This window comes from Psammomys obesus, unplaced genomic scaffold (genome assembly GCF_907164565.1).
Source record: "Psammomys obesus unplaced genomic scaffold, mPsaObe1.curated_primary_1811, whole genome shotgun sequence".
NCBI classification, from domain to species: domain Eukaryota; kingdom Metazoa; phylum Chordata; class Mammalia; order Rodentia; family Muridae; genus Psammomys; species Psammomys obesus.
In genome coordinates this window covers 2,031,857-2,094,088 of record NW_026591086.1, presented here as the reverse complement: position 1 = coordinate 2,094,088, position 62,232 = coordinate 2,031,857, and the positions used below count along the sequence as shown (strand labels likewise).

General features: G+C 48.5%; 1 protein-coding gene across 1 annotated transcript; it reads right to left on the bottom strand.

The window, feature by feature from the left end:
- Nucleotides 1-6,427: 6,427 nt before the first annotated feature.
- On the bottom strand, nt 6,428-30,337 carry Xkr6 (XK related 6). The gene is made up of 2 exons (XM_055609533.1): nt 30,145-30,337; nt 6,428-8,957 (listed from the first exon to the last, which is right to left on the bottom strand). The coding sequence occupies exons 1-2, from the start codon at nt 30,326-30,328 to the stop codon at nt 7,996-7,998; spliced, it is 1,146 nt and encodes a 381-aa protein (XP_055465508.1). The 5' UTR covers nt 30,329-30,337; the 3' UTR covers nt 6,428-7,995.
- Nucleotides 30,338-62,232: the final 31,895 nt, after the last annotated feature.

The following is a 62,232-nucleotide window of genomic DNA, read 5'->3' as shown; positions in this document are numbered from 1 at the left end:
AATGCTTTCTCCGACCCTTTTGTTAAAACAAAGAAAATGCTTAAAGACGTCACTCTGTAAAATCAATTTCCTGTGTTTGAAAAGAATACACTTTGCTGTCTCCCCCCCCCCCCCCCCCGCCCAAGGAATTGGAAGCACTGACCAGGTGGACACAATTTTCTTCAGTATACTTCCGGAATCCTGCCTCGTCCTTATCTCTTGCCTACCATCCACTGAGGCTCTCCGTGGCTCCAAATGTCCATCTTCTGAGTCCCTGTTGACAAATGCTGCAGGATCCTTTCATGAATCAGAATGAGCACGGATGATCACAGAGGTGCAGCGGGGAGGTCTCTGTATTCCTTCCTCTCAGTTGCCATCTGAAATACCTTGTGGGAACAAATAAGGCCTGTGGGGTTGGCCTTGCTACACACAATCAGACACAAACTCAAAGGAGCTATTACTGACTTTCAGAGTGTGGTTGGTTGATCCTTTGCACCGAATAGCCATTAACCTCTCAGACCAAAGTCAGAACAGGTGTGAGGGGAGTTGAACCAGGGCTCTGAGGTCAAGGGCAGAAGAATTTGGCAGCAGTACCCAAGACCTGCCCTTGAGAGCACTCTGTTCCTCTGGGGCAGCCTCAGAAAGTGTCTTTTCTTTCTTTTTGTAATTTTTGGTGAGAATTTCTATACCAGAACAGACCTGGTCAGGACTAAGTTGACTGATCCATTGGAACTGGAATATCTATTGTTCTTTTTTGCAAGAATTGGTATCATGGCTGTACCCCTGGGTGCTAATGTCCTCCATGGCTCCCACCTGCTCTCACTCTGGGTTAGGTCCTAAGAACAGCGAGGTTCTTAGGACGGGTCTGTTTTCTTGTTCCAAGTGTATATTGGTATTTGAAAATAATAACAGTCAAACCATAGTAAAAAAGGAGGCGGGGGATGAAAAGGAATTGAACTTAACTTTTTCAATTCAAACTGTGAGTGGGGAAAATATCCCAATTTAGAAAAAGAGAAAGAAAAGAAAAACCAACAACTGCATGTTCCTCCTTGGTCCCACCTACCTCTGAAGCTTTGTGTGCAGGCTCCACGCAAGGCACACTGGGGAGTGTCGAAGACCCGCAATGTGCATGAGCACGTGTAGCTGACAAAATGGGTATTGGAAAAGCACAGTTGAGCTTTCTGTACTCTGCAGGATGGGGGCTGAGGGGATGAGTCCATTTGAGAAGAGAAACCTTAAGGCTTTGAGCAAAGGTAAGAAACCCTCCCCAAAGAGCCTCTGGCCACCTCCCACACCATCCCTGACCCTCTGCCCATCCCACCTCGTTATCTGCCAGAAGCTCAGTGAATAGCCATTTGCAGATGTACACTCCCCTGTTTTTTTCTCTGGTCTTTCAGGAAAAACTAACATCATGAGACTTAAGAACTGACAGATGCCCAATGGGAACCAGGTGACCAGATGTCCCCAGCCAGATGCTGTGGCATATCTGACAATCCCAGGGCTCTCTCCCTGTCCACATGTCCTCCCTGCTCACTTCCTAGACTTCTGGGTGTCAAGCGTATCTGAAACCTCCTTTTCCATACTTCTAGTTCCCAAGGAATGGGGTCACTGTCATTCCTATGATGTGTTCAGTACAGGCAGCATTGACCGAATCATCGGAGCATCCCTGAGCAGGAGAGAAAGCAGAGGTTCTCTGCTCATCATCCACTCTACTGATGGAGAAACCAAGGCACCAAGAGGCGAAGTGAGTTATCCATGACCACAGTGGAGCCCTGAATCAGCCTGTGGCCCTGCCTGGTCTCTCTGGCTCTAGGCAGAGCACCTATGATGTATGAAGCTAAAACAAGTCTGCAAGCCTGAGGACCTCAGGGCTACGTTGAGGATGGAGTAGAGTCAGATAGCTGACTGCTGGTCTGTATCTACAGTGACAGATGGCCAAAGGTTACTTAGAGACAGGTGCTCTCTCACTTATCAGCCAAGAGGCAAGTCATAAATATCTCCCCTCTCCCCAACCCTGGCTTGAGGGTGGTGTTCCATCTTCCCTGAAGGCAGGAACAGAGATTGCTCACTGACTCTAGTCTGAAGAAGGGGCTAGGGACTCTTCCTGTGGACCAGCCAAGGCAGCAGCTCCTACTTGGACATATACATTTTTCTTCATGCAATGGGCACTCCAGGGCAAGTGTCCCTAGGTCCTTTCCTGCTCCTGTTCCTGCAGTCTATTCTTAGCCCTTGACACAGGTGCTGGCACAGAGAAGGGGAATCTCCTGCAGAGCCAGTCTGTCTGCTGCTCTCAGGAGCCATCATTAATAGCACTCATGACCTTTGGCTCCAGAACACTCCTGCTGTGTCCTGCCAGTCACTGCAAAGAAAGGTACAGAGAGAGAGAGAGAGAGAGAGAGAGAGAGAGAGAGAGAGAGAGAAGCAGGTGATGCCTGGGAGCTGAGTAAGCCAGAAATATCCAAGGGGGCAGAGGAGAAAGCTGGGACTAAGACAAGTCAGTATCTTCTGATATTCAGCCAGTAGCAACAGATGCAGCACTTGGAGTGGAAACCTTTGGAACAGCCAAGGATGGGGAGGGTGAGGCCAACTTTGTCACTACATTGTCCTTTTCCTCTGGGAAAGGCTTAGGGAAAACCTATAAGAAAACAGACTTGCCTTTTACATTGTTAGACATTTCAACGTTGAGACAGGCACATGTTGACTTGGGATGCTCTTATGAGTAGATAAGGCTGTTGCCCACAATTGGATAACCGTTATCAATGCCACATTCCAGAGGCTGGGCTGTAGATGAGAAAGGAAGGCTGCACAAACTGGGACAGGGCTCAGTTTGAGAAGAGGAGCTAGGGTAAGGATGTATTTGAGCCTAGAGGAGGCCCCCATAATGCCTATCTCCTGGCCAACACTACCTTGATAAAAGGAGCAAAGACTGAGCCTCGCTTAGTTCCTGCAGGAGACTATGTTGTGTCTTGAGAAGAGGGGAGCTCAGGAATCAGCAGGTATCTGAGACTATGATGCCTAGAACCGCTGCATGGCAGGCTGGTCAGTGCCTGAGGGCGTTTGACTCCTCAGAGACCTCTTTTTCTCCTATGTATGGTTTTCCCCAGGATTCCCTGGGGTAGGATGGGGGTACTCTCAGATTTCCCTGGCAGTTTTCCAAGCAATTCTGGAAGTGTCACTTGAATCTATGGAACTGCACCAACTTCTATTCCCTTTACATGTCAAATTTGTTATCCCATACTTCTAGCCAAATCTGGTGGGGTTATTTTAGTATTTGCCTACCTGACCTGAGACCTAGCACTGCAGAGTGTTGGAATCCTAAGTACACCCCAGAGCCTCATTCTCCTTTAGAGTCCTTGTACACACCAGGGACCTAAGCCTGCACACAGAAGCTCTGTTTCAATGTAATGAATGGATAGAGAAATTTTTTTCTCAGGTCTATAAGCATCAAGGCTTGGGGAATCATGAGAGACCCAGGTAGTGAGGAACAGAATAATTGAGGGAAAAGGGAGTCATGAGTTCTTTCTCAGGCATGAGGAACTGCAAAGGGAGCTCAGATGTATGTGAAGAAGTGGTGCTTGACTTTCCAAGAGCTGCTCAGAAGGAGACAGGCATCTAGGTGGTAACAGCAGATCAGACTGGAGAAAGCTATATGATTTGGTGGTGCTCTTAGAAATGCCATGTTTTTCTGAGAATTGGATTTGTATTGGGTCTAAAGCTTGTTAGCATGAAAGGCCATATGACCAGGACAGTTGTCCTCAGGACCAGACAGGATATATATGCCCTCTTTTGACCACCATGGGACTCTAGGGGCTACTGCTGTTGAGAGGCCACAGGGACCACAAAGAATTGGGTGATTCTGTACCTGTGGAGTAGTATACAGGGCCCTCTGGGCCATAGGGAGATACCTCTTCCCTTGATTAGGACAGTAGGAAAGATGGAGCCTGCTGTCTCCCAGCGCCCCGTCTATTTAGACTTTGTGTGCTCCTCCTAACATCCCTGCTTCCAAACACAGAACATATCTGTCTTTAGAGCAGGTAGACATTTTGTAGAGATAGGTTGTGCTTGTGATAGCAGGAACTTTAGGGGCAAATGGACTTGATAGGAGCAGAGTTTATGGGTTTAGCTCCTCTAACTTCTCCTATCATGTCCTTGGAAGGCCTGAAGATTTCCAAGGCAGATACTCCCAAGCTTGTTGGGGAGGGGGCAAGGCTTTTATAAACAGTGTCAACAAAACCAACCTCATTACACTGATAGGACAATGTTTTGTTTTGTTTTGTTTTGTTTTGTTTTGTTTTAGAGAGAAAGAGCCTACTGCTCTGTGGGGGTAGGGAAGTGAAATGTGGGGGGTCTATAGGCATGTTCTATGGTGGGGGGGATCTTCTGAAAAGAAAGAACAAGGTACCAACAGTCTTATCTACCAAAGCTAAAAATGAGGAGTTGGTTATCTGCCATCAAGAAGTCCAGGGAACAAAATAGGTGCAGGAATTTCTGTGGTAAGCACTATTGGTTGCAGCTGGGGGAAACTTAGATGGCTCTTGTTACTTAATGAAAGAAAAGGTTATCAGGAGCCTAGACACCTATCAGATGGTGAGAGAAGATTGCCAGCGGTTGACAACACTATGCCTCCTTGCAGTGGTCCTGCTGTGGGGTGCCCAGGTTGTCTTGGAGGAGGACACCGAGACTGTGTGAGGTCCTTTAGTGACACTTGAGAGCCAGCCAGTTGCCAATGGCCTCTGAAGGGGAAGGACACTAGAAGACTTCATGGGAAGCAATGCCTAAGAACAATGGAGTCCAGAGATGGGGCTCCCTACAAGATGAGGGAAGTGCTTCAGAGGAAACAGATCCAGTCTCTCTTGGCCCTTGCTTCCCCGCCCCACCCCCCACCCCGCTCTCTACTTTTTGGCTCACTTTGCTTTCTTTTTCTGGTCTCTCTGGTCTTCCCTGCTACTGCCCATAGATGTACATTTTCAATTGCATTATTGGGAAAGGTAAGGCATGGTGGAAGGGTTTGAGAATGCTAGCAAAGAAGGAAGGAAAACCAAACCCACTAAGGCTAAAGCAAAAAGCTGGTAAGAAGCCCATGGCCTCTTCCTCCTTCACTTCCCATAGCTCAGGCCTCCCTAAGCTAGAAACTGTCTTCCCAACCTTGCACGCTCTCAGTCAACACCCACAACTTCTACATTTTGTGTAAATATGAGCAGGCTTGCTTGTGCATGCCTGCTAAAGAAAGAGTGGTCACACCTCTGTGGCAGACAAAAGCCGATGGTGGGGTCAGAGAGCGAGAGATAAGATGGAAGTGTGTTTAGCACTAGACAAACAAGCAGAGTGCCAGAGGCACAGAGGGGACACGGAGCAGTCAAAAACTTCAAGGAAGCTATCTGGACCGGGGACAGACTAGCAGAAGGGATGCCCTGCCACCCCACGAATGGACTCATCTCCCCAGCCTGAGCAGAGTGTAGAGTAGAGCCTGGGGGTGGAGCTCCAGCAGGTGCAAAGGAGTGGAGTGAACAAATCTTGTAGGGAGTTCCCTTTGTCCACTGCTCTCACAAAGTACAAAGCAGTCCCCCTCTCCCTGTCTTCTCCCCTGCCTGGCAGGCCGCACAGCGGGTCTTCACCTCAGCCCAAGTCCTCAGCCCAAGTGTGCTTTGTTGTGTCCTTCCCAGAGCAGGGACCAGGTAGCACCCCCCTAGAGAGCCCATATTAGGGAGGTCCTGCAAAGTTGTGGTAACACATGAGATAAGGAGGTGGAACAAAGGAGGGAGCATTTACTTTCACAACTAATATAATGTTGTTTTAAAGATTTGAGAAAAGAAAAAGAAGATCAGGTAAACCATGAAAGGGTGACAAGGTGGGGCTTTTTCGAATGGTTATTTAAAATAAAATTTTAAAATTTCCCAAACATAAAAAAAAAAAATTCCTCAGTTTTTGAACTTCTCTTAAGAATAGCTCAGTGTGAGGTCTTGCACCCTGAACAGTTAATCCAGAATTAAAAAACAGTTGCAACCACAGACAACAAAGACTAACAGTATGGTCTTAAAAATACTGTGTATGTATATATAGATATATATATATATATTTACACATATATATCTTTTGTGGAGATATTTTTCTTTTATGATTAAATTTCGTTTTCTTTTTTTTCCTTTTTTTCTTTTTTTTCCTTTTTTTTTTTTTTGTGCCCAAGTAGAGATAGAATGATATTGAAATAATACCCTAAAACAAATACTCTTTAAAGGAATAGTACCTTCCAAAAACAAATTAAAGATTTTACAAATGGTCAAGCATACTTGTGACACCTCCAGAAATCCGACAAGGTATAGTGAGAAAAATAAATTTGACTCAAATCCTCACCAAAGCTACCAGGCCTGGATGATCAGCCTCTGCCGCTGGGGTGGGGATTTGCTGTCCAGGTAGATGGCGACACACATATGCCGACACCCCCCCCCCCCCCACACACACACACCTTCCCAGCCGGCCCTCTCATTCCCCTCCCCCGGCTACCACAGTATTTACCTCACTTCAGTTTTGTGTATTTCTGGCAAGACCTTACAGCAGGTGTACACACACACTCACTCACACACTCGAGCACACACACACACACATACACACTGCTACATACACTGTCCACTCACCCCAAATGCACCAGGCTGAATGAGTCTCAGCCAACCACATTGACAGAAGCACCAGTCTGTGAAATGGGTCGGTTAATACGATTTGACTTTTTTTTTATATATAGATAAATATTCTAGTGTTCCTCTTTTATGTCTTTTTTTTTTTTTTTTTTTTTTTTTTGAAGCACAAATGAAAAATGAAAAATTTCTTTCCGGATCAATTTAAGGCTTCCCACCAAATGAAAAGAGAAGAGGACTTACGCACAGTCACACGTGACACACACACACACACACCCTTCTCAGCCTTAAAATGACGGAAGAGATCACTGTGGCCAGTAATGGATTAAGTATTGTGCCTTTGAATTGATGTCGTCCTTTTTGCTACCATGCTGAGTTTTATCATTGCTGATTCTCTTCGATGGTGTTTATGGACATCTCCTTTGATCTGCTTTTAGAATTTATCAAATTGGGTGTTTGGGGGTTCCATTCTCTTTTTTTTTTTTTTTTTGTTTTTTGTTTGTTTTTGCACGGGAAAACAATGCAAATTTTGCTAGGCAAATGTTAAAATGGCACATAGTCAGCCTTCGAGTAGCTTTTCCGGCCAGTGGAATACCAAGTAGCCCTTTAGCTTCTAGAAGGCTTGCAAAACGGGGAAGGGGCAAGAGAAACTGAATAAAGAGAGGGGTTTTTATGCCTTTGCTTTTGGTCAATTTGCTTGTTTGTGTTTCAGTACAAATCACCAGACAGGAAGGATTGTTTTGGTATGGTATTTGTTTGCTGTTTTAATTTGTTTGTTTTGTTGGTAGATTTTTGTTTCATTTGATAATTTAATTTTTTTTTCTCTCTCCTGGTGTAAAAGTTACCAGAGAGTTTTGTGTGAGAAGACATGACAGTACCTAAAGAAACTCAGCACCTAAGGGCATAAGGCAGTTAAAGGTTTTTGTTTGTTTGTTTTGTTTTGTTTTCTTCTCTCAATCAGCACCAATCCCATAAATGATCTACACTTGGTGTAAAGTATAAAACTTTTTTGTTTGTTTCTTTTGGAGAGGAGATTAGCTAGCTCTTCCTTCTCCATCCTAGGAACTGTAGTTAGTGTGGGATTATTAGTTATTTTTTCAATACTGTTTCTTATGTGTAAAAAACAAAAGAAAGGTTTTCTTTTTGTTTTTACTTACAAAACATAGAGAATATCTTTGTATACATATAGTGACTGGAAAGAAAGCTTATCTGAAGGGGATGTGACTTATTGATCTTTTTGTAGTGTTGGTGTTGGTAGTGTTGGTGTTGGTGGTGGTGGTGGTGGTTCTGTGTATTGGGGGAAGGGAGGGCTATATTTCTTGCAGGCGGCATTGACCGCAACCAGACTTAAGGTCCCCTTCTCAATCTGGGTCAAGGTCGAGGTGTTCTAGAGTGAGGACTCATACTGCAGCAGCTCATAGAGCAGAGGCCCATCTCGGTAGCGAATGCCCACTGCGGTGGGGGTGACATACTGCAGGATGTTAATAGTCCTCCGCAGCCTCCTGTCCACAAAGTGTGCATCCCAGGCCGGGTACCGCTTTCTTGGCATGTCAATCTTAATCAGGGGCCCTTCTGGGTAAGGACGCCCTGACGGGGTGGATGGCCCCATGGGTCTCACTTGGAATACGGGCAGGCAGGTATCAGCCGTGAGGTCCTCCTGCTGTTCCGTCACGGCTCTGGTGGGCGTGACCTGGGTCCCCCGGTACCCAGGGGTCTGAGGTGCCATAGGCTCAACATCGGGGGGCAAAGGGATGCCCCAGAGCAGCTCGGCACAACAGGAGCTGGCAAAGACCTTAGCCCGAGGCCCCATGGGATGCAACACGCCATAGTATAAGAGCATGAGCGCAATCCCAGCCACAAAGCTAACGAAGACACAACACAGTGCTGGCACGGCATAGGAGTCAGTACTCTCCGGGTTTCTGTAAAAATACCAAAGGAACGTCAAGGCAGCATTCTCGGTCAAGACTATCGTATAGTATGCGAACATTCGGTATCGAGTCCGCCCTTCCTTGACGTTAAACCAGCAGAAAATGTACACGATCCCTACCACCATGTTGAAGAGGATCTCCTCCCACTTGGACATGCAGAAGTCTGTCCCACCATGGATGATCCAGAAGGCCATGGCGCACCAATGCACCACCACGAAGATCCCGAAATACAGCTGGAAGATGGAAGCAAAGAGGGCGAAAGAGATAACTCGGGATGAGATGGTGAAGAGGCGCCAGAAGAGGTGGATGAGGGCCCCTCTGTAACTCATGCTCTTCTTGTCGTCCCTGGAGTCCCGCAGCAGCTTGTGATAGGAAGCTAGCACCCAAGCCAGGGACATCAGGGAAGTCACAGAGGAGACACCTGCCAAAAAGACACAAACCCACACAGTTAAAACCTCGGATAGCTACCGTAGGCCAGCAGGACTGCTGGCTGAGCAGACGCCCACACAAACCAGAATCTAAGAAAGAGGGAGAGACAGACACAAAATCAGTCACTGGACAGGAGTCCCAGCGGCTTCCTACACTGACAGCTGTTGGTGTCTGAAGTTGGTTTCAACAACCCCTTTTGCAATTTGAGAGCCTTGAGGCTCCGGAGTAGAGTGGAGATGCCCTGCTTGGCCTGGAGTTGGGAAATGGGGGCAACATCTACGTTAAGCTGGCCCACTCACTCACTCCATTAAGGGTCGTTGTTGCTTGTGGATGCACTGCCAGCACTGGCGTCCCTTTCCTCAGAAGTTTCGAGAACCTACAGAAGCCATCTCAGGTTTGTGGCGTCCCACTGACAACCGCCCTACCCCAAGCTCCTTTCACCTCATTCTTTCCTGTGAATGTGCTAGGTGGCTCACTCAAGGTCCCAAAGACCCTTTTCTGGACCTTCTTCCACTTGGTCTTTCCCTTAATCAGCTACCTGAAGTCATCCTGGAATGTCCTTCCCCCTCAGCTGGTCACCTGTGTCGCTCTCTTGACACAGTGCACTCTTGTTGTTTTCTCAGCAGCCCGTGCCCAAGTCCTCTGTGGTCTTCCCTTGCTAGGTTGTGTTCCTTCCTCTGGTCTCCCTCCCAAGTTAGCCACTACCTCCTGCTTTGGGAGTACTTCCCCTCACAGGTTTGGTGATGTGTTCCAGGCCTCTGTGGCTCATCCCCAGCAAATGCTCCAGCACTCAAAGATTCTGGGAACTTGGATATCTCTGACCCCTGGAAGCACTCAATTTTCTCTAAAGCAATTTTCTTTCTGACCTTGCTTAATTGATGCTTATGAACAAACCAGATGAAATAACAGTGATAGCTCCCGATTATGACCCAATCCACCCGTGAACAAGTAGTCATCCACATCATCCACCCAGCACTGTTGTACAATGCTCTCTCACACAGGATTCTCCACCATCCATGAGTTCCTCATGGGCAGTCTGAGTGAGCATCTAACAATCCTTTGTGTGGTCCTTCCTAAAATTAAGAACTAAGTGCACCTGGAGGCCCAGCTATCATCTCATTGGTGGTCTCCTTAAGAAACTGTCTCTTCTCACAAGCATGAACCTCCTTTTACTGTCTTGCAAGCCAAAATCAGTGCTACGGTACCCATTGGCATTTAGGTAAGATTCTGGCACTCAAGGGACTAAGAAAGATGGCTTCAAGGAGGAACCAAAGTCCTCTGCTTTCTTGTCCCAGAATTATGAGCTTGGTCATCTCACAAGTCTCCCTTCTTTCCTCTTCTCTTGGTCTCACATTGTAAAACAGTATGGCAGGAGCCATAGCAAACCCAGCATGTGGGCAACACACAGAGGACATTTAACATCTGAGTGTTTGGCTACCACCAGAAGCATGTGCTGCTGCTGTCATATCAACAAAAATATAAAACAAACAGGAGGAATGAGGCATGAACCCAACTTCTTCATGAAAACCAATAGAAAAACTATCTTGAGAGCAGTGATGGTGGATTTTCATCCAACTTCTCTGGAAAGTTCTATAATGCCTGATTGTCCTTCGCACAGGACATCTGGTCTGCATGCCCAGAGGCCACGCATGGTTTGTGGATCAAACATTCAGAGAAAGGCTGCATTCTGGCTGCTGTGTTGGAGTAGGAAGAGCAGGTCGTCATAGGAGTCATTCAACTTGGGTGTGGATTTCTGGAGAGCAGGGAACAGGAAGTCTCACCATTGTAGCGTGTATCAGACATAGTCCCTGGGACATGCTGAGGAAGTTCCTTTTCAAATATCCTTGTGACTCTACCACCACCTGACTAGCCTGCCTTTCTTTCCTTCCCTTTCTGTTACTCATCTTTTATTTTCTTCTTCCTTCCTTCATTTCTTCCTGCCTTCCTTCCTTTCTTCCTTCCTTCATCCTTCCTTCCTTGAATCAGGGTGTTTCTAATTAGCCTCGGCTGGTCTCAAACTCATCACTATAGCTTAGATTAGCCTGGGACTCCAGATCACCCTGCCTCAAGCTCCAGAGTTCTAATAACTGAACTTATTTCTTTTTGTTTATATGCATGCACAGATGTGTGTGTGTATGTACATGTATTCATCTCTCTCTGTGTGTATAAGTGTGCATAGACATGTGCAAAAGCATGTAGAGATCAGAGGTCAACTTCAGGTGACATTCCTTAGGAGATGGGCACTTTATGTTTTGAAACAGAGCCTCTCATTGGGACCTGGGGGTTACCAAGAAGGCTAGGCTGGCTGGCTAGTGACCTCCAGAGCTCCACTTGTCTCTACAGCAACATTGGGATCACAAGGCTTTTTATGAGGTGTTGAGGAGTAAATCGAAGTCCTTACGTTTGCATGGTAAACCCTTTATTGACTGAACCATCTTCCTAGTCCTTGAACTCTTTTTTTTTTTCTTTTCTTCTTTCTTACCTTTGTTTTTTATTTTATTTATTTGTTTTGGGTTTTGTTTTTTTTTTTTTTGAAACAGAGTTTCTCTGTGTAACAGCTCTGGCTGTCCTTGAACTTGTTTTGTATACTAGGCTGCCCTCAAACTCACAGAGATCCAACTGCCTGCACCTCCCAAGTTCTGGGATTAAAGTTGTGAGCCACCTTACCTGCCTTTGAAATCATTTCTTGATGTTAAATATTTAAGCACCTCGTGGTAATTGTCAAGATATGGGTGTCAAAAGAAGTTTTATGAAAGCTAAGTAGGAGGGAGGTTTGGTTTGGGTGTTCCTTTTAACATAATGAAAACTACCACTGCCCCTATTATTTTCCACTCAGAAAAGCCTGAGTGCTGAGCTCATAGAGAATGAAAATTTATCTTTTGCCAGAATGTGGCCCCAGTTTGGTTAATTCTAAGCATGACTCTGAATAGAGTTGGGATGCCAGAACAGTTTGGCCTTTGGCCTTCACAGTTCCAATTTTGCCATTCTGTGTGTGGCATTACCCCCACTCTGAGTATAAGGGTTTTCAGTGTGCACTGATCACCAGCAACATCCAAATTTCACAATCTATCTCCCTGTCTCCTGGTTATCTATTCCTCCACTGCCCTGTCTCTTAGTTATCCATGGTTCTGGGGCTTTGTTCCTGTCCCACCCTTTGTGGCACTGAAGTCACTGTCTCTGTGACCAGGCACAGCCTGATTCTTGGATGGGAACTCTGGGTTTTCACTACCGAGCATGGTGCAGCTGGCCTTTAGACATTGCACAGCATCATTGCTGACCTATAAAGCTTGGGGAACAGCCATGTGGGGATGGAGAAGCAGAGCTCACAGGGAGTGCTGAACGATGATGGGAAGCCCTTGGTCTCAACTCACAACCTCAACTATTTCTGACTTGGCAAAGTCAGGAATTGCTACATGGCTTATGGAAGGGAAGTTCCTCACGGATGCTTCGCAACCCCCTCACCCTCCAGCAAGCAGAGCTGCAGTTTAGAGCCTTGCCTGAGATTACCCTGAGGACCAGTGACCATGCAACATAGCATAGCTTCTCCTGCTACCTGGTGCTGCTTGCTGACTCTGTCTCTTCTCCATCTTGTCCTTCTGACAGCTGGTTTTTTTTAAGTTCTCAAGGTCATTTGTAATGAAGGTCATTGGCCTGCTTCAATGGCAGAACCTCTCCTACTTCCTAGCCTTTGGCTTCTTGAGGCCTAGAATGACCAGCTTTTTCTACGGGAGCACAAAGAGTCCTCCAGGTCAAAAAGCTAAACTGGGAGTGGGAATGGCAGGCAGGTTTGGGATATGAAGATGGCCTGAACCCATTCATAGCAGGGATTGTAGAGGAAGAAGAGTGGCCTGGAGATTTCCAAACCCTTACTCCCACCATTTTCTAGTTCACCACATTACTAAAAAAATTCCCAGCTCTACCCAATGCTCCAGCACCTCTCTCTCATCCAAAGTTGGTGGTAGCCAACGGCCTTAGTCCATCTCACAGAAGAGCTGAGAAAAGCCAGGCTCAGATCACTCCATGCAGGAAATAGGTTTCTCTTTGGAGGTTCACCAGGCAGTGACTTTTATCCTCAATGGGCTCAGGAGCCAATGGCACAGGTATTGGATAGACCTGTTTTCAACCCATGGTGCTCATCTAAACTCAGTTGCAACACTGTACATATTGTGGATTGATGGAGTAACTAACTGTTCATGGTTTGGCCAGGCCACACCTGCATAATTTCCTTGGATAAAGCTTGTGGCCTCTCCAACCCATGGAACTATTAGTTCATCTGATTGATGACAAGCCATTAGCTGAGGGCAGCCAGATGACGGAGGGGATACAGATGGGGATGACAAACCAGAACAGAAGATGTGCTTCAGAAGATGGGCTTCAGATGTGACATCAAAGTCCAAGTCAATGCCCAGTTGTCCAAGAGAACACAGGCGTGGCCTTCTGACCACCAACATCTAATTCACAATCTTATTAGGTGGACCCTGTGGAGGCTGCACTTGTCTTGGTCTGAACTGGGTCCTCCCTAGGTCCCTGTGTCTAGTTCCTAGGAATGTGGAGCTGGGTTTTTGTTGCTTCTCAGACAGAGCCTCACCTTCTCACTCAGATTGGCCCCAAACTCACAATCCTCCTACTTCAGCCTCTGGAGTGCTGGGATTCCAGGCATGTGCCACCACACACAGCTCAACTGAGATGGTTGTTTACGGAGCAGGTTAAAGCAAATGAGATGATATGGGTGTGTCAACTCCAGCACAGCTAGTATATATGCATAAGAAGATGAAAGGAGGGCAAAAGAGGAGACACTAGGGACACACAAGCACAGAGAAGGACCACACGAGGATGTGGCAAAGGTACCGCCTGTAATCTAGGAAGAGAGGCCTCAGGAGAAGCCATCCATTGACATCTTGATCCAGAATTCCAGTCTCTTAAACTGTGAGGAGATCGGTTTTTATATGGAAGCTTTTCAGCCTGTGGCACTCTGAGATACTAGAGTAGTTTTCTATTTAATTCATTTTTCAAAAGTTATTTTTAATGTATTTGTATGTGTGTGTCTGTATATGTACAGTGAGTGTTCAGTGTAGGCCAGAAGAGGGCACCAGAACCATTTTGTAGTTAAGGGTAGTTGTGAGCAACTTGGTATGGGTACTGGGAATCCAACCCCAGTCATCTCCAAGAGAAGCAAGTGCTTTAACCACTAGCCATCTCTCCAGCCCCTTAATTCACTTTTCTTAAATAAAGAAATTTAAGAAAATGTTCTAAATCATGTACCTAGCAGGAGACTAGACACAAGATTGGACCTTGAAAGCGACACATGCCCTAAAACTCCCAAGTACTGCTGGTCTTTGTGAGAAGCTAAGTGAGTGGTGGAAAAGTAGGCATGAGGATTTGAATCTTACTGGAGTGGAAGACAATGTAGGCTCTGCAGCTACCCATGGGAGGCTCTTGAAGTCCCTTCACCTTCCTCAAGAGGCTAATACTCAGGCTACAAAGAAAGCAGTAACGCTCACAGAATCCTTTGTGGCCACTGTCCCATAGGTGACTAACCTGAGGCTACAGTGCACTCTATAACCTGCAAGAACTGCAGGCTCATTGCTCTGCCGTGGCTCGGCTCGCTGTGAAGATTTCCATTCCTGAGGTCAGCCCCAAGGTCAACATGTTCCCCCAGGGCAACAAAGCTCACAGGAGTGTTGGGAGGCCCCAGGACACTAGCTAGGCCCCTAGCTAGGCCTGGTTTCTTCTCACTCAGAGCTCGGATGTTTGGGGTACGCCAGAGATCAGGCTGAAGACTGTCAAATGCTTCATGTTTACCTACAATAACTTCCTGGCAGTGAGTTCATGGATCGCTCACTGGCCTCATACGGAGCGGGAAGCAAGCTTGTAGCTCCCACATGTAACTGGCTAAAGTGATGGAGAGTGGCTAGAGAGTCGCTAAGCTGGAGCCTCCTGGGTCAACTGCCTTGGCAAAGGCCGAGAGAAGACTTTTGGGATCGGACATCAGGGTTCAATATTTGTCATCCGACTCAAGTTCCGTATTTGTCACAACAAGGCCTTATTTTTTTCTAGGAAGTGACACAGAGGAACACTCATGAGGGAGGATCCAGCTTGGTGTTTTCTGTACCACCAGAACTTTTTGCCAGTTGAGAAACCAAGTTTTGTTTTGTTTATAAATCAAGTGAAAGTGAACATCCCACTGAGAGAAGAAGGCGTCTGGGGAAGGATGAAGTCCAGATGGAACAAGTGATTTGAAAAAAAAAAAAAAAAAAAAAAAAGAGGAGGTATAGGGGAGTTGACTGGCGGCAGCATGGTGCTGAGCCATCAGGGGAAGCTGGGTGCTGACAGGCAGAGGGTAGGGCTGATATCCACTATGGGCCAATCAGTGAGTGAGACCCCAAAACACCTCTGGAAAGGGAGTCTGAGGAGACAAGAGAAGCCCTTAGAGAAAGAATGTGGTGTGCGATGAGGGGAATGTTCCGATAGGCTCTGTCAGCCCTCAGTGAGGAAAGCACTCTTAGGATAAACTCTTACATTAGCACACCTTTAAAACCCCCTCTCCTTAAAAAAAAACCAGCTATACTTCTCTGGGGGAAAATAGCGTCCTTAGAGGCATTCCTGTTGGCCACCTCTATGATGAAACTTGAGCATGCTCAGAGGGACTCCTGTCCACTATCTTTCAGGACACAAACTGGACATGTGCCCCAAATGGTCCTATTTGCCATTTTATACTTTCCAATCTGTACTCCATTACTTTGAACTAAGCATGTAAAAAGAAAAGTCTGCCTGCCATCTTTTGTCTTGAAATAAGACTTTGAGCCAACTCAAGAATGTGCTCCTTAATAGAGCATGCCCCAAAATGTGTCCACCCTTTAATAGAGTGGTTCTCAACCTGTGGGTCGTGATCCAACCCTTTCACAGGGGTCACCTTACAGGTATGCTGCATATCAGGTATTTCCATTATGATTCATAACAGTAGCAAGGTTACAGTTATGAAGTAGCAACAGACATGATTTATGGTTGGGGAAGAACGGTATTAAGAGGGTTGAAACATTAGGAGGAGTAAGAACCTTTGCCTTAATATGGATATGTATTCCTACTGGATATGTATAGATTCTGTAATTAAAATCCTGTGCCCCCCCCTTTGGCTGAAGAAGGCACTGCTTTGCACATGCTCCATGCACCCTCTACTTGCTGCAGTCACAAGTCTTTCTCCACTTCTATCTTGGCTGTGTTTGGTTTTGGCTTGTGGTCACTAGCATGGGGACCCATTGTGTTTGGTTGCAGCCCTGGGAGCAACTGGTAATGGCTCAGTCACCTCTGAGTAGGTGATGGGGACAGGCTACAGAACTTTGGCTCATCGCCAGCTTCCCTCCTCCAGTCTCTGCTGAGTGTCTTAGCCTTACCCCACATGGAACCACATACTAGAAAACCATTCAGAGATGAGGCGAGGCAGCATTGAGGGCAGAGCAAGAACCATGGTTGAAGAAGGGACGCCTCCTCCTACTCCATGTTCCTCCTCTTTCTCCAGGTCCTTCCTGCTAATACAGAGCCATGATCTGGAAACAGTAGCTTACAGAGGTCAGCTTCCGGGACTCCACCTCCTACCCTAGCCAGTCTCTCACCCTTGTTTCTTGCCCTTTACCCTTGCACTATCCCGATTTCTCCTCCTGACCTCAGCCATGGGATCTCTCCGAGGTGATCAGTTGTGAGTTGCAGGTGACTGAGGGCTGGCCCCTGAGCCCTTCCTGATTGTGTGGCACCTGGTGCTAGGCCTGTTCTATCATGCCCCACAGTTAGCCTCTCTCACTTCTCATCCTGCCTTTGGTCTTGATGGCAGCCTTTTTATTCTGGGTTTGCTATCCCTGTTTTACATACAAGGAAAGTGAGGCTGAAGCAGAGACTCAGACGTCCCAGCTCCACCGCACCCCTGCCTCATGTGTCTGACATTGTACAGGAAGTTGATCCCCTGAGATCCCCAAAGCCAAGACATACTTAACTAACCATTTGTCCCTCTGCCGGTCCAGGACACTGGCCACCTCTCTCAGCACCACCTCTCCTCTGCCAACGATGACAGGCTTTGCAAGCATTCAACACCTGCTCAGCCAGTTCCTTTTTGTATTTTCCCCACACTGACTTTCTTCTTTGGCAGTCTTCCCTCATCTATCACAATCCCTTCTTTTTCCTGCCTTTTTAAAAGCCCGGTGTCTTTTGGGGAACAGTCGAGAAAAAATACAAGGTGGCTGTCTCCACCAAATGACCAAACATCGAGTGATGTCTTACTCCTTCCTCACTTCCCCCAGGTAACACAGAGGTAACCAGGCTTCACATGGGCCTCTTCTTCAGGCACCTGAGGTCGAGGGATCAAGTGTCATGGGTGCCTTCTGTGGGGTAGGTGCAGACAGGGGGTGATTACACCAAGGTCATACAGCCGGTAAGCCAGAGAGCCAACGCTGAAGCCAGGGGCTGTGTCTCTCCATTGAGTTGGGATCAACATGGCTGCAGCAATTTTCAATTATGGCTGTTATGCTCAAGGCTTAACATTACCACATGGAAACCTACACGCTCCAGACACTGGTAAATGCTACTACCCAGGGTTCCATTCAGATGTGCCCAGGGCTAGCCAGCGCTCCACCGATCACGACCCACAATCCCAGCCAGCACCCCACCATCCTTCTTGGAAATCTTGGTAGATAGCTCTGTAAAATAAGGACAGTTCCACTTGGGGACAAGCCAGATCTAGCTCTAGAAGCAGTGCATGTGCTGGTCACTAGACCGAACTCTTTCCCTTCAGGCAAATGTGAAAGCCATCTCCTTGTGACCTCTCAAAAGTACATTCCCAGGAAATCATTCTAGGTTAAACAGGGTCTCCTGACCACCGTCTTCCACAAGCAATAACAGACTCAGGAAACAGCTCCTTTTTGGCTATGACTGTAGGCCATGTCATCTGTTAATTCCTAATAGATTCGTGATGATGATATGATAATGATGATGATGACAACGATAATGATGCTCCCAGACCCTAAGCTAGGTAGCAGATATGATTAACTCCATAACTCTTCCATACATGGGCTGTTGGAGACATGGGCTGGTCTTAAGATGAGTAGACGCTGGTACACTGTGTCTTTATCATGTCAGGAAGTTGTGGATGTAGGATTTGAACACAGAATTGCTAAAATCTAAAACTTAGATTGTTTTTAAATTACTGGCGATATGATATCACTTCAACTTCACCCAGGAATGATGATCTAACGTTCGTGTTTATATACTAGTGTCTTTTGGTCTGGCTATCCCATCTCAGCCACCTGGCCATCTCTGTGAACGCTGCCTGTGGGCCTGCAGAGTTGAACACCCACCTCCTGTGAGGTTCTCTCTGAGAGTTCACACTTGGAGAATCTGACATTTCGGCCCTGTCTTTCTTGCCTGGACTTTTAGAATGTCCCCCTAACTGGCCTCCCTAAGTCTGTTCTTGTCCCCCCAAACAGTCCAGAATAGCCAGTGGCTGCTCCCTGGAGACCCACAGCCCACAAGCAGCCAGAAGAAGTTAATAATAAGCCCTCAAAGCCATAGAATTGTGCAGGCTTCCAAACCACTTCCTGGCTGGCCTGCTGTGACTGGTGGGTCACATCCCTCTCGTACAGCTATGGTCCTCAGCTAGACCTTCAAGGCTCCACTCAGCGTGGGCTGCCTCAGACTTACATAAGCACCTTCCAGTTCCCTGCCTGCACCTCTCAGTAGTCTATCTCCAGGGGGCCCAGACATAGGTTTCCTGAATGTATGGAAGCTTCCATGAGTCCTTTGTCTTCTCTGGAGTCCAGCCATACCAACCCCTCCAGGAACACTGCACCACAAGGCACTGCCTCTGCTTGAGGTTCTTCTCCCAATATCCACACATTTGTGGCCAAATGTCACTTCATTGAGACCTTTACTCAGATCAAAGATCAGCTGTTTGGCCCCCACACTCAGAACTGCAACCTTCACCACCCCCATAATGCCTTCCCTCCTTCCCCATTTATTTTCTACCTTGTCATACAAAAATGATAAATATCCTTTACTGTCTTGCTTGTGAGTGCTGAGGGCAGGGCCAATTTGAGGGGTTTCTCTAGAATTATGTGCAAATCTGCCTGGGCGTTTTGTTTTAACATGCAAGTGTCTGCAGTTAGCTTCAGATTCAGGTTTGATCCACCTGTCCTACCTGTCTTAACTGTGGGAAAGGGTGCTTCCCGGAAACCCCTGCCTGTGCCTTTGTATTTCAGGAGGAACCTCTGGGAAAGAGAAGAAAGACAGGTACAGCCTACACCAAAGGTTTCCCAAGCATCAGGTGCTAGGCCAAACCCTACATTATTTCACTCATTCTGAACAATAATCTCTACGTGCCAATTAGCATCACCATTTCACAGATCTCAAGCTCAGAGAGGTAAAGGAAACACCAGTGTTTCCTGGGCTCAGCAGCTCTTCGATGTGATACTTTGACGTTTCTGGCCTTGTTGCCCCTGGAGAAGTCAGGCAATTCCCAGAGACAGCAGACTTTGCCTGTGAGCAGGGCTTCAAGATACAAATCTCAGCAAAGAAAGCCCATCTCTTCCAGGAGCTGTCACCTCTGGGCCACCTCTGGGCTGCCGCTGGGCCACTAGCCACCTGTCCTCATCACCCCAGGCCAAGGACAAACAGAGACATCACCCTCTGACTAGGGGACCACACAGGATTCACACCAGCCAACCCTGAGCTGTTCTGCCTGCCTACCTGCCTGCTGTTCCTGCAGAAGCCACAATAAAGGCTCCTTGTAACCTTTCTTCCTTTCTGCCTCCCTCACTCTATGCTTCCTGGTCTATTGCACAAGGCTCCCTGCACTAAAAGCCCTGGGGCACAATAAGCTTCTCTTTCTGGATCTGTGAATTACAAACCCCTTTTTAAAAATTTATTTATTATATATACAATATTCTGCCTGCATGTGTGCCTGCAAGTCAGAAGAGGGCACCAGATCTCATTATAGATGGTTGTGAGCCATGATGTGGTTGTTGGGAATTGAACTCAAGACCTCTGGAAGAGCAGCCAGGGCTCTTAACCTCTGAGCCATCGCTCCAACCCCTACAAACTTCTTTTTGTGTGTATGTGTGTTAATGAATGTTTATGAGTGTGGGTCCACATGTGTGTAAACACCAGAGGTCTTCCCCAGTCGTTTTTAGACAGTCTCTCACTGAACCTGGAGCACACCAGGTTCACACACACATGAGGCTGGCTGACCAGCAAGTCCTGCAGGTCCTCCCATCTGTTGCCCCATAACTGAGAGCACAGGCATAATCCACCATGTATGCCTTTTTACATGAGTACCAGGTCAACTCAAGTTCTCAAGCTCACACAGCAAGCATTTTACCTGCTGAGCCATCTCCCCAGCCCCACAAACTGTCGTGAGTGGCAGTTTGCCTTCTGATCTGGTGCCTTGCCATGCTTGGATCGTAATAAAATATATTCCTTAAGACAGTTAGACTAGTAAGCTATTGGGTAGGAGGATGCTAGCCCAGGACCCCCAACTCCAAGGTCCCATTTGCAGTTGGCTACAATCCAAAGAGCAGTCAGGGGTTTGCATCCTCGATGGGCCAGATTCAAGACTTGGTGAGCCAAGATGCTCTCTGAGGTGGAAAGGCAGAATGCCTCTGACTCCAGAGCCAACCCAGAGCTGCCCCTTCCTTCAAAGAGATGTTGGGCTCATGCCCACCTCAACTGTAAGAAGTCCATGGTGATTGACAGCTCTCCTTGAGAAGCTTTCTACTGCAAAAGTGGAAGGAAAACAGCAGTAATAGGGCTTAGCTTAGTGCCCAGCACAGAGAAAAGCTGGAAGCCCAGGAGTGCATGCAAACAGACACATCAGCAGCCTGTATGTGCCATGCTGTCTTGAGGTCTTACTGCTGCCTCAAATGAGATAGATTTCCCCTGCTTTCTTTGCTTGCCCATCTCCTACCCATCCTAAAAGCTCCACCTGGGCATTGCCTCCTCCTCGGACACACCTCACATACTCTGGGATGCACAGTAGAAACCACTTCTGGCCTTGTCATAGCACCCCAAACCTTGTTCCTCCATTGCTTCTACTTTAAAACCATTTTCTGGAGACTGTCCACCCCACTCCGTCCCTGAACTATGACTTCCCTCTGGAAAGAACTGATATTTTTTATCTTTGTATGTGTGTGTATGAACATGTTCATGTGTGCGTGGGCACATATATAGATGCATGGGTATACATGCATGGGGAGGCTAGGAGTTGACATTGAGTATCTTCTTACTATCCACCCTCAGCTTTTAACAAAGGATCTTTCACTGAGCCTGGAGCTGCTCGTTAAGCCAGACTGGCTGGCCAGTGAGCTCCAAGGATCCTCCCATGTCTGTTTCCTCAGTGCTGATATTACAGCTGTGTATGGCCATGCCTGGCTCCTATAAATATAAATACAAATACATACATACATATATATATATACATACATACATATATATTCACTGGAAATCAAACTTGACTTGCTGGGCCATTCCCCCCAGCCCTTGGCTTTTACTTCCGAGGAGAGAAAAGCTGTCTTATCCACTCCTTTAGGCCCTGTGCCAGCCAAATAGTTGCCCAACATGATTCTTGAGCAAATAAATGCCTCACACACACTGTTTCATAAGCAATGCCAGAAATGTAAGCTCTGATAACAAAGCTGCTGATTCCCCAGCCAAGTGGTGTGGTGAACAGACACCTGGAATTCTCCAAGGCTAGTGGGCATGGATGTCTTGATTGCTCACTTAAATCTACCTTTCCCACTATCTCAGCTTCCTGTGGCTGCTGGAACAAAGGGCCACATGTGTCCTGGCAGCAAACAACCGAAATTATCACTGTGTACTTCTGGAGGCCAGAGTCTGATTTCTGAAGCGTTGGCAGGACTGAGTGCCAGCTGGAGGCTCCAGTGAGAGTCTGCTTCCTTGCCTCATAACTTCGAGAGCTGCCCACATCCCTTGGCTGTTAGCCCCTTTGTCTTCAAGTTCAGCAGTGAGGCCTCTTTCTGACTTTCAGCTTTCACTGTCTGACCTGTGTCCTTCCCATCCGATACAAACAGGTGACTGATTCATCTTCTTGGTTTGAAACTCCTCTCAGCATCAGCGAAGCCCATTTTGCATAGAACGTGACAGCCATGGGCTCAAGGTTAGGAGGCAGACACCTTGGAAAACCATAGTCAGCCAACATTTGCCATCACTCATTAATAGGCAGACAGTTATCCACAGATGGGGTGATTTTGCTCCACACCAGGTATCAGGTCATTTCTGTGGGACATTTTTGGTTCTTAAAAGTCAGGGTACAGGTATTGCTGGTACCCAGTAGGTGGAGACTGGGTAGGTTGCCAAGCATCCTGCAGTGAACAGGGCAGCCCCCAGAGATGACGAATCATCTCTCCCTAGACCTAATCACACTGGGCTTGAGATCTGATGATAGGGCTTTCTCATATCCTTCCATGTTCTACAAAAGTCCAACAAATGGCACCTGGGAGCAGAGATGAGTGGCTACCCTGAAAGAGGCCCACGGGTATGGATACAGGGACACTAGGGTAGGACAAATTGTCTCTCAGCTTGGAGAAAGAGTGGCAGGTTCCTCTGACAGCAACTTTGCTTGTTTGTTTTTGAGGCAGAGTCTCTCTATACATAGTCCTGGCTATCCTTGAACTCAGAGAGATCCACTTGCCTCTTCTTCCTGAATGCTGGGATTAAAGGCATGCACTACCATGTCCAGTGATTGATCTTTCCTCCTTTCCTTTCCTTTTCTGTTCTTTCTTTTCTTTTTCTTTTTTTTTTTTGCAGTAATATTAATTATCAACTTGATGAGACTGACAGTCACCACGGGAGCAGGTCACTGGCACATGTCTGTCAGGGAGTTTCTAGATGTGGTGAATTGAGACAGGAAGGCCCATGCTAAGTATGAGCAGTGCCATTTATGGGCTGGGGTCGTGAACTGAATAAAAAGGAGAAAGTGAGTTTATCGTCAGTATTCATCTCTCTCCACTTTCTGACAGCAGATGCAATGCCTCACACTTTTGCCACCAACCTTCCTCACCATGATGGACTGTGTGCCCTCAAACGGTGAGCCGGAATAGACCCTTCTTTCCTCAGGCCACCTTTATCAGGTATTCTGTCACAGCACAAAGGCAAACAACAAAGTTCTTAGGAAAGAGCCATCGCCCTGTGTTAGCCCCCCACCCCCCGTGTTTGTCCTATGGCATCCACAGAGCTGGGGGAGTTGGAAAACACCCATGGAATTCTTCCAGGCACTGGGGTTCATCGAATTGCCCGAAGGGCCACTCTGGGAACACAGTTCACCTCAGGGAGGGAGCACTCTCCCCACAAGGAGCTGGGAGGTCAAATAACAACATTTAAAGCTTTAGCAAAAAGGCCAGATGCACGTTTCCTTGGACTCTTCCTCCCATGATGTCGTCAGGAATATCCAAATACCATCTCTGCAACCAGCTGGATAAAGGCAAGCCTCAGCCTCAGAGACTCGAAAACAAATGTCAGCCACGCAGCTGCATGGCGCAGGTCTTGTGGGTGCCAGGATCTGGATGATTGGAACTCATGAAGCAGGCCCCCTTCATCTGCTCTCCCTGAGTTTAGTAAACCCCTTCTCACTGAGCAAAGAACTAGGCCACGCCCAATCCCCTGTGGCTTCAGAACATTATGACATTTGAATGGAGTCTGAGAGATGTCCTGGAAGGAACATGGGCTCTGCCACAAGACATCTAGCTTGGGTATAGCCTTATAGTCTTGTGCAATGACGCTACTAAGACTGAATTTATCATTTGTGAGCCAGAGATAAAAATATAGACTTTGAATATGCAATGAATAACGAATCTTTGCTTTTATATAGCTGTGTGTACATATATTTATATACATACTATTTCTATACACACATACATAAATATAGCATGCATAAATATACAAACCAGATATATATATAGCATGCTTATAAGGAGTATAAGCATATGTTGTCTTCATATAGATATATATTCCATATGTTCTTGAAATTATATTCGTGTACCTATTTATTTTTGCCTGTACCCACTAGAATGTGAGCCCTCAAAGAGCTGAGACCTCTCTGCTTTGCCCACATGGTACCCTGGGTCCAGTACTGGGAAGTCCTTATTCCCTTGGTGCCCTCTGTGAGCAGATGACTGCAGATTACATTATTTCTGATACCGAAAGGCAGGAACATTGTGTTGAGAGAGGCTGAACACTGAGAACTATTTTTGCCCTGAGACCTAAGTCTTTGACTACAGGGACCTTGGAAGAACCAGGCATGCCTTTGATAGCATAGTCTCAACATCATCCATTGCACGGGGGACTTCTTTAGTATTAAGATCAGAAGTGGCACTTACTCCTCCCCAAACTCCTGGGAATAGGAGGGATCAGCTGCAGTTTGCAAAGGACCACTGAGAGGAGTGACAGAAGGACTCCCTGAAGGCTGCAGCTCCATGAGGACAGGTACTAAGCAAGGTCAGAGCCCAGTGATCACAGGGGACAGAACTTCAGTCTCCAGACTACCCAGGGGACAAATAAGGACCAGGTCGGAGTGCTTGGCAGCTGGAAGCCCTTGCCCCAGGACACTGCGATGCTTCCTTGGAAACTTCAGGATGGGAAGACTCTTCAGAAGCAAATTCCACTGTGGTCCGTAGGACTGTGTCTCAAGGCTCAGAATTCCTGCATCTGGCCTCACAGTTCAATGGTACCACTACCCCGATGTTGAAGAGTTTCCCTACTTCCCCCTCCTTAGCATCAGAGAAGGGCCAGACTGTGGCGATGCTTTGGGAGTTCCTGCTGCCCTCACTACCATGGCTGATGCCCAAAGGAGAGCTGGGAGTGTGCCTGGTACCCCTCCCAGTGGCCAGTCTGGTGGACTTCACAAGTAGTGTTCCTTGCCTTCTCTCTGTGGACTTCCATCACAGAGATGAGCTGTGTAAACATAGTCTTCCCACATGCCCCATGAGGACCCTAGGTACTAGGGACAGAGAAAGAGGTGACCCCATTCTTTTGGCCTTTGCTGTTAAGGACCCAACTTCATTTCAGATACTGGAAGCCCGCTTGACCTCAGGCCTCGGCCCTGGATCCTCCTAATTTCTACAACACATTTTTCCCATGTTTGTTGAGGTTCTTTCCCTCATACTTCTTGGCTCCAAGGGGCCAAGTGACCTGGTGACCTCAAGAAGCTTTCCTAGAAACCCCACTAAAAGTTGCATGAGACTCTGCTGCCCTTCTAATCTTTCCTTCTGGCTTCATCACTCTCTAAAAGAGAAAATTAAATATTTGCTTATCACTTGTTTACATGACACTTGGGCTTCATGAGGGAAGGAGGGGTGAGTGTGCTTTGATTCTTAATGTATCTGTCTTCAGCTCTTACATCATGCCAGGAATACAGTAAGTAACTAATAACTACTCCCCATGGGAAGGAATGAAGGTTGGGTTGCAGTTGGTGCTCAGGTTTCTGAACTTGCTGCCCTCTGCACCTTCTCCCTGAAGCCACCTTGACTCCTGAGCTGGATCAGGAAGCCTAGGCCAGTGAGACTTCTCAGTGTTTCACATACAAACCCTCTGAAAGGCCAAAGACCATTTTATCTGCATTGATTATAACAAGATCGATTTGGCCTGCTTTTCTTGTAAGTTTTCTTTATGTCTCTCCCCTCTCCTCAGTTGTCAAGGGTAACCAGAGCTGAAAGGGCTACACTGAGGCAGGGGACACAGGAGGGCTCCATTTCAAATTGCTACACATTCTATGTAACGGCACAGACAGAAACTTCATTGTGATTTTAAAGGGTATTTGAAGCTAGAAGGGTGGAGTTCTGGAGTTTCAGGGCCAGGGGGTCTTGTGTATAGAAACCAAGCAGAATTTTCATGGCCTCAAAAAGAGAATAGGAAAGGAGTGGGGGAGAGGCCACTGGGGACACAACCGTGGCCTTTGTTGTACTTCTCCATCCCAGTGATGTGTAAGGAGGTGGCTAGAGGGGTAACAGAACTTTATATTTCTCTCTTTCCTTAGTAGAGATCAAGAGAGGATGCAATGGGCAGTTGGGGAGTTGAGATCCTCCGTGGAAGACTTATGTGCCACTCGTCTGTGATCTCACCATGTTTCCTGGGAATGGCAGACCAGTGCTGAGGACCTGGAGGGGAGGAATCCTCTCCACTGGAGGCCTGTCAGGCAGCACTGACACAGAAACAACCATGACCCAGAATGGCGAGTGATGGCTCAATTGTTGGATGCAATGATTGCTTCAATACTAAATTTTACTTATTGCTTCCAAGAAACGAAAGCCAGCAGATATATTCACGGTTCTATAGACCTGTGACCTTCAGTTCCCATGGCCAAGTCACCATCACTTTCCAGCTTCACTCTGTGTTAACCAAGGTGGGAGAGGTGAGCAAATGGTTTGAATGTGTCGTTGGAAACTTAATCTTCAAATGTATGTATTAATAGCATTGGGAAGTGGAGACTTTTGGGGTTATTGGGGTTAGATGAAGTCATGAAGCTGGAGCCTCCATGCTACCATGAGAGGATTTATAATGATGAGAGAGCAAGCTATCCTGTGTTCACCCATATGATGTCATAAGAAGACCTTCACTGTGTATCAGCAGCATGTTTCTGGACACCGTGACTCCCGAAATAAATTTCTATTATAAGTTTCCAGCCTCAGGTATTTTGTTAGAACAATAGATTTTTTTTTTTTGTCCTGGACTTAGAGAGAGTTTGCGCCAGTACAAACCAGACTGGAAAAAGTTTGGTAAGTGTTTCTTATATAGGAAGAAAGAGTTCCAGGAGTCAAGAAATGAAGTATTCCATGAATACAGCAGCCAAGAGCTGGGCCCCAGCCTTTTTCCACTTGTAGGCCCACACAAGGGAACATCAAGCTCTGCTGAGGAGAAGTTTGCCCAGGGAGACAGAGAAAGGGAAACTGAGGCTTCTTGTGTGGGACAGTGAAAAGGAGATGAGCACCTGCCTTCCTGAGTGCTTCAGCAGAGCTCTTGCTGTCTGCTAAGCCAAGGCGAAGCTAAAGTTTTGGCAGTTTGCACACATGTGTGTTGTGGGTGTCCTGCTCCAACACTCTCCATTTCATTCACATGAGATTGGGTCTCTCATGTGAACCTGGAACTAGGCTGGAGGTCGGTAAGCTCAGTGGCCCTCTTGTCTCCACCCGCCATGGCACCGATGTTACAGGTACACATGGCCAGAGATGGAGTTCAGGTCCTCAAGCCTGTGCAGCAAGCTCTCTCACCCATGGAGCCATCTCCCCAGGGTTCTGATGTGAGCAGAGCCCACAACTGAAAGAAGAAACTAGCAGGGAGCTTGACAGTTGAGACAGAAAGACACCGAACTGCATCTGAGACTAAATGTTTGCCTAGAAGAGAACCGATGTTCCATTGCGTTATTTTATATTTTCATAAACTCTTGTCTTTCTTGTCTCCTTCGTGTGTGTTTAGGCAACTTGTAGAGTCCCTTTAGGTGGGCCTCTGTGATGGAACTCAGGTCACCAGACTTGCACATCAAGCAAGTCTGCTGAATCATCTTCCTGGCACTGTCTCTAAGATGGGGAGGTGAGGGTGTTGCCCCTCCCTGCCCCGGGCAAGGCATGGTGTTTGGAGGTACCCTACATGCCACAACAGTTGTCTCAGGGCAGTAAGAAGCACAAAAGTCCTTTGTTTGTATGCTCTTTGCTGTGTGACTTAGAGCAACTTTTTTTTTTTTTTGTCTTCTGTGCTTTACCTTCCCACATTTAAAGCAAGGGGAGTGGATTCAAGGGCTTCTATGCTTGGCTTCTCTCACCTCTATGCATAGTCCCAGCACCCCCGCCAAGTGTTATAGCGTGGTGCCACTTAAGATATCCCAGAACTGAGGGAGAGTAGAAACAGGAGGTTCGCAGCAAGCTCAGTCAGATTGATCTACCAGTGAGTTCCGGGTCAGCCATAGCTATCTAGAGACACCCTGTCTCAAGACAACGAAAATTAAAATAAACAAAAGTGAGGTCTGCCTGGCTTATCTTGGGAAACGTCTTTCCTAGGAAGAAGCATGTCTCTAAGGTGTTCCCTGAGCAGAACTGGTCCATATCAAGCCATCTAGTCCTATTCAGGGGTCATAGGTCATTCTACTTTCATGCTCTAACCCCATTCCAAGCAGGTACTCTGTCCAGGGACTTCCGCTCTTGCCCATTAGTCAACTGACAGGACGGAAAGGCACACACAGCTCAGACCCAAGGGGTTTACACATACTGGACATGTGCAACAGCCAACATCTCACTAATTGGTGGGGCTCCTGGGAAGGTTCTGCCTTCCTCTTCTCTACATGGAAATGATCAGCTACATAACTGCTAAAATCATGGTTTCTGGCACATAATGTCTGCAGGGCCCACTAGGCTCTTTCTCTGGACACTGCCTCTTCTACCCAACTCCCCTGCCTCCACCATCAAGTTCTAGCTATGGTGAGCGTTTTCACTTTCAGGTCATTACCACAATGGTCTTCCACAGGGAAAGTTTTTCCTACCTCAGGGTCTTTGGTATTCCCAAAGCATGGAAGGGCATTTCTGTGCCTCTCTCCTTGTTGACACCCAGCCTAAATGAGAGGCCTCTATAAAGGCTTTCTCTGACCCCTGCCTCTAGGGCACTCCCTCTAGCCACATAGTTCAGGCCTCAGCAATGTGTTTGCATGTGTCAAAGTGCTTCCGGAATCATGCCAGTCTGTGATGCTAGGTTACGTGCTGTGGAGGTATACGTGCAGCAAACTTTCCCGACACCCCAGTGCAACTCTTACTTCCCCCTTTAGAGATAAAGGAACATGGCTGGGAAATGAATCATCCAGCATCCTAAGTCTGCATAGCTGAGCTCAAGTTGTATGCCGCTCTCTGCCTTTCCCAGCACACCCAGGCTGCTTTCCAAACCCACCCTAACCCAGAATGCCTGCCAAGATGGCAGGAAACTTGCACCAGCAAGGGCATCATAACACCCTTAGCATCTTTCTAGATATCCTCAGCATTGATGGCACAGGGAGGGGAGGAGCTATCCCACAGCCAGAGGCAGTGCCAGCAGGTCAGGGAGCCCACGTATAAAGCTCAGAGCCCGTCAGCAAGTGAGCTACCGTAAAAACAACCAAATGCAGCATATAGACTGATGGCTCTGGAGGTATTGTGATAGCCCAGGAGACCAGAGGCCCACTGGCCAGACAGAGCAAAGGCAAGTAGGGTAGACCCTCTCCCCAGATGCCCTGCTATTCTAGATCATGGATACTCTTGTTAGGTCTTCCTTGGGTCTGGTTTCTTCAGCAGTGTCTCTGCTTGAATACACCTAGCAATGAGACACTCACCACCACTAGAGCCAGTTTTTCCATGGCTGGATGGAATGTTTCCCATTTCTCACCCATTGACGATATAACAGTTCCCCAGGGCTGTACACTACCATCTGTGACATTTCTTCTTTCCTATCCCTTCATGTGCCAGGACTCACACATCCCAAGTTAAATATCCCATTTCTCCCTCCACGTGCCACCTCAGGTCCCTCCTCAACCTTGAGACTGTTGTGGCACATCCCTGAACCCCTGATATGTGCTCTGTAGCAAGGTAGGCAAGGCTAGCCAGCAGCTCCTATAAGATCACTACAGTCTAACCTTGGCATCCCCAGTGGCCCAGAGCCCTCCTTCCACAGAAGCTGCATGTCTTGACAATGTTCTGTGGCTTCTGAGGTCACAGGGAGGAGTACAGGGTCCCTCTGTGTGCTCTCATCGGAGCACCAACCGCATCAGCCTATTTTTTTTTTTTCAAAGGAGCTGAGGTATCTACATGCATTGGAAGCAAGAGCCAACATTTAAAATGTCCAAAACCAAGAAGTAAGACCTGACATGATTCAGTTTTGCTGGCACATGCTGTCCTCAGGCCTGATTATCCCCTTTCCACAGATGTAGAAATATCAGGCCCCAAGGCAATGCAAAGGCAACAGGGGTGGGGTGGCTCACGGCTCTGCTGCCCAGCGGCCCTTAGGAACCCTGCTCTTATGGACAAATGCCTCGGGAGCAGGGGAGGTTGAAGAAACCCCTGCCAGGTGCGCTGGGTCTGGACATCAGAACTCATACAGCCAGGACCCTTAGGCCTTGTAGGCAAATGAGGCGGTTGCAGCGGGGGTTGAGGGGTGGGGTGTGGCAGACAGGCACTTACAGGGCAGCGTCTCTGCGCTGTTCTTCTGGATCATTATGCAGAGCTGTAGCACCAGTTGGGGGGCGCTCTCCAGAAAGGTCTCCAGGAGGCGCAGCATATTGACATCTGCATATTCGTACATCATAGCCCAGTAGAAGCGTCGCTGGTGTTCCTTCTGCCGCTGGCTCTGGATCCCCAGGTACATGGTGCGGATATACCTGTGGGGAGACATGGAATAGAAGACACACGTGGGTGGGGATGAGGGCTGCAGGAGGGCCACAACCAGCTCCCTAGGGCCCTGGTTTCCTAAGTTACCATCCCCCGCCCTCCTTGTGGAAATGCCCAGGGGCTTGGGTGGGATTCGGGTTCAAAAGGTTGGAGCGGCGAGTCATTGGAGGGAGCTGGCCCAATGAGAGGCCTCAGACCAATCCTCCCCATCCTGGCCTCCACATATACATATAGGAAGTGAGAACATGGCCCAGATGATATTCCAGGCCCATCAGCTAAGCATTTCAGGTGAGCTCAGAAGGTAGGTGGGCTTCTTGGGGTATAGCATCAGGGTGGAGGTACAAGACATTTCAGTGGGGTTAGCACATCTGTTACTCTGAGAGGAAAGGACTTGGGGTGCTCCTAAGTACCACTCCCTGCTGGCTACACCTACATGGGAAGGAGGTAGGCATGCTCCTACAGGGACCAGTTGGGCCTCTGAAAGGTTACCTCCCTCCCCTGCACAGGCCCAGATGGCTGAATGGAGGGTCAAACAGAAGTTGGCCCCAGGTCATTGGCCTCTAAGACCTGGATGTACCTCATGGATGTCAGGGAGATCTAGAGACTACATGGGATCCCCCGGGCTTGGGCAGTCACAAATCCACTGACTGGAGGACATCCAGACACCGTGGGAGGCCACAAGACCCAGGGAAGCAGGTCTAGTTGGAGAGCCTGGGCTTGCAGGTCAGCACTGGGAAGTGTGTGATATTGAAACAGTGTGCCAGGTCCTCCTCTCCAGTGGGGGTGCCTCACAGGGTGGGTAGTGAGCACACGTGTGTAGAGGGCACCCTCCCTGTGTGAGCCTCACTGCCGCCAGAACTTCCTGGAGCTGGGTCTCCAAGGATTTTGTGGATCTACTAAGCCCACAGCCTTGGAAGCAAGCAATAGTCAGGCTAGGGGTGGGGCCTAGGGTGTAGGAAGAGCCCAGGATGTAGGTAAACTTGGGCAGGGCCCTCCCCAGACACAAGAGTCCGAAGCACAGCTCTGTAGGTCAGGTTCAAGAAGGGAACCATGCACACATTGACACACGTTCCTGAGATGGAACCATACAGATAGGGCCCAGGGATGGCATCTCTCTTAAGGCTCAGTGGCCCTCAGTCACTGCCCTCTCAAGCCTGCTGGACAATCCTCTCTGCTCTCTCCACTGCGTCAACATCGGTGTCTCCTCACTGGCACGTGCTTCCCACTCCTGCCCCCGTAAGAACCCCTCTTCACATGGCACCCAGAGTGCTCTTGGAAGGTTCTAAAGTGCAGGCAGCTTCTCCCCTCTACCAGCTGATTTCCCAGGGCTCAGCCCTTCTCGGGGCTTAGGAACTCACCTCGTCTCCAACATCTCAACAGCTGTTCTGTTCTCTTAGACCCCTCTTTCTCATCTGTCTTTCTTGCCTCCCCCTGGAGCATAGGAGCCCTGTGCGAGCAGGACCTGCTGATGGCACCCTGATACACCCCGCTGCCTGGTTCAGCACCTATGGAAGAAGCAAGTGCATGCTGGGAATGCCTGTTCTCTGGGACTGGGGACTCTAGGCAGGACCACACTCTCACAACATCTTAACGGTGGACTCTAAGCATGCTGGGGACAGAGGTGTAAAAGACAGGTGATCGATGAGAGAAACTGTCCTCAGGGCAGTGTAGGGGTATCACACAAAGATTGGGCAGAGAGAAGCCCACGCCTAACGCCAGACTGGAAAGGACATGTTTGCAACACAGTTCAAAACTGTGAAGCGCTGCTACCTCTAGTTGCAAGATGGTGGGCCGCACTCTAGAACAGCGGTGCTGAACCCGAAGGAGGAGAGCTCAGTGGCCTTCAAGACACACCACACTGGGCTGAAGCTGTGAACTCCAAGAGTCACGCAGCCACAGTGAGTCCCCCTGAACCGCCAGGAAAAAAAATAAAGCTGCAGCTTTCCCCGCAGATCCCTAAGAGACTTCACAGAGACTCAAGCGACTGTTCTGAATGGATCACCCACTAGGGAACCAGAGCCTAACGCCAGTTTATCTATGTCTGCTGTGAGCAGGCTTCCAGCTTTGTACGGCAGGGTCAACAACGGGGCCACACACACACAGTGAGTGGCTTTGGAAGAGCCAAGGATGCAGTGGAGAGGTCTCCCACCAGGGAGAGACTTGGGGAAAGTTCAGGCATGCCAGGCCCTAGTCAGGGATGTCAGCTGCCTTGTGAGCCGGACTTCTTATGGATATTTCAAAAATGAGGAAACTGAGGCGGAGGTGAAGCAGAGCACCAAATTCTGGTTCTATCATGGCCCGAATGTGCGTTGCCACATTCCAGTTCCTTCTGTAGATTTATACCATCAAGGGACCGTGGAAAGGCTTGAGAAGGGAAGGACACCGGAACACAGGGCCTGTGGATCCAGTAGGGAAAGGAGGGAGGAGAGAAGGAGAGAGAAGAGTAGATAAGAAAACATGGGATGTAGAGGGAGAGGGAGAGGTGGGGAGAGACAGTGGGAGAAAGAGAAGAAGAGGGAGAAAAGAAGAAAGAGAAGAGAAGGATAGGGGAATTGAAGAAAAAAAAATGGAGGTGAGGGATGAAGGATCAATGTTTGGGAAGACACCATTGTGTGGGACAAGGGCTGTTAACAGTTGAAGAGGGTAGGGGAGGACCCTGGGAGGAGGCCACTGTCTCCCTAATGGTGGAAAAGGGTGGGGAAGCGGCCCTGAATGATGCTCTGCAAAGCAGAACAGCCACACTTCTGACAGAGCTGCGGTGCTGTGTATTTCACCTAGCAAATGTGCCCCTGACCCAAACTCAGCTCTCCTCAGGATGCACAGACCCACACCAGAGACAGACCACAAGTCACCTCTCAGAAGTGACCCATCTGTGGTAGCAATGAGTGGCAGAACTAAGTCTAGCCGCCATGGTCCCAGGGCAATGCCAGCCTTAGTTTCACTTCTCTCTTGTATCAAGGTGCACAAAAGACCCTTGGAGCAAAGCCAGAGCCTGTCCCCTGGGTCAGGGCACCTGGGTTTGTTTCCCACACCTTCTGATCACCAGCGCCCCAGTGCCCTCTGCCCTGGACTGAGAGCAAAGTCAGAAACAGAGAGGAGCTTGGGACTTCAAGATACTTAGACCACAGGGCAAATGTTCTCTCTCTTTCCTTCTTTTTCCCAGCTCGGTTTCTGTTTGTCTTGTTTTGTTTTTGAAAAAGGGTCTCATGTATCCTGGGCTGGCCTTGAACTCCCCACATAGACAAGAATAACCTTGAACTTCTGACCCTCCATCTCCTGAGTACTGTAGACCACCACACCCAGCTGGTTACTCTCTCTTCCATCTTTTAGTCTCAGCTGGCAGTTGGCAACAGAGGGATGTTTTCTGGCTTCTAACGATTAGGCCTGGAGACAGACCCTGCCTACCCTACTTTATAGATCAGAGTCTAAAGTCTGATCAGAGTCTCTCCCAAGGCCAGAGTCTAAACTTATTCCCGTGTCTCCATCATTCTGGGAACATTAGGGTGGGGCAGAGGGACACCCTCAAATCTGCATCCAAGCTTTGTGACCCCCTGCCTTGCAAAGTACCCCCTTTATCGTGAATTGCAAGTGCTTACTCTAGTATGCACGGACCTTAGCAGCTCTGGGAGAGATGGACCGATGGGACGATGCATGCTTCCCTGAGCTGCACTAGACTCTGCCGCCCTCTCAGTTCCAGGAGCTGTAGGGGTGACAGGATGAGCTGCGGAGTGATAGAGGATGCCACGCCTCTCTGTTGAGCCCTTGAGCAGGTCCAAACCAAGATTGCTCTGTAGCTTATTGGATAGCCTTGCGTCTGTGTAGGCGGCTTCCCCCTATGGCCACACGGTGGCGCCAGACCCTAAGCGTCGCCAAAAAAGGAGGGGCCACACCGGTGATCTCATACCTTAGGGCCTGTGCCCTCCTCTGCGACAGTTGCCAGATGCAGGGGCCACCTGCGAGCCGCGGTGCATGTTGGTTAATATGTAGCGGGGTCCCAGCTGAAGGCATGGGTGGGCGGCAAGGTCTCCCCTTCCCCCGTGGGTTCTAGAAAGCTGCCTTGACCCAGAAAGGCAGTCCAGGAAAGAAGGTGCCCACCCCCGCTGCTCCTGGATTTATTATCTCATCACCTCCTGTCACACCGTGTCTCACTCCTCTAGGGGACCAGATTTTGCAACGACCAGTGTAAGAGCCAGACGGTTGCGGTTGCGGCTGCCTGCACGCTGAAGGGCTGTGTGACCCCTAAGCCGGTCCCTTCCGTTGGCTGCACCCTCACCTCAACCTCTGTCCTCATTTACCCCTACCCTAGGTTTACCCACCAGAAAAGGGCAGTTCAGGGCATTCTGAATTCCTGCCAGTATGTCATCCCTTATCAAGTGTGTGGCTTCACGGTGTACAAAGTAAGGCACATACTTTCCACATAGTAACCAGACTGAGAGCAAGGCGTGGTTGTGAGCAATTGGGTTGAGTTAATGAGCCGAGGGCGTTAACTCACTTAATCCTCACAACCATTTACAAGGAATCTGCAGCATGGCCTCCCCTCACAGGTTGCCAACTGAAGCCCTGAGGCTAAGAGGTCATGCTCTGCAGTTTACCCAGCTGCATGGATAGCTGAGCAGAACCCCACACCTGAGTAGTCTGGCTTTGGGCCCAGGGCCCTGGAGTCCAGGCCTGCACAGCTCTCAGGCAGACCATTTGTCTCTTCCTCCTGAACATGGTCCATCCTGTTCTGATCATTACAGCCTGCCCACTCTCTGAGGCCCAGTCTCCTCAACTATAAGATGCCTGGTCCAGAGTAGGGCCCCAGGACAAGATGAAGGAATGAATGCATGTCATCTTGCCCCCTCTTCAAGGGCTATGAGGGCCTGAAATTTGAGAGTCTCTATGAAAACATGGGAAAGCTCCAGATAGGTGGCTGCTCGCGAGGCGGCTTGACTCCCCTCTGACTTTGGCCTTGGCACTTCTCACTGCCTTTCTGTACCATCCGAGTCATGACACTATACCAGGCTCTCTCTTCTTGCTTCCAGGAGAGCGCTCTGGTCTCAGAGTACCTTTGTATTTGATAATCAGCATCTGGGGAGAAAAACTGTCATTTTCTTTTTTTCTGTTGTCTGATTTTCGGCCCAGAGGGATTGAGAGACTTCCCAGGTCACAAAGCCTACCACAGTTCAGAACATCAGAAGTCTTACCCAGACCATGAGCTAGCTAGGGCTCTGCAAGAGGCGGGAGGCTTGCCTGTCTGGATTCACAGTTCCTGATCTTGCTTTACACACCTTCAGCTTGATAGCTCTGATTTGCTAAACAGTTCTTCCCGCAGCCCCCGACAGGCTGAGTCCATGTTTTGTGGTGCACAAACCTTAAACAAGCCCTCATTTAAAAATAAAGTAAATTCTACAGAGTTCTTAAAGTATAAGCAGGGCCAAGTCTGCACAGTGATTCTGAGAAATTAGAAAAGTGAAGAACACTTGCCTTTATTTTATGAAAACAAAAACTGGGTGTAAGAAAGCAAAACTACAGACAATATACCTCATGTACAAAGATACAAAAATCCTCAACAAAATAATAGCAAACAGTCATAGTAGAGTCACCTGAAGGAATGGCCAGATCAGATTGGCCAGTGGGCATGGCTTTGGGGGTTGTCTTGATTGTTCATTAGTGTAGGCCACTGTAGGTGGAACTATTTCCCAGGCAGATGGTTCTGGCCTGTATAAGAAGACTAGCTATCCAGGAGCACCAAGCTGTTGGGGGTGGGATGGGGTGTGTGTTTTTTCCTTTCATCCCAAGCTCCCAGAACAATGACTCATGAGACCCAAACATTATTTATAAATACCTGGGCCATATGGCTCAGCAGTTCTCTGACTAGTTCATAACTTAAAATAACCCATTTATTCTAACATGGCTGGTTACCTGTGCTCAGGTACTGTTCATTTGTCCTCTTCATATTTTGCTGGCAAATCTCCCATGCCTGGATCTTTCCCAGAATCCCTTCTGCCTGCTGGATGCCCCACCTTCTATTTCCTGCCTCAGCTATAGGCCATAGGTTTTTAAATTGACAGGTATTGCATCCATACAATATACAAGAGATTTCATCTACAACAAGCAGCATTCCTTCATGATTTATGCTTCAAGGATCTGCTTAAATTCCTGACCTGACATTACTCTAACCTGGAAGTGTAGGCCAAATAAACATATTCCTCCCCTAAGTTGCTTTTGAGTAGAGTGGTTTATTATAGCAACAGAGAAAAGACTAGAACACAAGTCAAATCCAATAATATATAGAAAAAAAAATGGTACACCAAAGCCAGATGGAGTTTATCTTAACATGGAAGGTTGGTTCGATTTTCCAAATTCAATGAATGCAAACTCCGTCATTAGCAAAACTCACACAGTACATCAACCCAGGCAGAAAATGTCTTTGACAGAATTCAACAACTATTCTGAATAAAAACCCTCAAAAAGAAAAACCTAAAACAAAATTTCTGAAATCCCATGAAGACGCAGAACAGTAATAAACCTGCACTGTTAACATCACACACATAACGATAAAGGCCGGACGCTTTTGTCTGAAGACCAGGATAGGATCACCCTCATTCAACCTCATGCTGACAGGAGCAACCAGTTAATCAGCTCAAGACAAAGAAGTATATTCAGAAGACACAAACAGACTACAGAGGAAGGAAACCCATGTCTATCTGGTAGAGGCTTAGACAAATGCACTCTTGGATCGACAAGGAAACATCTCATAGAACAAGGTGAACAGACACAAATCAATAGTGCTCCTGTAGATAACTTATAGACTGCTGAAAACTGAAATAAAAAAAAACATTCCACTTTTATATTCCAAGAATGAAATTTTTAGATATAAGTCTAATAAGGCACGTGAGATTTGTACAATGAAGGTTAAAAAAAATGTTAGAAGAAATCAAAGACATACCACATTCATGGTTATAATTGAGATGGCAGCTGCCCCCTCCCATTGTACTGAAGGCTTAGTGTAATTGGATTTTAGAAGATTTGTTATTGTTAAGTGTGTGGGCATATGCAAGTGAAGTCAAGGTGACTACAGAGGCCAGAAAAGGGTATCAGATCCTGAAGGGTAGGAAATTGTGAGTGGCTCAGCTTGAGATTTAAACTGTAGTCCTCTGCAAGAGCAGTGTCTGCTCTTACCCCTTGCCATCTCTCCAAACTAGATTTAGTGTAATTCTAAGAAAGATCCTAGCAACGCTTTTTTTTTTTCAGGTGAGCATAGATAAGCATATTATAAAATGTATGTGGAAGAAAAAGGGCCTAAAATAGCCCAACGATTTTGAAACAAACTTGAAGAATTCGCAATGCAATCGCTGATTTGTAGGCCTTAAGATAGAGGTATAGTAACTGAGATAATACTGACAAAGAGAGAAACCTGTCCCAGGGTCTAGAAACTGACCCATACGAGCAAGGCTGGTTGCTTGCCTACAAAGAAGCATGGAGAATTTAACAGCAAAAAGGAACTCTTCGCAGTGACGTGGGGATGATTAGTTGATCATATGCAACAACGACAGGCTGCAAGATAAAACTGGGAAACTTTCAGGAAAAAATAAAAGGCAATCTGTGACCTTGCATTAACTGAAGAGTTCTACATGACCTTGAAAGCCAAATCAGTAAACCTCAACACTTAAAACTTGTTCCGTGTGTGGCCTTAGGGAAATGAAAGACGTGCTATATAGGTTGGAATAAAACATCCAAAATCCTACAGCTTCCAAAGAACTTAAGCTCACGTTTTCTTCATGTTGTAACCACTGACCCATTACCCTCACTTCAGGAAATAACCACAGAAGACCCACACTCAGGCAAGCAACAGTAATGAAACTCCACCCCCCCACACACACACACACTCACACTCACCAGGGACTCATCAGGAAGAGGCTTAGCAATAGACGGTGAGAGGGGGTATTGAGGTGTGTGTATCAAATGTCAATTTCTGAAAAGTTAACAAAAATAAACGATCTCTGTGGTAGGGTATGGCAGTCCTTGGGTACACGCCCAGGAGAGGAGCAACTCGGCCACGGAGCAACATGGACGTGGTTCACTGTAAGAAGTGAAACAATGAAATCTGAAGAAATAATGGATGCATTTGGAAAGTATAAGATTAAGTGAAGTGACTAAAACTCAAGGAAAAAAAAACTCTACATGTTCCCATCCTCCTTCACATGTAGATCCTAGACTACATCACACACACACACACACACACACACACACACACACACACACGTAAACAAGTCTAAGTGTGGGCATAGTATAACCTTTAGAAAGGAGACCAAGAGAGGGCAATATTGGGTGATTAGGAAAATGGAATGTAGGCAAAGAGACACATGAATTATGTAAAAAAAAAAAAAAAAAGATATAAAACCATTGTTTTCTAGTTTCAGCTATACCACACTTTTCCTTTCTTCATGGTTGGCAAGTTGAGTAAAAAATGTAATTGACAGAGAGAGAGTATGAAACCCTAAGCGAAGCCCATGGCTTCAGTGTGCCCGTTCTCGCTGTATAAAAGTTAATTGAGACGCATAAAGCTCGTAGCTCGCTGGGTGCTTAAGTGGCTTCTTTAAGCTAGCCGGGTCATGCTTTTATCCACTGGTTAACTCTGGAAACAAAATTAGCACGTGCTCCCAAGTAGTCCTAGCTACTTGGGAGGTGGAGGCAGGAGGATTGCTAAAAATCCAGGAGTTCAGGGTGAACCTGGGCAATACGGAGAAGCCTTATCCCAACTTAAAATTCACAAATTTCAAAGTAGGACTATAAAACAAGCAGAGGGTCCCTGGGAGCGAGGACCTGAAAGCTCAGGCTATAGTGTCAAGACTACATGGTCTGTCCCAAATGCCAAGTGGTTAGAGCCTTCCCACTTCTCCCACGGACAAGGCCATAGTCCCCTGCCTACAGCACAGACCAGAGCTTGACTCAGAACTCCAGGCCCGTGGACAGCAAAGGGCATGACAGGCAAGAAGATATTAGGAAGGGCTGTGCCAGTGAGGCATCCCACCTCTAGCCCCTCCTGCTCCACTCATTCTCCTAACCCAGGACACTGGCCTGGGGTGAGCCTCCACATGCCTTTGAGCAAGATTACTGTGGGGTACCGACACACCTCCGCCCCCCCCCCCACTTACCTGGAATTAATTGGTAGGGGCTGCTAGGCCATCAAGAGGAACTGGCCTAGTAGTCTCATTGTAGAGGGAGGGTCTGTCCCTCTGGACCAAACCAGCTCTGGAGAGGAGACAATCTTGCTGTTGGTGTGGACAGTGACACAAGCTGAGAAGCCTTAGTTAGCCCTCACATTCACCTAGGAACTGCTTTCCTCAGGAGCCCACCTCTTGGGTCCCATCTGGATCATTCAGAGAGGGCATGAGACCCCAGCCTGGACTCAGTCCTTCGGCCTCCTCTAAGTCCTCAGGATCTAAGGGTTCCTACTCCATTCCAGTGCCTGGCCAGCTTAAGGACTTACAAGGTTCTTAGGGCACCATCTCTCCAGTGCTTGAAAGCGGAGCTCCACCCTGACTACAGCTCAGAGTTGGCACTCGCTGCTTGACCTTGGCTTTCTCTTCGACTTTGGGGCTCCAAGCAGGGGCTCCTCGTCTAGACAGAACCTCATACCTAGGTGCACCCAGGAAGACATGAAACATGTGATTGAGTCCTAGAGAGTTTAACTTGCAGCTAGAAACCTCAGGGATGTGTGTGCTCCCCTTGTCAAGGACAGTCTGTCTCTACAGGGACCAGAGTCCCAGCGCATGGCAGATCCTGATTTGATGGCAGAGATACTCAAGACTTAAAAGTGCGACTTCATCTCCCTCTTTCTGAAAGTATCATAGGCCCCAAAAGCGTCGGGTACACCCGACCTCTGGAGCTTGCAGCTTAGCAACACGGTGCGTTACAGAATGTGGGTGGTTTCCTCTCATGGCTGCAGCTAACTAGGTATGCTGTGGCTTGCTGCCCACACTACCCAGCATTTGGAGAGTGGGTAGAACTACGCTTTGCCAGCCCAGGAAAAGACCACAACTCAGAATGTCAAATACAGTTCCATGGGTGGAATGATTCCACACAACAGAGCTGTGAAGTCAAAGTGTTATAGTCTGAACTGTCACAGAGTAGAACTGTAGTGGAAAGGAAAAGAGGAGGAAGGGAAGAGGGAAGAAAGAAGGAAGGGAGAAGATAGAGCAGGGATGGGATAGTTGACAGAAACAAGAAGGGAAGAGAGGAAGAAAAAAACAGGAGAGAGTAGGAAAAATGCTCAAACTCCCCCCCCCCCCCCCCCCAGTCCACTTGCCTTCTCTGCCAACAAGGACATGCACCCCAGTCTCTGGCTCCAATCCCATGGTGATGAGTTGCTACAGCTTTTCTTCTAGAGATTATGGGTAAATCAGGGGCCAGGCAGCCCCACAAAACCACTGGAAACCTGCTCAACACAGGCTGAGTGGAGATTACAGAAGGTCCTGAATTCCACCTGTGGCCCAAAGTGACAGAGCAGAATGCCTGGGTGCAAACTGAACTCTGCAGGGGAGACCCCTGGTTTTCTCCTCACAGCCTCTGCAGACAGCAATCCTGGAAGCAGAGTGAGCACAAAACCAAACACTCTTCAAGGGGCTCCAAGGTCTTAGCAGGCCCTGCTACACCCTGCCAGCTTGCAGAACCACCTCTCCAGGACACAGGGGTCTTACACATGGTGAATAAGAACTTAGAGGACAACCACAGTGAATCCGTCACCAGCAAACCACTGTGCTCACTTACTGATGTCACGGCTGTAAGCAGTCACTCTAACTTCAAGGCAACAGGAGGGATCAGAGAAGCCACTCCAAGCCACCAGCTCCATCCTGTCCCCTTGGGGTCTGGATCACCATGCAATCGACCCCTTAAAGATGGTATGTCAGAACTGGAGTCAGATGGGGTCACAATTGTGATCTCTGCTGTTACGGTGGCTAGGCCACACAGGAGCAGGCCTCCTACACACCAAGGAAGGATCAAGGCTCCTGGGGTAGCACTCAGCATTGGGAGGCAGAAGGAGACATCTCCTGCCTCAGGACATCCTGCATATCCTTTCTACCCATTCCTGCTGTATTCAACCACCTGTGGTTTGAGCTTGGTGACAGGAACAGGGGACCTGGTGTGCAGTCATGAGGGCTGGCCCCACCACTGAGGAATGTCTAGCACATGACAGCCCACTGTATTACCTTCAAGATTCCAGCAGTATGACCTTCCTTTGGTGATGAGGAAAATGAGACAAAAGACTGGAAGTGATCACCCACATGATGTCTGTGACTCACAAACTTCAACATTGCTGAAGATCCCAGTTATCTAAGATTAAGATATGATTTCCCTGGGGGCTCCTTAGACCCAAAGGAAGGACCCAGTCCTTGTACCCCCACAAGATCCTCAGTCCCTACCAGTATCCAGCACACAGGAAGACGCTATAAGACATCACCAACTGATGGAAGTAGCAGGGACAGGCTCCAGGCTCAGCCTTCTGTCTCGAGAGCCTTCAGTCTGCACGGACATGGTGTCTGGGTGCTTTTTAGGGTGCTAGGAGCTATGGAGGCTATGAGGAGGTTAGAGGCACTGGGCTCCAGGGTTCTGGGGATTTCTGTGAGAGCCTCAGTTTTGACTAAAAGTCTGGGATCATCAGGCCAGCAGGCACACTGTCACCTACTACCCCCTGAGCCCTGGAGGGAAGACTCTGAGACCCAAGGCCACAGCATTGTGCAGGTCCCTAACGGTGTGTCCAAGGTTGCCACCAGCAGCAGCACAACCTGTGGGTCAGCAGGCTGACATTTTATTTGTGGCAAGAGTTGTTCAACCTCTTTCTGGAAAGACCCAGTGAAATGACCTCAAAGGCAGAATGGGATTTTCCTCCCAAGTTAATACGGATCCATCTGCAGGGCTCCTCAATGCTTTGAGAAATGCCTTTTTCCTGTGTTACACCTGAAAACGGGCAGCCAGGCCTGCAGGGCTATCTGAGGTGGCTCTGCCTTTATCCCATGTGGGTACTATGAACATATCCTCCCATGCGAATATACACACCTGAAGCTGCTCACAAGATGCACTTCACAGAGTGTTTACAATATCCATACACACAGTGCTCTGTTCCAAAGGCAGAGGTCCCCATATCACACTCTACATGGACTGTCCACAGAGCCTGCACACACACACAACACCACACCGCACACACATACCACATCGCGCGCGCGCGCGCACACACACACACACACACACACACACACACAAACACACACTTCACAACACACACTTGGATCCAATTTGTACAGACACCAGTAGACAAAGTCACATGTACACAGCCTATCTGGATTGCTGAGGGGCCTATCCTGACAGGGCCTGCCTGTCCCCTGCTGCCCTGCGAAGAACTGGCTCCTGGCTATTCCCTGTCATTCCCTCCAGAAGGAAGGTGGACAGACCCAAAGAAAAGCCAAACCATGCCAAGCTGTGGGGCCCCTCCAAGAAACTGGTCCACCTCACAGAGATAAACAGGCCCCCTTATTTAGCAGTCAATTGAGAAAGGGTCTCTGATTTTATGATACCCTGTCCCCATTCACCTCACAATACAGTCTTGGCTGGCCTAGAACACACCAGGCTGTCCTTGAACTCAGAGTTCCATCTGTCCCTGCCTCTCCAGTACCTGGCCAACATCTACGTTCTTAAAGAGGGCTGAGATAATGGTCCCCAAACAGCTGGTTCCATGATGCTATACTTCCCCACCTGTGCAGGCAGATTAGGGAAGTCTGAGTAGTCACAGTGGCTTGCAAGTGTGATATTCTCAGACCTGCATCTTCTAAAGGGAGGAATCTCCTTCCTGGATGCCCAGCCCATTTCTGAGCACATCTCAGGACCAAAGGACCAGAGTCAGTGGTTTGTGTGGCAGAAGTAGAAGAAAATAGCCCAGAGGAGGGACAAGAGTTAAAGGGACAGAGGCTTGTGTATCTCGGGCTCTTCATCATTCCATTTTACAGAGAAAATGGAGGCCATCCCAGATCCAGTCACCTGAGGGCCTGTGCCTATGTCCTGAAGAACTATATCCATGATTTACTCCCACCTGCATTAGCCTCACCTCCTGATGGCTCTCTACTACAAGACCACTCACAGTGGTTAGCTCCAGTCATTACCCTCTGCCCAGGATCCTCTCTGGGCAGGCTGGACTCCCTGTAGATGCCTCTAGATGTCTTAATCCCCCACTAGATTTACTGTCCCTTGTCTTCTTATCTTAACAGCACAGGACCCTTGAGCATGAGAGCCTCAATGTAATAGCAACTTCCTTTTGTTGGATTCTTCCTTTATCTTGAGCACCAGTCCTAACTCACTTGCTCTCCTGGATGCTTTAGAGTAAAGAAACCCAGGCAAGGGACACATCAGAATGAACAGCCCTGTGGGCTGGCCTGGATGTCTGTCTCTTCTCCGCCTCCCCACCTCACTTCCTCCTTTGAACAACACTATGATTTAGATCATGTATCAAGCCCAAGATGAATGAAGTTCACAGAATAGAATGGCCTGCCCTGCAAGCAGCCAGATTCAAGCCTCTGCATGGCTGTGTTGCATGTCTGTGCCCACCATGCAAGCCTTTCTCCATGTTGTCACAGCTCTCCTTATCCTCACCTTACACTCACCACATACTAGAGTCACCTGTGCACAGAGATCCCTCTCTGCCACCTTTTAACCCTCAAGAGGGCATCTAGAAGCTCAGGGTATACGGGCAGTCAGTTTGCTGGGGCGAGCCTTGTGTCTGTTCTGATGGAAAGTTGCTTTGGCCATTAGATGCCAGCAGTCTTGGACCTGAGCACAGGCAATGCATATTCCCAGAGATGGATAGCTCGAGCAGGCCAGGAGCTGAGTCAGGCAGGAGTAGGCTGAGCACCACCAAGCACTTAGCAACTGGAGACAAGAGGCTAGTGTAAGAAAGAGGGAGCTGGTTCAGATCCTTCAGCTCCAAGGGCAGGGCTGCAGCTATGGACCTCCAGAGCTCTCTCAGCGCTAGCGGTTATCCCTGGCTCAGAACAGCCAAGCACAAGACTCACCTTCCACCCCTCTCAAAACCATGCCAAAGGTCAGGTCTAGATGGATCAAGAGTGTTGCCAGGAGCAGCCGCCAAGACAGCTCCGCAAAGGATGCTGGACTCAGGGCCATAGGCTCTCTCTTGAAAATGAGGGTGAATTCTAGGACCAACCACCAGGATGATCTCTCTCTGTCTCTCTGTCTCTGTCTCTTTCTCTCTGTGTGTGTCTCTCTCTGTCTCTCTCACACACAGAGGCACACACGCACACATGCACTCCAGCACACACACCAGCTGAGAAGCTGTCAACATGAAGGGAAGGTGGGGGGAAGGGGCAGCTGCCAGCTCAGCCCCTGTGTACAGTGCATCAAATCAGAGTTATTTTTAGTCCTTTTCTCCCAGTCCTGCTATCAGCTGAGCTGTGGTGGGGGGCTTAGGGTGAACAAACCAGAGAGCAGACATGAGATGGTATTTCATCCCAGTGGTCCGGGGCGAAGGTGGAGAAAAGCGCTGTGCAACCTTGGGAAACGCAACGGCAGTAAACATGCCCACGGTCTCCTGCACTCCAAAAAAGACTGGATCCCCTCTCGGTCCCTCTTTCTCTGTCCCACATCCACCAAGAGTACCCACTGCTCAGTACTGACTGACTCTGGACAACCTCATCAACACTGCAGGACCAAGAGGGCTGGGTTGGGACCAGCCATCACAGGAGCCTGAGCAAAGGGGTCATCTAGCTCAACTCAAATGCTCACCCTTCCTATGGAAAGAGGCCTCCAGATCTGGGTTTGGGAGAACAATTTCATCATGAAAAATCACAAGTGCAGGTCATCCTGATTTTTATTTTTGAGGCCTGGTCTCAAAAACAAGACAAGAAAACATGCAAATTTTCAAAGACAAAACAAGAAAACATGCCCATGTAGCAATTTCTACTTTCACTCTGTGATACCGTCCTCTGGCTTTCCTGACACACCTTCACATAGCCATTGGCCCCCTCCAGGTTTCCACCTGCTCTTTGACTTTCTCCTGCAGAAAGGAAGGGGAGCCCTCTAGTAGCTGAGTATGGGCCAGTCTAGGCTCCTATTCAGAGGTCCAGCATCCAGGGGAACAGGGCTGTTCATGGACATTCCTAAACTGAAGGCAGCTAGGGACCCCAAAAGCCATGCATAGAGTCAGGGCTTGCCTGGCTACTAAGGAGCTAAAGCCAACCGAGATACTGATAATCTTCCAATAGGATGACTGTCCTTGATGTAGCACACTCAAAGCTGTCCCCATTTTACAGATGAGAACAGTGGAAGCAAATGGCACCACCTCACCCACGCATACAGACCAGAATTTATAGACTGTGTTTTCCCACAAGCCCACCAGGGGTTTTTGGAGTAAAGAAGATGCCGGTAGGAGGTAGAGCCTGAGTAGGAGCCCAACTCTCAGCCCTGTCTGGGGCTCCATCGCATGTTTCCTTCCCACCTTTCCTAGGCTGCTCAGTACCTCTCTCTTCTCTAGACAGTGGAATGCAGACAAGCCTGGTAAGGCACATGGGTGGGGATCAGAGGCATAGTAGTTTGGGAGCAGATAAGGTGGGACCTCCCTACTGCCCACCAGCAGCCCCCACTTTTAAGTTGTCTCAGCCTTGCCAGTGGGATCACATAGGGGTTCCCCAATGCTCCGAGTCCCCAGGATACCCCCCAAAACCCACTGAAGATATTGTGGTAGGGCTTCTTCCTTCAGACCAGGTGCAGGACCCCTTCGCTCCAAGGACCCCATACAGAAGGCTGTACCTGCTCCCTCTGAGGCCATCAGAAGCTGAGAGCCCCGCCCGAGCCTGCAGCCCCAAGTGGAGGAGCCAGCTGTGTGAGGAGCACACATCCTCGCCTTCTCTGTCACCCCACAGACAAAGATGTCAGGAATGGCACCCCACCTTATGCCTCAGTCACCTCATATTCAAAAATGGGGCTGTGAGCTTCTGGGACTCCATCTGACCTAACAGGAGTGCCTGACACGGCCCTACCATGGCCTTAGTCTACACTTTGTGTTAAGCACCGAACAGAAAGCGCCAGGCTCTTCCTCAGACAGGGGAGATATGAATAATTCATCCTCTGCACTTCAGCACATTAGGGAAAAAAACCTGAGCTGGCAACCACATATGATACCGCTGGCAAGCACTGAGGACCCTCGGAGCCCTGGCCAAGCTCTTTGCCCCCAAGGTCACCCCAGGAGCAATTGCAGAGCACTTTTGGAGGCAGGTGCCTTGTTAGGCATTTCTCACTTGCCATCCTGTCTGACCCTCCCCACTGTTCCATCAGGCAGCTTCTCTTGTCATATGCCATTCTGTACTGAAGAAAGCAGATGCCCAGAGATGGTCAGTCACTTGTCCAGAGTCACACAGCTGGGTGGGGGTGTTGGGATTCACAGTTCTCTTGCCCTCTATGCAGTCAAGGCTTAAACAGAGACACATCATCTTTCCCAGGACAGCTGGGAAAGATTCCTGGGCTAGTTTTGAACCATCTTGCTGAAGTCTGGGGCATACAGCACCTCAGGTCCCCGCCCTTGGAACTCAGGTTCCACTTGGAGCACACCACAAGCAAAGGAGTAAATAGTTATATGACATCGTGCCAGGATGGGAAAGGGAGAGGAAGTAGGGACAGAAGTTACATGAGGCACAGAGCCCATGAAGCAAGCAACAGTTCAGAAAAGGAGAATGGTGGAGGAGCATAAAAAATAACCCTGGGCAGACTGCAGCAAGGAAGATTTTCTCTCAAATAACAGTCGTGGCCCCTGGCACACTGCATGCAGATAGCTCTCTTCGCTTTCACTCCCGAGTGCCCTGCCCTCCCAGTCAGATGGAAAGGCTACTTTATATGACCTATGGCCTCTCCCCACATCCCATCCCAAAGCTGATGATTGACACTGGGGACCAGATCTGATCTGCCCCTTGAGCCGGAGGAACAGGAATTCCTAGGGTCCCCTGCTGCCCCGATCATCAGGTCTTACCTCTATGACCCCTCCTGGCCAGGCACAACCCAGCAAAGGAACCACACAGGTCCCATCCAGGAAAACTCCCACACGGTGTCCTTGGTGGGTGGGAGGAGTGATGTTTTCTTTTTCCCTGGCCTGAGCTGATTGAGGGGAGTCTGAGCTTGATCAGGCCCTTGACATCAGGGAGAAAGGGTGTGTCTGGTAGAGGCAGGAGATTTATTTCTCTACTCTTCTTCAAGGAACTAGGGGAAGCTTGCAACTGAAGGTAATTCTGAGCCAGGTCAGGAGGAGAAGGACCCTCAACACAGGTCTGTATTCCCCTACATGCAGTTCAAGGTCTGATGCAACCCTCCCCTACACCTCTCACTTCCCAGAGTCCCTCCTCCATCACATGTCTCAGCCCACCTCCCCAGAGAAGGGTCTTGAGGTTATCTTCAGGGCCCACTGGGGACATTCCTTTTTGGTGGGGTAGCCTGAGGCCTCTATATTTACAGCATAGTATAATATACATAGGAATGCAGACTATACCCAGAAAACACAGGGGAAAGAAATGCCAGAATTTCTTGTTTGGGGCATGTGCCTGTCAGTCTAAGTCATTACGCCATTATGAGGGCTTCAAGGCTCCCACAATCCTGTGCCTTTTTAAAGAGATGGGGAAAACACAGAATGATCTTAACCCACTCCTCCACCTTAACACAACAGCTGTATTCACTGGGGGTACAGGTGTGCAATGCAGCTGCCTCGGCATATCCTCAGGATCCCACGCCACCACTGCCTCCTTCCAAGACATAGCACCCCCCCCCCCGAAAAACCTGAACCCCATAGCGACGGCTTCCTACTCATCAATGTGCCTCCTGCTTTGGTTAGCACAGCCTAGATACAGAATACGAAGGACTGGTGGGATACATAGCATAGCCCAGTGCCTGTAAGGCCCATCGCGTGGTGTCAAGGGCCAGCAACCCGCTCCTTTTTTTATCGCTGAGTCACTCTACGTTGTAGGTTTGTAACAGCTCGCCAATCTGAGGAATGCTTATTGTTTCCACATGGCTGCTATGGTGAATCCCAAAGCTATGAATGTCCTGTGGATTTTTGTATGGATGCATGCTTTTTGCCTCTCTTGCGTATTTACCTAACTGTGATTTCTGGGTCCTAGGTTAACTCTACATTTAACGGTGCGAGGAGCTGCCAGGCATTTCTATCATGGCTGTACCATTTTACAGCCCATCAACAATGTACGGGCTTTCCAATTCTCCACATCTTTGCCAAAGTTGCTACTGTGTTTTTGTTTCGTTGTCTCTCTACCGGTGTTGTGGGGTGGTACCTCACCATGGCCTCCGTGCATCTTTCTAGCAGCCAGTGGTGCTTAGGATAATTTCATTTGCTCGTTGGCTGTTAGTATGTCTTAGAGAAATGAGTATCTGGAGAAAGGTTTATTGGAGTCTTTTGTCCATTTTTTTTAAAGTGGCTGCTTTCTCTGTTACTAGTAGTTCTTGAGGGCTGGAGAGATGGCTCACAGTTAAAAGCCAAGGATCTGGGCTCAGTTTCCAATGTCGGATGGCTCACAACTCTTAATGCTGATGCCCTCTCGTGACCTTTTCAGGCACTGCATGAATGTGGAGCACCTACAGACAGATAAAACATTCATACACACAAAGTATAATAAATAAACAGGTCCTGAAGAGAAGTATTGCGTCCATCCATTTAAAATGAATTCTCTATTCTGGATACAAAATTTAAGCAAATATGTGCTTTTCAGACCCTCTCACTCTGGAGACTGTACCTCCGTCTTCTAGATGGCATACTGTGAAGGACAAAGGCTTTTCATTTTGATAGAGTCGCATGTGGTTATGCTTCTTACTGTTCACCTGTGTTGTGGTGCCATATCTGAGATTCTGCCTAACTTAAAGGCTGTGAAGATTTTCTCCTGTGTTTTATTCCACAAGTCTTATCATTTTTTGCATCTGTGTCTATGAGCCACCACGAGTTAGTTTGTGTGTGTTTGCATTTGGATAGCCAGTGGTTTCAGCAACATTTGCTAAGAGAGAGAGAGAGAGAGAGAGAGAGAGAGAGAGATTTTCCCAATTCAATTGCCTTGGCGTCTTTGACAAACATCTACTGCCAAGGTATGTTGCAGAATTTAGTTCTGGGGTGGAGAGAGGGCTCAGCAGATGGGACTGCCTGCTGTGCAAGGATAAGGACCTGAGTTCAGGTGGGCCCTAGCATATAAAAAGCTGGTGTGGGTCTATAACCCAGTGCAATAAAGGGTGGACACAGAAGGAACACGGGCTTGCTGGTCACAAGCCTCGTTCCAGGCTCAGTGAGAGACTGTGTTTTAGTAACTGTTCTGTTGTGAAGAGACACCATGACCAAAACAACACTTATGAAAGAATACTCTTAATGGGGGATTTGCTTACAGTGTCGGGGTTTAGTCCATTCTCACCATGGAAGGGAGCATGGCAGCACACAGGCAGACATGGTGCTGGAGAAATAGTTGACAGCTACATCCTGATCCACAGGCAGCTAGATAGATGATAGATAGATAGATAGATAGATAGATAGATAGATAGATAGATAGATATAGACAGACAGATAGATGGACAGACAGACTGGGCCTGGCATGGGCTTTTGAAACCTCCCTCAAAGCCCACCCCTAGTGACACAGTTCCTCCAATAATGCCACACCCTCTAATCCTCAAATAGTTCCACTCCCTTGGTGACTAAGCATTCAAATATAGGAACTTATGGGGGCCATGATTATTCAAACCACCACTCTGTCTCAGAGTACTAAGCTGGACAGTAATACATCAACGGACCTGATGTCCTCCTCTAGCCCATATGTGTGCACATAGGTACATAGAGCACACACACAACACACTCATACACACACAATACATAATGCAACACATACACCATTCCATACACACAGCACACATATGCAACACATACCACACCACACACACGCACTCACATATAATACAGGCACAACACACATAGACAACACAACACACACATATAGCACACACACATAATACACACAGAATTTACTTCTAAGACGTCTGCTCTATTGATGTATGCAAAAGGGACATAAAATTACTTTAACTTCATTATTCTTTCCCAAGATTGTCCCCTGCTTTTATATATTTGGGGGAGACAGTCTCACTATGTAGCCCAGGTTGGCTTTGAACTCATAATCCTCCTGCATTAGCTTCCCAAGTGCTGGGTTATAGGAGTGTACCAGACTTCTTTCTGCCTCTTTAAACTGACATCTATGGAATATAAAGACCGTGATAAGTCTACATGTGTCATGAGAATTGACTCACTTCCTGTTACCTAGGAGGAATGTCATAACATGGTCACATAGTCTAGATAAACCGAGGCATGAAGTAAGCAGATTGCCTGTACTCATGTGAGTAGTTAATAGCAGAGCTGAGAGGCTGTGTGGCTATGCTTCTCCCAAGAGACACCCAGAGGGATGTTTCTGTGATGCATGTGTCTCCATCTTACAAGAAGTCGGGATACAAAGAGGCTTGCCCTTGGCTCGCTGTGACAAGAGCAAGGTTACAACCAGGGTCCTGGTCTAGGAACAGTGGTTACTCCATCTATACCTTGAGGTCTCCCTAGTCCTTAGGATCCTTAGTCCTTCCTGGAGTACAGGCCAAACTAACCCACACTAAGATGATGGTGGCTTAAGGTATGAAGATCCATGAACAGGACTGCAGCGCGAGCCACACCACTCTCTACAGGAGAAGCCAAGCCCGCCCAGCTGCAAAGATCATCCTCAGATACAAAGGAGTGTTTTTCCCCCAACACTTGCACCAGTGACTAGAGCTGAGAGGTCTCTCCCGTGGTGTTGGTTCCTTCACATTGTGACAAAGGAGAATGCTATTTTTCTTACTCCACAAACGAGGACCTATGGCTGAGTAGGGTCAAGAGCATGCTGAGATCCTATGCAGCAACTGGGTTGCCTTCTTGGAATGCCCAAGACCACCCCCTGCCAGGTGACCTGATCCCCTGATCCTGCTCTTCTCAGCTTCACTCATTTTTATTGGGGTCATCCAGCCCACAGGGAAGTCACCTCCTTAAAATGTCTGCCTAGGACTCCATCAGTCTGTCTGATTTTTTCATCCTCCACAATCCTTACATGAAAGCCCTAAGCTAAAGTCTCAGAAAGTGACTACATCTTGGGACAGAAGGACCCATTGTCTGCCTGAAGCCTCCCTACCCTCTGGGTCCCAGAGTTTGGGGGAGCCTTGAGGAGCCACTCAGTCCATGGTGCCCCTATCCTACCATGGAAGGCTCCAGGTGGCTGCAAAGTCCAAGCACCAACCTCTCACAGCCTCCACAGACATGCATCCCTGGAATGCTGATGGCTTTGCTCCCAACAGGAAGGAATGTGTGTGGTTGGCAGGACAGATGGAGAGAACACCTGCCGTGAGGTGTTCTACCCTGTCTCCAAGCAACACAGTTGGCTCCTAAGCTCTTGGCCATCCATTGTCACAGTGGGAGAGGCATTTGTCATGGTTCTAGATGGGCCTCTCCCCATAGGTCAAACCAGACTAGATACCAGGGACACAGAATCATTTGCTTATACCCCGAGAACTGGAGCTAGCAAATTCGTCAAAGCTAAAATTGGCCACCTTTGTTATTAAAGTTTTTAAAACACGAACCAAGGCATCATGAAAACAAAAACAGTGATTAAACATTGATATTTACTAAATTAAAACAAAAAGAGGAAACATTTCCAAATCTTGGTAATTTGGAATGTGTGTCTACCTAGTTGTGTTCTGTGTGCTTTGGATAAATCTCTTGCTCTCTCTCTGACCCCAAGTCAAGCTAAAGCATCCTTTGTTGCTGTTTACCTCACCCTCAAATCTCAAAATAGCCCGGGCTGGGCTCTGCAGGCCATTTCATGAGATGGCAGTCCCGTTTGGATGATGCCCAGGCCAAATCATCTGGAAGAGAAATCTTCCATCTGAGCCATCTGTGAGAAGTCTTTGGGGACAGAGGCCCCAAACCTGGGACTCAGAATCTGGCCCTCTGGCATAGGCACTAATACAATTAGGAGATTAGGAGTGTCCTGCTGGCTGGCTTGTGAGGAGTTATGTTTGGTTAAATCAAATGGGAGGATGAATGTCCTGAGGCAGCACTTCCCCCCAGGAGACTAGGCTAAGTCTCCCCAGCCAGGCTCATCTTGAAGCCATCCACAGCACAAATCATTACAGGAAAGCAGCAACCTGGTGTAATTCAGAAAGTGGGGGTGCAAGGCTAGTGATGTCGCCTGAACCAGCCCCTCCTTCCCTTGGGGCTGAGTCCAGGAGTGAGGCCAGCCTCAGCTTGGCCACCAGAGTCACGGTTAGTGTCACTATGCGCCTGCATTTATCATCTTTGTTCTTCCCCCTTCCCAGCCCAAAGTGGGGATAATCCCATGAGGGCTCCAGAGAGAGGCGCCATTAGGGGCTCTCATCCCTGGGATGGGGATGAAGATGTAGGCTGTGGCAGCAGACAGGGGGGGTCTCTTCTGTGGCGTCAGCTCTACATTTCAGCATTAATCTGAGTGCAGAGCCTGGTTCCCCTCGTGGGCTGAGAACACGCTTCAGGTTGTTCTCTACACCCTGTGTGGTGACCTCTGCTTGTGGATTTCCATGTGCTCCAACTGCTCTGTGGGTCCCTGGATAGGAGATTTGAGCGGGACAATGGCAGTTCATGCAGTTCCCCAGCTGTAGGGTCCCTCGCCGCCTCTCCTGTCCCCATTCAGCACAGAGAGAAGTCCAGGGCTAATAGGCTTGTGCACAGAAGAGATATTTGTCCTCTACAGACCAAGTGGGGAGGCAGGCACATTTTAGGGGGAACTCCTGACCAGCATGAGCTGCCCATCACTAAATACCACTGTGGGAGCAGCTTGAACAAGGCATTTGGTTCTCACAGGTAGGAGTGGGGAATCCAAGATCAAAGGTGCTGACAGATTCAGCTCCTGGTGAATACCACTTCCTGCCTCTAGGTGGCTACTTCCTGCCCATGGATGACTGCCTTCTGCCCATAGATGGACACCTTCTTGCTGTGCCCCCACAAGCAAGGACAGAGAAAAAGCTTGTGCTGTGCCCCCACAAGCAAGGACAGAGAAAAAAGAAAAAGACCTTTCCACTCTGCTGAAAGGTCACTGATGCCATCGGGGGTCCACCCTCATGAGCTCATCTAAGCCTAATCACCCCCAGCACAGGAGCTTGGTCAACAAGAGTATTCCGTGACACCCAGCATCAGCAGAGCAGCAGAATTAACCATGCATGGGATGGTCATACCTTTAGGACCTTTCCTCTTAGTTTCTGTGGTGGTTTGAATAAGGAGCCCCTTATGAGCACCCCACACCCATAGGCTCAAATATTTGAATGCTTAGCCATCAGGGAGTGGCACTATTTGAGAAGGATTTAGGAGGCATGGCCTTGTTGAAGTAGGTATGGCCTTGGTGGAGGAAGCGTGTCACTGGGGAATGGGCTTTGAGGTTTCAGAAGCCCAAGACAGGCCCCGTGTCTCCTTCTTCCTGCCACCTGTGCTTTTGGATGTAGAACTCTCAGTTGCTTCTCCAGCACCATGTCTGCCTGCATGACACTATGCTCCCTGCCCTGATGATAATGGACTACAGCCCTGAAACCGTAGGTAAGCCCCGATTAAATGCTTTCCTTTATAAGAGTTGCTGTGGTCATGGTGTCTCTTCACAGCAATAGAACGACGACTAAGACAGTTCTCATGACAGGAATAGTCTGGAAGGAATCCAAGACTAAGCAGAGGAGGCTATCAGTGGCTTCCCAAACACAAATTTCTGTGATCAAGACTGGTAAGACATGAGGTGTCCAGGGTACAGTATTTAAGGTGGCTCTTACTTTCAGAGCTGGCCCCATGCACACACCTGAAGATGAACACCTTAAAACTGACACCTGGGATCCTGCTTACTACCTCATCCTAGGCCTGCCTTGTCCTGCCTCTCTTCAGCTTGCCCCATCTGAGGATCACTCCATTGACCACAGACAGAGGCAGATTTGTCTCAAGGAAACCCTCAAGTCTGTCAACCCACAGGGAGTAGGCCTCCTGTAGGCTTTAGCCTTGACAGAGGATTGCCTAGTCTCAGAGGGTAACATGCAGAGGTCTCTACAGATAGCAGAGGGTAGAGAGCAGGAAGTTAAGGCAGTGAGGACCAGACCTCCCCTCATATAAGGAGCAAACTCATCTCCATGGAGGATGAAAAGGAAAACCAACGGAATTCCCACTAGGTGTTGGGCTGGCTGCCACTACTTGCATAATCAGCTCATTTGATCCTGAGCACACTCCAATGAAGTCGGGTGTGAGTCTCAACTTACAGATATGGGAGAAAGATTCCAGGGTGTCAAATGATATGATCAAGGTCACAGGGAACCTATACCTTGTCTAACACCCAAGACCAGTTGTCTCAAAATCCAGCCCATTCTCTCCCTCCCTTATCGCCTCATCCACTCATTCCTTCAAGGCGAAGGATGCTGGTTCTGGGCTAGAATAAGAACCCCAGGCGGAGGTTGGTCTGGTGAGCAGGGACAGCATATGTCACTGCCTAGAGTCTTGGGGAAGGCCGAGTGAACAGACAAAGCCCAGACTAAGAGGTCAGGCTCTTCTAAGCACAAAGGGAAAGCCACTGATAAGATTTCAACAGGGAAGCAGCAAGAGCCAATTGACCAATTAAGAAGATCACCGTGGCATTGGTGTGCCAACCAGCTTGGAATCTGATGGCCATGTGGCAGGCAATTGGCTACTGGCAAGATTCCAAGGATGGGACAGTGGGAACTTGAGTGAAGCATTATGGGTACCTCAGGCTGGAGAGGCATTGGAACACTGGCTGTCTTCACAGAGCTGGGGTGTGACTAGCAGGCCTGCTAGCTAGGACTAGTGGAGAAAGCAGGAGTAGCCATGGACAACTTAAAAGCCAGAGTTGGATGCAGCCTTAGGAGGGGGATGCAATGCACAGCAAATAATCAGTGACGAATAAAGACTTCTGATGTCAAGGCTGTGGGAACTAGGCAGGTGGCTCAGTTACCTAAAGAGCCTGCCACACATGAATGAAGAGCTGATTTCAGATCCCCAGAACCCATATAAATCTGGGGCCTGTGCCTTACATCTATAACCTCGACACTGGAGGAGGCAGAGCCAAGAGGATCCCTCGAGCCCACTGGCCAGCCAGCAGAGCAGAACTGGTGAACTTCAGGGTTAGACAGAGACCTAAGGGGAAGATAACGGGTGAGTGAGAAAGACAAATGCCATCATCCTCTGGCTTCCACATGCATGCATATACACACTCAGATGAACACACTTGTATGCCACAAATGCAAATAAAAATAAGAGAAGACTTTTCAAGACTGTCCTTACAGACCGTTATACATGGAACCTACCCCAACAGCCCCAGCAAACCACAGTCTCCTCTAGGTCAAATAGTACCGGCATCTAAAGGGAGTTCTGCCACAGCCCAGGGGTGGAGAAGACAAGACAGACGCTCAGTTATACTCTTTTGCAGTTTTCCTCACAGCGCATCCGCTTTACTTTTCTCCTGGGCAGCAGAAATCACTGATTCCTTCAGTGCTGCTGTCAAGGCAAAGAGAGGCCAGGCGGTGAGCGCCTTTAACCGCACTGAGGACCCCTGAGAATCATCATTCCCTGACAGCAAAAATGGGGCATGCCGTATGCACGAGGCACAAATGCATGCTCAATTGTACCCTGCATTTTTTTTTTTTAGCATCAAGGCTGTCCCTGGTTTGGAGGAGGGTGTTTGCACCTTAAACCCTCAGAACGCCCATCATATCTGTGCTGTTCTCTGAGGCACAATGCAGGGCCCTTGGCCTAATAATGGCTTTGGGAAGCACAGGAATTGGGAGGAGGTAGCTTCCTGGAGCATGTGGAGGGGACTGAATTTCTGTCTTTTTTAAAGAAGAAAATGCAGTCACTAAGCAGGCTTAAAGGCTTTTTTTTTTCTTCCTGAAGCACAATATTATACAATAGAGGAGTTATTAAGTCACATACTACAAGTTGTTCCATAATCAGCTTTATGCTGCATTTCTGGGCACTCCAGCTGGGAGGCGGGGTCACTGTGTAGGACTAGTAGCTGCTATGGAGACCCTGAGGAAAGGCCCCCACTGGACACGCCAGTACAGTTTCGTTCACTTTTGATGCTGACCATCTTCCACATGGAAGGAGACCTCAGGCTCCCTTCGCTGTCTCTTTCCTTCTTGGCTCCATTTTTCACACGGAGATGCCAGCTTTTCTATCTTTGGAGCCACATAGAATCTGGACTTTGGATCTTGCCTGCATTCCCTAGGTGTGACTGTCCTTTGAACTGGAGCCTTTCTCAGGGTCCCCTAACTCACACCAACCCCTTACAACAGCCGAACATTCTCCTTCCTCCCTTGCTTTCTCCCCCTCCTTCACCTGGCTCCAGTCATTTGAGCAACCATAGGGCCTCTGCATTAGGTTTCGTCTTAGCAGACAGTACTCTTTTCAGACAGACACACACACACACAGCTTTCCCTTTCAGGATCCTGATGAACTATCACCTTGCCTGGGCACTCTGCTGAAGGCCCCTTGTCCTTGATCCACATTATTTGTGGCTACAGATATTTTTTTCCAGCTACACCCCCAGATTCAATTTGTCTGAGATTTCAGGGTGCAGTTTGTCAGCCCTCACTGGCTCACTGGTATGGCCCATGGGGGATGGGATTTCTTCTCTGAACCCAGTGTCTAAAACAGTGTGCAGCACTGAGTGTCTTAAGGAATCAATTCCTGAATGGGTGACATGCATACAGCATGAACTTTGGGATCCTGGATTTGAAATGAAACTCAGAGCCATGCACCTCTTGGGGGCCTTCACCTCTGTCTCTGTGATGTGGGTGCCAAGTGCCCATCAGAGGGTAGAGACTGAATGTAGGCTGTCAGCACAGAAGAGACAGCCAGCAGACACCAGCGTCCTATCTTCTCTTGCTGCAGCCACGCCCTCCAACATTTCTGTAGCTGTGAGGATGGAGACTTGAGAAGGTACCAGAAGTTGGTGGGAGTGTCATCAGTTATGCAGAGACAGGAAATTGGGGGACCCACTGTACCCTTGCCCTCTCCAGCAGTGACAGGGACCGGTCTGGCTGCCAGACCTACTTCTTGATGCTGAAAGGAGCCCTGGAATTTCTGCCAGTCTCACTCTCGGAAGCCCCCTTTCTTTTATCTGAGAGGGGGGAAGCCGTGGTCTGCTTCAGTTTCCCTAGCCTAGAATCCACAATCTCTTGCACAGACTTGCCTGCTCTCTAGATCATGTTCCCTTCCCCATTTCCTGGAGGGATCACCAAGAGCCACTGACAGGTTGGAGAAGCCAGCAAGGACACCTGCAGAACCCTTGGCTGTCCACTCCAGAAGACACATTCACGGTCGAGACTTTGAGGACCCACTCATTAGCCAGGAAGCTCTAAGCCAAGCAGGTAGCAGATCCCCAGATGCTGTGGGCGAGTGCCCATTGTGACGGCTATCTGTCCACTTGACACAACCTAGAATTACAGTGAGAAGATTCTCAGTCAGGGATTGTTTACATAGAGTTAAGCTGTGGGCACACCTCTCTGTATGTGTGAGGGTTGTCTTGAGTTAATCATATGAGAATAATTAGCCCAGTGTGGGCGGCATCAGTCCCTATGCAGAGCTTCTGAACTGTGGAGAAACCAGGCTGGGCACAAGCAAGAGAACATGCATGCCTTTGTTTCTCTCTGCTCTTGACCATGGATTGGTGTGGCCAGCTGTCTCTATCTCCTACTGCTGCTGTGATTTCCCCCACAGTGATGGACTATACCTGGAACTCTGAGCAAAATTAAGACCCTTCTTCCCTGGGCTGGTTTTTATCAAAGTGTTTTAGCACAGCAGCAGAAACAAAACTAAAACAGCTAATTGTGAGCCTTCTTTCTCAGTCCCTAAGAATCCAGGGGACCCCTGTGTCCTGACAAGGGTACCAGCCTGTCGAGTGTGGCTCTAGGTTGTGTGTACTGTCAAGTCTGAACCCGTGCAGAGGCTGGAGCTGTGGAGGCCACAGGCTACCCAGCCTGAGGTACAGCTCAGGGGCAGCTGTTTCACTGTGGTGGTGTGTGCCTATCACAGACCTGGCCACACATAGCCGTACCAAACAGGAACCCAAACAGGGACCAGACTGTTTATGGTCACCCTACACAGTAAGTTCAGGCAAGCAAGGTCCTGCGGAGTCGGTTCTGTAGTCATCTTTCCAGAAGGGAAAGGTAGATGGCAAACAGCCCACTCAAGACTTGGGGAACGGGGCCTGGCGCCTGGAAGCTCGGGTTTCCTTCTTCTGGCAGCTGCAGGGTGTTACTGGGACAACAGACGGCTGTCTGACAGCTTTCCTCCGTTAACTCTTCCTCCGAATGCAAAGGCGAGAACTCCTGAGCAGATGTTCCTGCTTCCGTCACCACCAAAACATGCTGGGCCTGCATCTGATCTGTGCCCAGGCAGAGCACTTCCAACTTCCTCACTGTTGCCACCTCACAAAAGCTTGGGACACCTGGTGCCCCAGGAAACAGACAGAGGTCATGACCCTCCCCAGGTTCCGAGCTCCTGTTGTTTCCCGAGTCACCCCGGGGCCACTTCTAGGATCTTCTCAAACTTTAGGTGCATCTGAGTCACTAAGGAGCAGGGAGAGTTGCAAAAAGAGATGGCTGGACCCCATTTCCAGAGCATCTGATTCAGTGTGTTTGAGGTGAGGGAGGCCTAATATTTTTGCATTTGAAACTGAGCTCCCAAGCGTCATGCAACCCCTGCTACAGCCTCACCACTCTATGCAAGGTACTGGCACCGGCTGCACCAGTGCTATCCAGAAAATTAATTCAGGATAACAGTTCTGAGGCTTTTACCCACAGGCTTCCAGGACCGACTCTGTAGGGTGGGGTCAAAGAATGCGGATTTCTGTGAGTGCTCTGGGATATTCTGGTTAACACTTCACTAGAGCAAGTCTTAAGACCTCTTGTGGGGGGAGCACTCAGGATAGGAGAGAGCCTCCAACCATGGAGACTGAGAGCAGGGCTTAGCTGTGTCTGTGACTCTCCAGATGGCAAGCATGTGCAGTTACCCCCGTGGACTGCTGCCCAGAGGTCTGGCCTAACTGCGGCTCTTGGGGGAGGCAGGTTAAAGTGAACCAAGCTGAGAGGTGTGTTTCCACTTTCGTCCTTCGGCGGCCAGCTGAGAGTCTCCCTACCCCAGCCTATGCTGTGGGTTGAGAGGAGGGAAATGCCAGCTTCACTCAGCCCACACACACAGATTCCCACTGGACTGCGTGGCTGCTCGAAAGATAGAGAAAGAAGGGAAATTTCATTTCAGCAAAGCTTGAGATGAAAGGTGAAGCGAAGCCTTTCGCTCTCCTGTGGGAGAATGGACCACAGGGTGCCAGGATGCCAGGATGCCAGGATGCCAGAATTCTATTCCACTGGAGGGGCTCAGTGACTTGCTTATTCCTAAGTCAGCTCTTTGGCCACTTTCTTGCTCTCTTTTGTCTCTCTGTGTGTCTGTTGGTCTGTCTCTCCAAACTACCTAGGGGAGTTTTGTTTTCGTTTCTCTAAACTAAAGCAGGGACTGGGAAAAGAACTCGGTTGGTAAAGTGCTCACTGTTCAGGCATGAGGCTCAATGTGTGTCCTCAGTATCCATGTAAAAGCTGGGCATTGAGGCATTCTCTCGCCCTCCCAGCTCTGGGGAGGAGGAAACAGGCAAATATTGCACTTGCTGGCCAGCCAGCCTAGCCAAATCGGTGGGTCCCAGGCATTGAGAGAGGCAGTCTCAGAAAGTAAGGCAGACAACACCTGAAGAAGACACTTGAGGTCAACTTGAGGTCGACCTCTGGCTTCCACACTGCATACACGCATCCTCACATATCTTCACTCCCGTGAACACACAACAATACGTGCATGTCACACACACTTGTTGTTGTTGTTGTTGTTTCAAAGCTGATGTGGTCTGCTTGGGAATAAAAGTCATAGTCCCCCCATTCATCAGAGAGCTGAGGTGACCCAAGCGGCGTAGGTGCAGTTATGCTCCTGCCGAGCATGCACCCCTCGGAAGTGGCCATTCCTTCCCCGTTGGTTTTACTCGGTCACTCTACCACCCCACCAAAAGCAGCATGGCCACCAACCTAAGACTGCTCCTCAAAGGCTCAGTCATACCCCCGATCACAGAACTAATGAGATGTTTCTGACTTGAAGTATGGACTCAGAAGCTCCAGCCGGGCCATAGCTCTCTTATGGAGCAGCTTTCCCACCTGTTACATTGACTGGCAGGCCACAGTTGCTTAGGCAAACACCCTGTTTTGCAATCAGTAAAGTACTCAGTAGCAAAGTCTAGAAGCCACGGCAGCCTTGGGAACCCCAGGGGCACTCTGCCCTACAGTGGGCAGCAGCTGGAGAACATCTGTGGAGATTCACCAGCTTGGGATTCACATCTTGGGATTCACCAGCTCCGGAGGTGAATGTAGGAATGCGACCATCCTGACAGTGCACCATGGAAGTGCCAGAGTTCTCCATTACTGGACGGTGTGGGACGAGACTAAATGACACCTCAGTGTGACTCAGAATGGGTGACAGCTCATCCTGCCCCTGCACCAGCAGATGGGCAAGAACTCTCCGACAACCTGCAGCTGAGCCCTGCATGCCTGGCTGACTGCGCTTTTACCACTCACTGGGGGTATGCGTGCTAAGGACCCTCATCTGCAGGAGCAGTAACTGTGGCTGATTCTAGAATGAAGACTGGGTCAGGTCATACAGAACTCTCCCATAAGTTGGGAGAGTTCCTGAGCAGCGGTGACTGGGGCTGAGAACAATTGCTTTCCCCCCCCCCCCCCCCCCCCAGGATCAGACAGTTGATTTCGGGTGGATGACGCAAGTTACTGCTGCCAGCGGTGGCAATATAAGTGGAGATTCCAGAATACAGCATATTGGTTCATCACATGGCTTTTCACCTTTTGATATACATCACAAATCAAAATGGCACACTTGGTCTAGCTGGCCCCATTTCATTCCAGTAGCAGGCTATTGACTAGAAAGTGTTCGGCTCCAGCTCCTGTGTACCGCCTGAGGACCTAGAGACACCCAATGGCAAGCTAGTCCACCCCCATGACTCTTATCTAAACCCTAAATCGCCACCATTCAGAACAGACTTCCAGGAGAGAATGGATTTATTGCCTGATATGCATATTTAATGACTTCCAAAGATAGTTCATAAATATACCATGCAATTTATTGGTATTTAATGTTATGCCTTAATGAATAATTTTTAAGCCATCCAACACTGGCCAATTTGGAAAACTTAATAGAACATTCAATAACTCTTGTCAAGACTTAATAAATTCCCACAGATTTCTACATCTTGGGACAAGCACTCCGTTTAAAACAAACTGAATAATACATGCGATGTGGTGGGGGAGGGGAAGAACTAGTTGAAGGCTGATTTAACGGCAATAGGTATATTCTAGGTGTAGTCTTTTTTTTTTAAAGTGTGTGTGACATAGTCATGTGTGATATGTAGGAGAGTATACATCCATGCATAAGCATGTGGAAACCAGAGAAGGATGTTGCCTGTCCACCTCTATTATTCCCCACATTACTCCCTTGAGGAGGGGTCTCTCATTGAACCCAAAGCTGTGATTTCAGTTGGGTTTCTCCCAAGATCCACCGGTCTCTGCCTACCCCACAATGTTGGGGTTATAGGCACATGTGGCTGTGCTCAGCTTTTAGGTGGGTGCTGGGGTTCGAGCTTGGGTCATCATGCTTAAAAAGAAAACACCCTTAACAAGTGAGCCATCTCTGCAGCCCTTCACTCGGGCTTCTTATTAGGGTCTCTGAAGCATTATCCCTCA

Coding starts and splice junctions, on each gene's coding strand:
- Xkr6 (XM_055609533.1), bottom strand. CDS start 30,328: ATGTACCTGGGGATCCAGAGCCAGCGGCAGAAGGAACACCAGCGACGC. Junction 8,958..30,144: donor CAGCGCAGAGACGCTGCCCT/GTAAGTGCCTGT, acceptor TCTTTTTGGCAG/GTGTCTCCTCTGTGACTTCC.